Source organism: Talpa occidentalis, unplaced genomic scaffold, assembly GCF_014898055.3.
Source record: "Talpa occidentalis isolate TD23 unplaced genomic scaffold, MPIMG_talOcc4v2.1 talOcc4.7, whole genome shotgun sequence".
In the NCBI taxonomy this organism is placed as follows: Eukaryota; Metazoa; Chordata; class Mammalia; order Eulipotyphla; family Talpidae; genus Talpa; species Talpa occidentalis.
The window spans coordinates 60,293,981-60,366,069 of record NW_023605083.1 but is presented as its reverse complement, the minus strand read 5'-3'; the positions used below and the strand labels follow the sequence as shown (position 1 = coordinate 60,366,069).

The following is a 72,089-nucleotide window of genomic DNA, read 5'->3' as shown; positions in this document are numbered from 1 at the left end:
CACCCCGCCACACACCCCTCACAGGGCTTTTAGCTTTTCAGACAATTTCTGAGAGAAGGAATCGGCTCTGGCCACTGTGCCCATGTAGATGCTGAGGACCCAACTCAGAGCCTGGAAGCAACACTCTTATTAAACAGAAAAGGTATCAGGTAGTTGGAAGTTTAGTTCTTATGAATAAGATCTGGGTTCACATGGGATTTCTTCTTTCAAAGACTTAGTGAAAAATCAGGAAATTTAAACAGTCAAGGTTACTGGTGTCACTTGACTCCAATGTCAATTTTTTAAACACATTTACTATTTCTTCTCCTGTGTTTGTTATTCCATCACCATGCATGGGGATCAGATAGCCAGCAGCGCTGTGTACCTGGCAGGAATGACAGTCAAGGCGAGTCTGCAGAGCCAGGTGAAGCAAATGGCTGTGGGGTTAAGAGTGTTACATAAGTGAGTGAAGACATTGAAGAATGTCACTTAATTTAGTGTGAATAGGAGATCTGCCTGGGATGTGTCAAGCCTTCAGTGATATCCAAGCCTGTGCAATAAAAGTCAGGCGAACCATGCAGCTGATAAAACTCCAGCTACTGATGAAAGGGGGAGTCCTTTTCCTGCCTACCTGATCAGTTGTAGAATTCTGAACCTTTGGTTAGTCCAGCTTCATTCTCTGTCACTTGTTAGTCTTCCTCAAGAAGAGTGATGAGAATTTGTCAAATGATAATGAATGTTCCCCTCTGGGGGAGAAAGCAGATGCCACAACGTCCCTGCTGAGCTCACATTTCCTGAGTGTTGGAATCACTGAGCCCCAGGACTTGAAAGGGACACCAGGCTGATTCCCTCTCCTCCCCAGTAGACACTGAAATCCCAACTATGATGTGCCTTCTAGAAGCTCCTCTCAAATCTGTTTGGATATTTCCATTGATGGTGAGTCCCTGACTCCCAGAGGCAAACAAGTCTGTAAGTTTGCATAATATTCTTTGGGCTGTGTGAATTACTAGAAATGTCTGATAAGGCTTGAATGCCTACTGAATTGATAGCTATCTCAAAAAATACCAAGACTGCATGGACCTACATACTTTCCTAGAAATTGCCACAGAAATGTTACATGCTTCATACATTAGTGAAGGTGTCCACTTGTAACTTCTTCCAACTGCCAAAGCTTGAAATAGTAGCTAAGGGTCTCAGGACATTCTGTATTACTCATACCCTCAAGGCTTTGCACTGTCCCTCACTCTCTCCTCTTCCTCCTTTGAGAAAATACAAGCATATATTTCTTTCTTCCTTCCCTCTACATCATCTAAAAGTAGGAGACAGAAAACCTTGAACAGCAAAGCTATTAAGTCAACTAGTCCATGAAAGTTAGACTCTCAGGTTTTTAATAGGATTTACTGTTTCCCCTGACACTCACTCTAATTCCTGGCACACAGTAGTAGACATCGAAGTGATCTCCCTCCTTCCCCTTCTGTAATTCCTTCCCTACCAAATTCATTCCCCCATGTTCTCTACCAGTCCCCCTGTCTTGACTTAGGAGTATGTTTCACTATTTATCTGGTTTCTACTACTCCCCATGACAGAGAAATGAATAAAATCAAATTTCTGAGCACTTACTATGCACCAGGTACCTTCTATCATCTTCTTATTTTAATCCTCACAAAGTCTCATTGTCAAGTAAAATTATCTCTTCCCCTCTTTGGATACAAGAAAACTCATGTACACAGAAGGTCAGTGACACTTCTGAGATTATGCAGCCAGGAATTGAGCAGAATTTAAAATTGAACTCATGTTTGGCTGAATCTGTCCTATACTAGTGTCTGTTCCCTTAGAATATACTTGGGTCCTCAACCCCAATGGGAACACTGCATAATGTTTCAGTGCTTCAGAGACCTCCACATTGGTGATCCAATTATGGAAAAACTCTGATTTTTAAGCACATTAAATCTATCAAAAGAATCAACAGCATCTATTGGGAGTACGAGACGTGACATCTTACTTCATTCAGAAATGTCTGTAACAAGCCAGCGTCATTGTCAGTCCTGAACTAGACCGAAAGAACTCTTGTTTGTGATTTCCACAGAATGATTTTGTAATACAAGTTGTAGGGTAAAGAAAATATCAGGCTTTTCTGCCCTTCCGCCATCAGGATAGATGATGGATCCTTGTCCTGAATGCATGCCTGATGGTGGGCACCTGGAATAGGGTGTGGGCACAGGTAGATGGGATTCAGCTGAGCTAAGACTGTGCTTTTAAGGGCGGCGTCACGGGGGGACGCCAGCAGCAGCCCCAGCCAGCAGCAGCAGAACCGAAAGAGAAGCCGAGAAGCAGCAGAACGAACGCTAGAGAGCCCAGATAGAGTGAAGACTTGCTGGGGGCTGGGAGGCCTGCCAGCCTCCCAGCCCCCAAGCCAGCACCCCTGCCTGCCATATGCCTGGTGAACCCCAAATAAAAAACCTGCAAAACTACTGAGGACTCTGACTGCTCCATTACCCGATCTGCATGGGATCAGAAAACCTGCACTGCGCCCCTTCCGGCCCTTACAATTGGCGTATGTCGGCAAGATCCATGCAGACGGGTATTGGAGCCCTCCGAAGACCTGGAGGGACTAAGGAGAGCAGACTTTGCCTGTGACGACGCTGGAGGCACCATGGCGGTATAGAAGATGGATACGTCCACGAGCTACAGGATGAGACCTGGCGTGAAGGAGACGCCCGAAAGGACCAGCCAACGACACCGGAAAGGACCAGCCAACGACACCGGATAGGACCAGCCAACGACACCGGATAGGACCAGCCAACGACACCAGAAAGGACCAGCCAATGACCCCTGAGGCAGCAGGCCATTGCTGAAGCAGGGAGAGGCCAATGGACTGATAGACTGATGAACTGATGATTTTGGACTGACAATCCCGCCAGAAGGCGGAGGACCTTAGCAGGTTATGTTTATTTTTTGAGAATCTGGGGGTGGCCAGTGGGCCTAGATGGCCAAAAGCAGCCTGTGTATGCCCAGTGGGCAGGTGGAGGAGAAAAGCCAACTAAGGTGGCAAAAGCTGGTACTGATGCTAAGTTGAGAAGCCCTAAAGCGGCTGTTAAGCAGCCTGGGTATGCTGAAGCCCTGTGAGTCTCGTAAAATCACCTATGGGTGATGCCCTGCTCATTCTTGAGTGAGGGTGAGGAGCTGAGGAGGCCGTCCTTGGGGGACGGGTGGGGAATGTGGCTTGGGGTAGAGCCCAAGCCAAATGCAAAGTTTGGATCCCCAACCCATGTGCTTGTGCAGTGGGTTGGCTTGAGAGCAGGGGTCTGTGAGTCGCATGGGTGGCCATGAAGGCCGAGTGTTGGAGCGACTGCAGACAGAAACCCTGAGGGTTGGCGATTACCCCCAACAGAATAAAATTGCCAATCCCAGAGCTAGTGCATCCTGGGGGTGGATGCTGTGTGTGCCTTGTAGCCGAGACTACAGCCAGAGAAGGCCAGGAAGCCTGACGGCTCCTGGTGTGTTATAGCAGATGCCGTGAGTGATTCCCCTCCCTCATATGAGCAGTGCCTTCAGCAGCAGATTTGGTAGCTCATCTGCTGGTACCAATAATTGTCTTTTGCACTAGGTTGGTGCCCTGCCTGGACTTATTTGTGTTTTGTTGTATTTTGTTATATTTGATGTATTTGCTTTTGTGGGCCATGGCTGCATTGTTTGTTTGCTTAGAAAATTGTATATATGTATAGACTATATGGCAGAAAACCCTGAGGGGGTGGACTGTAGGGTAAAGAAAATATCAGGCTTTTCTGCCCTTCCGCCATCAGGATAGATGATGGATCCTTGTCCTGAATGCATGCCTGATGGTGGGCACCTGGAATAGGGTGTGGGCACAGGTAGATGGGATTCAGCTGAGCTAAGACTGTGCTTTTAAGGGCGGCGTCACGGGGGGACGCCAGCAGCAGCCCCAGCCAGCAGCAGCAGAACCGAAAGAGAAGCCGAGAAGCAGCAGAACGAACGCTAGAGAGCCCAGATAGAGTGAAGACTTGCTGGGGGCTGGGAGGCCTGCCAGCCTCCCAGCCCCCAAGCCAGCACCCCTGCCTGCCATATGCCTGGTGAACCCCAAATAAAAAACCTGCAAAACTACTGAGGACTCTGACTCCTCCTTTACCCGATCTGCATGGGATCAGAAAACCTGCACTGTGCCCGTTCCTGCCCTTACACAAGTTTTTTTGGAAACATTTTTAATATATTATTCAATTGAATGACAATCCCTATGGCTTGCAACTCAAAATGTCATGGTGGTGAAATACTCATTAGTCACCTGCTATAAGTTCTGTGGAATGTGCTGGGACACAGTCTCGTTAAGCTGTCAGGTCACATAATGTACAGGCTCACACTAGGACACTGTCATCGGGAGAAAGGCTTACATTGTGTGCCTCGCAAACTGAGAAACTGGTTTTTAGAAGCCTGACTTTTCATTGAACGCTCTTTAAAGCCGAACTAATGTGTTTCCTACTGTTATAACAACGACATGTGAGTCACATATGTGGTTTCGAGATTCCTAAACTGAATCTGTGTGGCTGCTGATGTAATCAGAAATAACCTCTGGGTCTTTGAGACGAAAAGAGGAAAACTGCCCAGCTGATGCAATTGACAATTTTCATGAGTATTATCACTGGCATTGCAGCATTTCCAACATTCAAAATCTTTGGGGGGAATTCATTAATACTTTATTTTCATTTGGAAAATTTCTTTACTATTAAGGCAAAATATTTTCAGGATTCAGCCCACAAACTTGTCTTGACTCACCATCTGGAGGTAATTTGTTATGGGGGAAAAGAACCTGAGGTTGACTGTCAGGCAAATTTGCATTTGCATTCCAGCTCTGTCACCAGCTGTGTGATTTCAAATAAATTACTTAGCCTCTCTGCACCTAGAATCTCTGGACAACTGGGAAATTACACATTGTTGCTGGAATAAAATCAGACCTAGAACAATGACTCAAACAATAGGGTATAGCACAGCCAGGTATAGGGACCCAGTGTTGCTCCAGGGAGCTTGACTTTGCTAATCCTCTGGGTTTTGAGACCTCTGTGAACAATCAAGCATGCTCTATTTTGGGCCCTTCTCTCCCTGCTCCTCTTTCCAAACATACACCCCAGGATTCAATCAAACATTCCCCAGGGCTTCAAGGGAAACAATGGGAAAATCAGAAAAAAAGATAGGAAACAGAGTTGGTGGTGTTGAGTCAGCTTCACTCAAGAACAATCTCATTTGTCAACCATTAAGGTTGCAAAGCAGCAGGTGTATGTGATTGGGAATTCTGATTCTCATGATTTCTGTGAGTAGTCTCTGCATGAGAATAAGAAGGGGGAGTTCAGCTGTATAAGGGAAAAGATAACGGAAACTATAGTTTCATATGGATAGAGATCAGGGTAGAAGTCATAAGTTTTCTGAAAGCTATGGATGATTCATTAAGCAGAGAAAAAGAGGATCCTTCCAGGGTGTTTCAGACATCAGAGACTCAGACGGGAGCAGAAAGGATTTGTTTTGAGCACCACAGTCTTCTTCCAGTTAAAAAACATTTCCCCATACACTTTGTATCTTTCAACCTCACCCCAACATGATGAGTCTGGAATCCCTTTTTGAGAGGTGAGAAAGTTGAAGCCCAGAAGGCCTGTCTCACCTGAGATTCTCTGAGATCACCCTGGAGAAATAGCCCCATGTTGCAGTGTGATAGGTGTCGCTTGGTTTACACTTCTTTCTTAATTGCATCATGAGCTTGGATTATATCCTGAAGAGCTGGGAAAGTGTAGAGGATGTTATTCAACTTATAAAGTCCTTTCATGTTTAAGTGGTTCTGTTCCAAAAAAAGCAAAAGGGAAAAAATGCAAAAAAAAAAAAATGATATGCTGTGTTAAAATTCTGTAGTGAAATGCAAAGGCATGGGCGGGCTGTTTTTAAAAGTTTATTGAAAAGAAAAAGCTTTAGGAAACAGTATGCATCTTTATCTTAAATGTTGATATCCAAGTGAGTATTTGCTTCTCTTTTATATGAAGTGCTTATCATATTTTAAGAGGCATGTTTGGGAGTTTGCATTTATTATCCCCCAACCCAATGAAGCAGATATTACCATTCTTTTTTAGAGATGAAGAATAGAAGACTTAGAGAAGTTAAGTAAATATCCCAAGGGAACTCAGCTGCTAAGTGGCAGAACCAAGATCTGAACACATCCCGATGCCAGAGCACGCACTCTTGCTCTTAACTACATCCTCCCAACAAGGGCACTGACAGATCACATACATTTTTTCATTGAATTACTTTGTAAAAAGTGTCATGTGGTAGATAGACATTGTCACTCAGTGTTCCCAGATAGGGAATTGGAGTTCAGAATCCCTATGTAACTTATCCATGACCATACAACTAGTGAGGGGGAAGGGTCAAAATTTACGCTCAGAACTTTTGATCTGTGTGGCTGTATGTCCCTTACTATCTGGCATATTAATTCTTGATGAAAAAAACAAGTTAGGGTCTCCCTGGTGGTGCAAGGGGTTGAGTCTTAGCACTATCAAGCTATCGCCAGCCACTGCAGAATGGGTTTGATACCCAGCCAGGGAGCTACCCACATGGCACAGCAGACTTATCCTGTCTCACCCACTGCTCCCTCAGAAGTGTATTTCAGTAGATCCACCTGTTCTGTTCCCTACTCTGTCTCTGGTGAATCCTGTCATTCTCCCCACCCCCGACACACACCTCTGGCCTACACCCCAGCTCTTGTATGCATAAATAAATAAAATAATTTTTTTTTTTTAATTTTTAAAAACCTGTGGATTAGTGCATAGTGCATTCCTCCCAAGAAGAAATTGTTACAGTCCACAAAGACTTATAAGAAGTAAGACTACCCTTCTTGCCACCAAAACATTCTTCCACTCAGTAACCAACCAATATTTATGAATAACAAGTCTACACCAGGCATTGTCAAGTACCTCAGAGTACAGAATGAAGCATGAAATAAAAGATGAGTCTTTATTCTCATGGTACTTACCCCTTCTTTCCCAGACACACTTTCCAAATATTAAGGGGAAAATTATCTGTCTCTAAATCTTTATATTTTCCTACTGACTTTTCCCCTGAAACTCTCATTGACTTAACGCAGTTTAACTGCTTTGGCAGGGAAGTGTTCTACAAAGTAACCCCGATGAAGTTGACTATAGTGACTCTTTGACAATGCCTCATAGCCCCCTACTACTAGCCTGGGTTAGCAGTATGTCCTGAGCAACCCTACCAGCAGCCAATGCCAAGCAGCAACCTCAGAGCACAGACATGTGCCTTGATGTCATCCTGAGTGCAGACACCTGCATAGCAAGTCTCTTTGGACCTTTCTGGGAATGGCTTGAATTCCACTGGAGGAACACTTTCAGGCCCTATGAATGGAATGTGTATATGTATCTCCAGTATTTCTGCTGCCTGGAAAGAACTGCCAAAGGGAGATTCCTTAGAGTGGTGATGAGAGTGCATCTTGTTTGGTCCCTGAATGCAGGGAAGGACTGGAAAGAAGCAATCAGATGGGATGACTGACCGTTAGCACTTTCCAGCTGACTTTGCCAGGCCCAGAAGAACTATGATCTAACCTCCGCTTCAAGAGACTAGAAACAAATGTAAACAATCCGTTTCCAAGGCCCCTGTCCAGCTCCTGGTGTCTCGGTCCCCCTGCATTGTAATGTATGTCTCAGTGTCCTGGAAACTGCTGAGAGAGGCTCTCAGTCAAGATGACCCATGCAGATTGCAATCTCAACACAAGGGAAGGTCCACATGTGCACATCTTTTTATAGTTAACAAATCCTGCTATTTCCAATACCTCACCCAATACCCACAATAATATGAAAAGGCAAGTTTTGTTATTGTCATGTCACAGATGAAGGAATTAAAGTCCAGAACTAATCTTTGGTCTATCATTCAAGTTATGATTCTCCATCTTCTGCTTCATCATAAGATGAAATCATTATTTTTTTTAAAGATTTATTTATTTATTTATACAAGCACTGGGTACAGTCAGAAGTACAGGAGGGTGAGAGAATTCACCAGAGCCAGAGCAGGGAACAGAACAGGCAGACTGACGAAATATACTGCTGAGGGGAGCAGCGGGCGTGGCAGGAGAGGTCTGTCGCTCCATGTGGGACCCTCGCCAGTGGCCAGGGATCGAACCAGTGCTGCAGAGGCTGCAGGCAGCATCGCAGCTCAGCACTCAACCACTGTGCCACCAGGGGAGGCCCAAGATGAAATCATTATTATATACAAAGACCTTCCTTGAAAGTTTCTTATAAGATTGGAAATTAGATAAATAAATGCATGTAATCACCCATAATATATATGTGTTATATATACGCGCATTTATACATAAGGAAATATGTATTTATCACACATATGTAGCTTTTTGCCTCATATAAAATGGTCCCTCAGTAAGAAGTAGGCGGTTTCTTAAGTAAGGCGGCATAGTGTAATTGTTGAGCCTTGGTTTGTAAACTCAGGTCAACTTAAGATGATGTCGCAACCTTGAACAAATTACTTAAATTCTGGGTGTTAGTTTGTTTATCTGAAAGTGGAACAATGACTTTTCAAAAACTTCCTAAGGTTTGAATGAGAGTTGTATAGAGAGAAAATACGAGTTGGCTCTCTTAACACTGAGGTACAAGAAGTAAATCACTATTTTGGTGGCATTAGGAGTAACTCGTCTCCTTTGCAGGCATTTGCAGTGATCTCGGTGGTCATTTATGGTGCTAAGTTAGAAGAATGAACTCTATTCTTTAGTCCATAGCTAGTCATTGAGATGTTAAAATGAAAATGTTTCTATTCACAAACAGGAACTAACTTACTTTATTCTAAGTGTGAGCATTGAGTTACTTTGTAAAAATCTCAGGACCTTAACAGTGGTCAATTCTGTGGCATCCATGTACTACCACAGCATAGATTCTGGCACTTTTTAGCTACATGAGCAGCTGTCACTTGTGGGGCCTGCCACAACGTGTTCCCCCACCTCAGGCTTGAGGATGATAACCTTTGCTTACCTTGTAGGGCCAGTTCTGCCTCCTTCTCCACCCGAAATACCAACTTCCTTCAACAAGCTTTTCAAACAAAGGCTGAAGGGTGGGAGTAGGAGAAGGAGTCTCTTAGATGCCATCTCTTTATAGGCTGCAGCACAAAAGTCTTTAATAACTCTGTCAAAAGAAGGGAATGTAAACTCCAGACATAATTTTTCCAACCTTATAGCATATGGAAAATGCAAATTAATGTCTCAATATGTTTTCTTGAAAATAACAATAATATAATAGTAACAAAAAGGAGAAGAGATATATGTAAAGTCAAGTACAGTATGAAATATTAATAAATTACAGTATAATTACTGTGTTCTTTCAGTTTTATGTTACTATAATACACCTTCCCTGTGAAGTTTCAGTACTTTCCTTAGGTGCTTTACTAAAATAGGGACAAGGAGTTGGAGTGAGAAGCTGTGATATGGAATAAATGACCGGTTTCTCTAAAACGAGTACACTTGAGATCTTGAAACCTCATTTTGGCCTCTACTTGCTAATCTCCCCTTACTTTCTTGATATAGTTTGGCTTGGTTCAAGAAATGAAATTTGGCATATACTGATGTTTGACAATAAGAATTGTGTAAGTTTATTAAATAAAACGTGAGAAAACCAATCCAACAGTATTTTAAAAGATTAATGCATTAAGCAGAAGTCATTCAGAAATGCAAGGCTAGTTGAATACTGAAAATGATAACAAATGCATTACATTGTTACATCAGATGGTAAAGAAAAAAATGTAATCATCTTGATGAAATTCACAGTACTTTTCTAATTAAACTAGAAATAACACAGAAGGAAGAGAGCAATAGTTTGCATATGATAAAGAATACAAGAGTCAATTTCAAACTTAGTAATTAAACAATAGATTAAATTGTTTAACGATTTAACTTGTTAATTAAATTAAATTCAAGAATAAAACACAAATGTTCACTATCTGTTATTATTTAACCTTGTTCTAGAAGTTTAGGCTAGTCAGATCATAAGGAGATAAATATATAAAAAATGAGATTTTAAAATCAGTTATTATTTTCTGTTTCTTGCCCCCTCCAATAAAAACTTTTTAGAGTTTAGGAAGGGTCTTAGTTTCAAATAACTAACTAGAATTCAATAATTTCTCTACAACTATACCTAGGTGATAGAAAAATTAATAGGAAAAAGGGTAAGTTTATTTTATAATCAAATGATATAAACCATCTAAAATAACTTACCTGGCACTACAAAAAAAAAAAAAAACCCTCAAAATTTATATAGACCTATGTGTAAGAGCTTTAACTATATATCCCTTAGAAGAAAATTTAGGAATAAAGTTAAATCACTGTGAATTAGGCAAAGTATACTTATCTGTTTTAACAAAAGCACAAACAACATAAAAAATATAGATAAATTGAATGTGTTCAAAACTGTGGGCTTTATGGGGGCAGGGAAAGGGGGGATTGGGGTCAAAATAAGGGGGTGCAATTGTATGGGGAATATAAAAATAAAAAAATAAATTTATTGAAAAAAAATAAATAAAAAATAAATTTTAAAAAGCTGTGGGCTTTAAAGAACACTATCATGAAAGCAAAAAGATAACCCACAGATAAGGAGTCAGTAATTACAACTCATATGTCTGACAAAAAACTTTTTTCCAGAATAGAGAACTCTCACAAATCAATAATAAAATGATGGCCCAGTTAAATTATGTATAAAGGATATGACAGACATTTCTCTAGGAGAGCTAGCCAAATGGTTGATAAGCTCATGAAAAGATGCTCAACATGATTAAATCAAAACCACAATGGAATATCACTTCATAACACTAAGATGGTGTATGAGAACTAATTATTCATTTGCTGTATCAGGATAATGGCAACAACTCAATAGGTATCTATAATAGATATCTATAGCAAGAAACAGCATACAAAAAAAAAAGAAAAAAAAAGAAACAGCATACTTTTTTTTTTTAGAAATATAGATTAAATAGCAGTTAAATAGTTGAAATGTCTAAATATGGAGTCAGAACTGGCAAATAGGAATAGAGAAAGAAAGGATTACTATTTTGCTGTAAGACCTTCATTAGTATTTGATTTAAAAAAAATCATATCTTGCTTAATAGTTAATAGTTGTAAAGCAAGTATTGGTTTTTAAAAAGATAAGGAAAATCATGTACCTCAAGCTTTGTAGAAATTGGCAGATTCAAAAATAGAAGCAGTTTTAAGACATTTAAGAGATTGAAAATCCCGTTCCTTATTTCTCATGTATATGAGGTGAAACAAATCATTCAAATCTCTCTGAACTTTGGCTTAGATGTAACACTCTCTGACCCATGTATATCTTCACTAAATTGTGCTGAGGATCTTTGAGAGCATGGGTATGAAAATGCTTTCTAAACTGCGAAGTTCACTACAAATGTTAGCTAATTGCAAAACAAAAGACTCTAAACATTCATGTGTACCCAGATAATAAAGCCTGGTTTCTGAAGTTCAGCTCAGCAGTTCTCCATTGCCTAGCTCAGTGGTCAATCCATAATGGGGGCTCTATTAATATATACATAAATGCATAAGAATTTCTCGATCATATGTATTTTTTGGGTAATGTATTTAGTGCAAAGGAAAAAGGTCTGTGTGCTTATGAGCCATTTGTGAAATTAGGGAAAGAGGCAGTATTTGTCCTCAGCTTGAATGATCGGTATGATTCTGATACCCATTACCAGAAGAAATCTCCAGGGAGGGCATGAACAAAGGTGCAGAGGTGAGAAAGAGCAGACAATATTGAGGGATAAGTAACTAGTGAGTTCAGAATAGCTGAAGGTGAAAGGTTGGAGAATGAGAATTGCAGGACTCCTTGAATGTCTGACCACAGAACTGACTAAATATGACCCACAAGAGATAACCCTTCTAGAGCTGAGTGAAAATTCAGGGCACAAGTCAGAACCAACTTTGGGAAGATCACTTGGCTTTCATGGACAGTAAGTCGGGAGCAGGTAGAAAGCTAGGGAGTAATCATATTAGTCCATGTGGAGTCAACCAAATGGAGAGGTGAGGCTGATAGAGTTCTCATGTTTCACAGACATCAAGACCATGAGAGCCATTCAGTAGAGCTGTGGATTGGACAACTAGGCCACAATGGTGATATGACAAATACTATGAGCTACAATGGAAAGTTGATTCAAATATTTCCAATACCCTCCTCAAATGAAAGGTTCACCCCCAAAGTCCTGTTCTCCCAACTTTTGCTGCAAAAAAGTTGATCACATTTACATTAAAATGTAGCTTATAAACCACAAGTTTCACAGACAGTGTGATGCAGTAGAAGACTTCCCTTAGGGCAGGTAAGTCCCAGCTCTGACCCTTTAGTGGGGACTTGGGTCAGGGGGAATCACTTCACAAACCTGAACATCAGTTTCCATTTTACTGACATTAGGGTTATAACCTCTTCTATGTAGGACTACAGTATGGAAGAGAGACAACTTAGGGTAAGAGCCTGTTTTAGGCTGCACAGTCAGTGAATGTGGTGATGCACCCCACTCCTCAGTGAGCACCCCAGCCTGCAGCCCGACAGCAGTGCTCATGGGAGCCTGCATGCTCTGCAGTTGAAATTTTTTTCCCCTGGGAGATATAAGGAAGTTATCATGGTCTTTTCTAAATATATAGTTTTATGAATCCATAGCCTTTATGTCTGTTTCTCTCCTGATATTCTTATTTATTCATGTATTTAGCAAACCTAAAATTGTGGCTTTCTCCCAAATGGTACTTGCATTACTCAGAGGTTAAAATAGGATTCCTCTGCTGCCCTGGAGTGCCAGTCAGCTGGTATGGCTGAATCTCTCCCTCTGAACATGCCCATGTTCTCCCAAGAAGTTTTTCCAATGACAAAGTCACAAGCTTCATGCCCAAGTCCCCTTTTAGAGTCTCCTGCCTATGGCCTGTCTCCCAAGAACAGGGAGTGGACGACTTAGGGTGGCTTTCCTCCAGAGCCAACCAGCCTTGTGAATGTCCCTCCTACTTAGAGAAAGAACCAGGTTGAACACAAAACAGTTCTTGGCAGACAGACAGTGCAGGGGTGGGAGGGGAAGGCAAGGGGGGATGAGTCAAGGCAAAAAGCAGTACTGAGCCATGGTGAACTTTAGTCAACAGAATGGCATTTGCCATTCAACAAACAGTTATTGAGCTGTACTGTGGGCTGCTATTTTCTCACGTGTCATCTCCCTAAATCCTCAGTTATACCAAGAATAGGCATTATCCCCTCATTTTACAGGTGAGAAAACAGACACAGACATTTAGCTAACCTGTGTTTGGGCCCCCATCAGTAATTGCTAAAGGTGGGATTTAAACCAGTAACTTTGGGAAGTTGTTTTCTCCATGTCGCGGCTTCAAGTGTGAACTATATTCATGGATATGGCCCATTACTATATTTATTACCTAGCAGGTCTCAGAGTGTAACACTGGGAATCTTAGCCTTGTGCTTTTTCTTAAGGTAGTATTTCCCAATTCTAAATATTTATTGCTCACTGATTCTTAGGTGATTTAGTAAACACTTCCCATGTGCCTAGCACCATGTTGGATATTGGAAATACAGAGGAGAGTGGGACAATCTTCACCAATAAGTGTCATGGCCTAGAGGAGAGCAGAGAGTCTATCTTGCCAATGTCTGTACAGAGTGGAAAAGCATGGGGATAGCCATCAGCTCCAGCCTCCCCAGGCTGATTTCCCAACAATCTGTGGAAACCCCATCAGCTTACAAGTCTGGCCCCACCCTGCCTGAGTCAACTCAGCAATGTTCATAATTGAGGCACATGGTACAACAGCAAGTCAGTGCTCAGAGTGGTCCTGCCAGCCCTCTTAGAGCAGCTCCCTGGCACTCGTCACTGCTAACAGTCTCTGGAATTTATCAAGCCTGGCTGCAGCCATGGGCAGCTCTGTGCCCTAGACTTCTTAGAATATACCCTCATGTAAAACATAACCCCACTGATTCCCCAGGCATCCCCCTGAGTCCTGTCATGAGTCCAATTTGCTGTTTGCTCTATTGACTGGCCTCATATTTTGGATGTCTCAGCTGGGTTCCTGAGGATGTGTTCTTTTTAAATTGCCTTCTTTCTGAGCCCTGGTTACTCTTCACCATCCCAGACCTCTGTCCATGGATAGGGTATTTTCTAAACTAGGGAGGCCAGGAGGTAGTCATGCAGACCGGAAAAGTGAAGACACCTGACCCAGGGCTCTTCTCTGAAGTGCTGCTCTATAGATACTCGTTTAGGTGAATTAGAAGCTTGGAACAGGGCACACAGACAGGCGTCCCTTTTCAGTTGTTAACACAAGACACAGGGGTTTTGTGGAAAGATACCCAGGAAATTAGGAAGGAAGTTACTGCTCCACCAGGCCGCAGGGAGGAAGCACCCACATTTCTCCTGGCACCAGAAACAACAGCAGCCTGGGTTTTTTGTCCTCCTTGGTAAAGGTCACGGGGGTTCTCTGTTCTTGCTCTCTCTATCCAGGGATTCCCTTCTGATTCCTCTTTCTTCGGTTGTTTCTCCTCCACTTACCTGTTGCTATTGATTTTTCTGTGTAACTTCCCTCAAGATAACCCTATCCTGGTCCCTCATTTGCTTATGATATGGTGTATTCCTGAAGGGCAGATGCTCATGACCTAGATTACAGCCAAGGAGTGACTCTTTGGTCTAAACAGTTCTCACTGAAGTAGGGTCTTCACATAGCACAGGGGGTAGGTCATACCCAAGACCTTATAGCCCAGCAGGCACTTAGAACCCCCTGCATTCATCTCCACCATCCAAGCCTCATCAAGGATTGGCCTTCTCTCACCTTTTTGTCCTACCAAAGCAAAGGATCCTAAAGGATAACTGAGACCCCAGCATGCCTTGCAGTCCAGTCCTATTACATGACTACAGTATTGTGCAGGTAAAGTAGTTCCCTATTGTGGTGAGATAGACCTAATGCAAAGGAAAAGAAACCATCTGGCTTTTCTCAGTTACTGCCCTTCTCTCTGGTTCAGCCCAGTTTCCTGTTTTTTTTTTCACCATGTTTTTTTACCCATCCATCTTTTATAAAGAAACAAACCTGATTTCTCATGAACTCATTTGGAGTCTTGGCTTCATTTGCGCTCCTGAGTAACTCACTCCACATGTTTATCCTTCTTGCCTGATTGACTTTTCCTGGAGAATCTGATGTATTTGTTCTTCAACAAATGTGCTTAATTCCACCTACAAGGCAGGTGCTGCACTGGAACCGGGGACCCACCTATGGCCAGCCTCATCAGTAACTGCCAGTTACTTAGCATTTACTAGGTGCTGACACTAGGGCATCTTCTGGCCATAGTCATCACACAAATCATCACACTAATCTCTGGGAGATCATAATTTATTATGTCTCCACTAACATTGAAAAAATCAAGTCTCAGAGAAGTTGAGTGAAATTAAGAAGTTAAGATCAACTTGAATCCTTTGGAATTTCTAGGCAGCCCATGTGGAAGTAGAAAATTACCCTATCTCTTGAATCTGCCCTATTGATACTGATTTTGATCTGACTGCCTTTTCTACACCAACTATTCAAACACCACAACACAGTTCTTTCCATAAAGATAACTGAGATTACTTTCAAGGCCTGTTTGACGCTTGCCACCCAAGCAGCAGCCCATACAACAATCAACATAGGTCATATGAGCACACATGGATCCTATTGAGGATCCATTTTTCTAAACCCAAGGGAACAGTGATCCATATTTGTTCATGCTGTGCTCGTCCATCTCGTATCTTTACTGCAGTAGGTCTGCAAGTTTATTAAGGGCAGATATCATTGTGTCTATTCACAGCTGCCCTGATTTACATATTTATCTATTACTGCATTAATTCACAAAATATTTTTTCAGAACCTACCCTGTGCCAGACTGTGTTAATCAACTTTATGTGATTAAGCTTGTCTAACCCTGAAGATGGATGGTCCAGTGCTGGGTTAAGTTCCCCAACAGGTAGTGACTTTCAGGGTGCTGAGTGCTCTCCATCTGGCTGTTACTGAGAGGGCAAGGAACCATGTGCCAGGGGGGTTGAGATTTTTTCAAAGAGAAGGTGGAGTCAGGGGCTGGATTTGCTTGGGCAAATCTGAAATTGCAAGGGAGTCCATCAATGGATGAATGGATTTAAAAAAATGACATATATAATATATATATACTTCATTATATCTATAATGGAATATCATACAGCCATTAAAAAGAAAGATAGCTTGCCATTTGTGACATGATTGTACCTTGAAGACATTATATTAAGTGAAATAAGTCAGTTGGAGAAGACAAATATTGTATGATCTCACTTATATGAGGAATCTAAAGAGGACTCCATTTCTCATCCTCAGACAATTCTAAAATAATTTCTTTATGCTCCTCAGAGGGTCCCAGCAAAATCTATGCCTCGTTGCTCATAGTGATGATCAGCTTGCTCTGACACCCTCGTATTGGCTTTCTTCTTTCCTCATGGCTCTGCTGCCCAGCCCCTTGCTCTTGTTCTCTAAGATTTTATCCAAAAAGCAACTTCCCCAACCCCCCTTCTTAAACTGTACTTTCAGTGGAGAGAGAAGGTGAGGGATGGAGAGGCTGGAGAGTGTTTCAGGCTATGATATTATAACATACTAGCTGTTCTCCAATAGAGCAATCTACCTCATTATGTTCTTGATATTAGACTTCTTGAAAACATTGTGTTAAACAAGATGTTACAACTACTAATAAGGAGGAGAGAGTTGAAAGCCACTAGTATACAAGACAAAATCTATTCTTCCTTGTATTTGAATTCAAGGGAATGCCACTGAAGTCCATGAAGTAACTCCTTACCTTTTCAACCATATCTTGATGCTCTAGAAGAAACCTGGCCTTCACATTAGAGTGCCATTGTTTTCCAGGACTTCCATGCCATCTCACATAACCTTGTCGATTCTCTTTACCCACCGATCCCCTGCTGAGCTCTTACTCATGTTTCATGTTCCAACCCAAATGGCACCTTCCCTATGGTGTTTTCCAAGTGCTGCCCATCCCCAGCCAGATCTGTCCACTTTGGTACCAACCATCACCATAGTCTTCATATTAAGCCATACTCACTGAGCTCTTGCAAAGGGCCAGGAGCTCTGCTAACTGCTTTACACAGTCCCTTTCATTCCACCCTCATTCATTTATCCTTGTATGATAAAGATAGTTGTGATACTGAGGATACAGGTCTAGATGAGAAAATGGAGACTCTGGAAGTTTCAGGAATGTGTGATGCTTAAGAGTGTTCATGTAGTTACTCATGTGTCCTCTTTCTCACCACACCTAAGAGCTTCCAGAGGGGCTGGATGGGATTGGGCAGGGATTAAGTCTTACATATCTCTCTGAGCTTCTCCAAGCAGCCTAGTGTGGAGTCCAGCACACAGTAGGCAGAGCGATATTTGTTTAGACAATAAGGATGCACACCAGCCTGGAGGAGCAAGTGTCCTGGTCTCATTCAGACTTTTCCCCCTCCTCTGGCACACGCCCCTCATCTCCCCACCATGCTATTTCCCCTCCACGACTGGACTCCTAGCCTTCTAGCCTCCTTGCTGCTTCAAAAACTCCTGCATTTCCCTTTTTTCATGTGAACAATAATTAGCTTTTCTCAAGGACTTGCTACAACTAATTCAGTCCTCACACAGGTCTATCAGCTTTTGCTGTCATCAAAGCTTGATCATACTGCGTGATATAATGGCCTCTCAGCCTTTTTTGAGAGCCCCTCGGGGTCTCCAGGGCAAAGTTCTTTCCAGCTTTGTTTCTTTTGCCACGGCCTCCCGCCCAGGGCTGAGCTCGGAGGCGCAGCTCTGTGACAGTGCAAGGGCTGGGCTGTTGGGACAGGCCTGTTAGGTGTGGTGGCCTGGTGTTTTCCCCAGCTGGGCCTGGGCCCTGTGGTCCTGTGGTCAGCCTCAGGGCTGACCTTCATGTCTCAGACCTGCCTTTGGATCTGGCTTCTCCCAGGAGCCCAGGTTATAAACAAAAAACAAACAGAGCAAATAAAAACATTATCTCATTGGTGCTTGAGTCAGCTGTTCCAGATGTCTTGGGGGGTTGGGGAGGGGGCCTGCAGAGCCAGCACAACTCAGCCCGGCCTGAAGTGGGGCTGCAGCAGGCTGCATGAGAGTGGAGATGACTCCTTGTGTTTGGGTGTCTGCATTCAGTGGGACCATCATCACTGGCATCCCCAGCCCAACCTGCCCCTCCCAGCTGACCATGAGGGATGCCTGCCCCCTCCCAGCCATTCAGCTGTCCCCTAGGAATCCCCAAGGTAGGCACAGGGCCACTGCTAAATTTGATAAATTCAATTTGTTGAATTAGTTACATTATCTCCCATTAAATTGCCTGTAATGTCAAATTTACAAGCCTCACTTGTAAAAGGATCAGAGAGCCTGAAAAATGAAATAATATGCTCATGGTAGGGGCAAACAAGTAGAAGAAACTGAACTTGACCCGAGCTGTCTTGCCCCCAGCTTTTGAATTTGTGCCACCCCATCCCATCAAGATGTGAGAACCTCAGAGCTGAGATGGAGCTTGTCAATCTTCCTTTTCTCTGAGGGGGTTATTTGTAGGAATCGATGAGGAGACAGTAGAAAGTCAGCTTCCCCCTTCCCCACCCTGAACACACATCTCTCTGTTGTTGAACTTCAATCACAAGAGCACCTGGACTCCCTGGCTACTCATGTGCTCTATGCACTCAGCCACGCCGCCTGCCTTCTCTGGCTGTAGGGCCCATAAATTGAGTGTGTTGAAGATGAGCCTTGACTCCAGGCACCCATAGGCTGTAACTTCCTGTTCTCTACCAGGTATTTCACATTTTAGAGGAATCGCTGATCCTTTTATCGCTCCTGAACCAACCACAGACATGAAATTTCTATCAACACCATGAGATTCATGCAGCTCCCAAGAGCCGTACCCAGAGCCAGGGCGGGCTTAGCCCAGCCACCTTCTCTGGCTCTGCCCACCCAATGAATTTTTCTCCCCTCCTCACAATGTTGCATAGACTCAGAAACTCCAAGGAGAACTGTGCTTCATTCTCCTATTTTTCTCATGTGTTTCAGGATTTGGCTCTCTCCAGTATTTCATTCTCCAGACGTGATTCAGAGCAGAAGTTTCATTACATCTTGACATTTTCCACCCCATCTGAGAGTCCTGCATGCGAGCCTATCCTGACACTCTCTTACTGTTTATTCAGTGCCTAATTAGTGCTGGGAGAGGAACAAGTGTAGTCCCAAGGCTGTCGCCAAGATCATCGGCATCCAAGTCTACTGGAGGTAAGAGGGTGAGGCTGAGTCTAGTAGAGGCCAACATGTGACGAGACCCTGCTGTGGTGGGGAGCGGCCTGGAGGTGCGTGGAGGGGCTGGGGTTGTGGGGGGAAGGGATGCCAGCGGGGCAGAAGTCAAACTGGACTTAGAAGAGAATTCAGGCTTAGAGTTATGAGATTGAGAGCATCTCCTCCCCTCCCTTCTGTGCTGACATCATATGTCCTGGCTTAACCCCAAAGTATAACATGTCAGAGTTTTTGTAACGTGTTGAAGGGTGAGGTCTGTGATTGCACATCAAGGCAGATGGATGGACGACCTCGCTGCCACCACTGAATTTCAATTCAATGATTTGATTCCCATTTGCTGAAAGAACCTCTTCTTTAGCTAGGACAGCACTGAGGATGTAGAGGTGAATGACTCATGGTCCCTGGTCCTTGAGAACTGACCAGCCAGAGACAGGGAACAGCCAGAGCTCCCAGTGTGAGAAGGGGGATGACAGAGTGGATAAGCTCTAAGTGACAGAGGAGGAAAGGGACCCAAATCTGGCTAGGGGTGTTGAGAAAGACTTTCCTGTGGAGAAGGCATTTGAAATGGGGCTTGAAGGTTGAGAGGGGACTTATGGAGAAGAGAAAACACTGCAGGGCTTTCCAGACTCGATACTTTAAGACATTGAGCGTGAACACCTCCTTATATTGCATGCCCTGGCACCTCTCCTGTCCTGTCCCAGGCCCAGTCTTGTGCAAAAGCATGGAAGTACAGAGTAGTTGAGCTAGACCAGACCCTGCAGGCAGCTGCAGGTGAGGAGGAGTGATCAGAACACTTTTCCTGGGCTTGCGATGGGGCTTCCCCTTTACACGGGGCTTCTAGATGACTTCTCTGACCTTCCCCTGGGCCTTTACAAAAAGACAGTCATAAGTAGGCATCAGGTGCATATTAGAACCCCCAACAGGTGGCCTACGTGGCAGGGGAACTGCTGAGTGATGGATGTGACACCCATGTTTTTCAAAGCCCCTTAATTCCCGTAACTAATCCCCCCACATTCTTCCCTGCATGGTCATAATATAAATCATATATGATCATGCATTGAATGTTCTGCTTCTCTGAATCACCCTGACATGGATTCCAAGATGCCCCCAGCTGCTCTGCACCAAGGGAGCCTGAGGGCAGGAACCCTGAGATTAATTTGAGGTTAGGCCTCAAAGTGTTTATGATAGAGATCTCCAACTTTCTTTAGCGCTTCCTATCTTTTCATGTAGAGTAAATCCTCAGTTATCATCAATAGATTCTTGGAAATTGTGACATTAAGCAAAACAATGTATATGGAAAGCAGGTTCTTGAATAATGTCATTTCATTCTGCTTTGGCGGGGGTTGTTTCTTTGTCATCAACATTATTACAAAGCGACACAATCTGAGAACCTACTGTGCTCTTCTGGGGTTCTGTCACCTATTACTGCTGCCAAACTTATTCACAGAGGATGAATGAGGCTCAAAGGGATCTCTTATGTGTCCTAAAAAGAACCCCAAAAGTTATCAGGATGGCATGAGGACAGTGTTCCCCAGTGATGGGAAGACCCCCTTTTCAGACCTTGACTTCATCAAAGGGGCCTACTGAGTACGAACACTGATCAGTTGTGAGTTTGCTTCTTCTTGGAGCCCAATCATCATAAATATAGAGTCCTGAGCCAAGCTGAAGGTGTTGTTTCTAGTTCCAGGTGTGCCAGTATCTCCCTGTGCATCCTCTGTTAAATCACTACTACTCAATCAGTCATCAAATCCCTTAAAACTCTGATGTTCTGGGATGTTACACTGTATGTCATTTCTATCCCTTTGAAAATAATCCTAAAGCACTTTCTGCCTGTACTTCCTTGAGCGTGGATGTATCTTATACCAGAGTTAGATCACCACACCAAAGCTGGAATCTGACTCCCTGAAGTGTGGCAGACTGAGCCAACACGAGTTGATCACTCATGCTCAGGGTGTTGAGGGGGCATAAGAGGATTATGTTGGAACGTGGATTAGATCTGCCTGGGACGCTGCTTCCAAAGACAGTGTAGATTTGAAGTTATTCTCCTCCAACCTATGTTTCCATTCAATCTCAATAGAGCAAGTCCCAGCACACTTGGAAAGCCATGTCAAGAATTTAGCTGAGGAGTGTTGTAGGGAAGCCATTCTACAAAGGGCATGCTGAGGAGGTCAGATGTCAACATCAGATCCAACTGAATTTATTCCTATCCTTCCCCATTGTACAACCTTGGGAATATAGTGTCACCTCTCTGACCCTGTTTCTCATCCAGAGTGTTGTGACAACAAATCAATGGTGGTGTTATTTAGAGCACACTTATTAAAACAAAACATAATTATAGCTTAACAATGAATTGTAGCTGCTGATAGTGATTTCCTTCCAGAGTGTGGTATGGGAAGGGGGATAAAAGAATAAGCTTATGGTGAGGAAATTTGACAAACACTCCCTCTGTGAGGTGATCAAGGTCAATATCAACAGTAATAAATCATGTGAATAGTATGTACCCTTGATAGCATGTGATGATGTGACATGACACTTCACATCTGTGCGATCTTCCTCTAAAAAATTAATAACCCCAATCTAATCATGAGAAAAACATTAAATTCCAATAGGGGGACATTATGAGAAATAACTGATTGGGGTTCCTCAAAACTATCAAGATCATCCAAAAAAAGAAAAAGAAAGTAATTCTGAAGTTGTCATTGCCCAGAGGAAATGAAGTGGACCCGATAACTAGCCATGATGTGCTATCCTGTTTGGGGTCTTAGAGTGACATTAAGGGCAACTAGGTAAAAGCTAAGGAAATATGAACAAAGTATGGACTTCAGTTAATAATAATGTATGAACATTGGTGCATTCTTTGTAACAAATGTGCCATACCATGTAAGAGGCTAACAAGAAAGAAAACGGGGTATATATGGAAACCATCCACCGCCATCATTTTTCTATAAATCTAAGTCTGTTCTAAGACATAAACTGTATGTTTTAAGTGGATTCTAGTGAGCATTTGTTGTGGACTCACTTATTTATCACACTTGTGTGCAGTGCACATCCAGTTCTAAAGCTTGTGCTGGGTGTTGAGTTACAGGAATAAAGTGTGATCCTGGCCTCCCTGAGAGCTTGATGCCTTCTGGGAAGTCAGGCAAGGGCTTCGACATTGTGTCCCTTCACTCATACGTGTAGCAGAGGCAGGGACAATGGGTTTGTTGAAGGAAATTAGGCCACGCTTCTCAAGGAAGGCTCCATACTCATCTTGAAAGTATGTCTGGAGTTCCTCCAGGTAGAGAAGGGCAGCATTCTGGGTGGAGGAAAGTGTGTGTATGTGAAAGAACTGAGATGTGAAAAGGCAAAGGGCAGAGGAGTGTGGGGAGTGATATGAAGCCAGGGGAGCCAGGATTTATTTATTCCATGATTTTTGAATGCCTCTTCTATGCCTAGCAATGAGCTAGGAATTACAGAAACTAAAAAAGACCAACAAGGTCCCTGTCCTCAAGAAGGACCCCTGAAATTCCGGGCTCAGCAGGCCTGTGCTCCCTCTGAAGACTCTAGGAAAGAATCCTTGCTTCCCTTGTCCAGCTGCTGGTAGCTGTCAGCATCCCCTGGCAGGGGCTGCTCACTGCAATCCCTGCTGAACCTTCACATTGCCTGGCCCCTGGTGTCCTCCAGTTCCCTCCTCTTCTTATAAGAACACCTGTCATTGGATTTAGGGCTCACGCTACATCCAGGATGATCTCATCTCAAGATCCCAAACTTTGGTTACATCTGTAAAGATCCTTTTCCAAATAGGTACACTTTCACAACTTCCAGGTGTTGGCACATGAACTTGTTTTGGAGGGGGTAGAGGGACCTCCAAAGAAGGATTTCCTATGAAGGAGACATGTAGATGGAAAAGATCGGACTAGCAAAGGACAGAAGAAGAGCTGTGTTTTCCACAACAGTAGGCAAGAGCTGTGTGTGTCTGAGGGCCAAAAGGACACTGGTGAATCCGGAACCTGGCTGGCAAGCAGGAAAGAAGCCCAGAAGACCCGGGAGGAACTTGGGAGAAAGAGTCTTAATCACAAACGGTGAGGCCAGAGGTGGTCTCAAGGTGACTTGCCCCCTGCCTCCAGGCTCATTCCCCATCCAGAACTTTCCTTCACTGCTCTGGAAGGCTTATGTTTGGTGCATTACAATAACATGGGCCTTGAAGGATGACATTCTATATGGTGGAAAGATCTGCTTTGTTTGCGTTCATTTCTGTGTCATCCAGCTGGAGTGACAGTAGCTTTATGGTGTCATCAGAGCCTGGGTCTCCATGCCAGCTTCCAGTTTCGATGCAACATGCCCCATCAGGCCCCACTGTGAGCTGCTAGCTTATGTCTGTGAACAAGTCCTGCCCAGTTTTGTTTCCAGCCACTTAGGCAACTGTAATTTTGGGGCATGAGTTGTGACCTGAACTCCAAGGAGTTGAGATTGAGTCCCCCCAAGGGCTCTTACTACCCACCCCACTTTGGGAAAGTCAGCTCCTAATGCTGCAGTTTCCCTACCTATAAATAAAAATGAAAACCCAATCTTAACAGCAAAGTTGCATGTGAGACTCAAGATGTTGTGTTAAAACCTTTTTATTTTATTTTATTTAAAGATTTATTTTTATTTATTTATGCATACAAAACTGGGGTGTAGGCCAGAGGTGTGGGGAGAGGTGGTGAGAGGATTCACCAGAGACAGAGTGGGGAGCAGAACAGGCAGACTATCTGAAATACACTGCTGAGGGGAGCAGTGGGCGAGACAGGAGAAGCCTGCTACACCATGTTGGTCGGCTCCCTGGCTGGGGATCAAACTCATGCTGCAGTGGCTTCCAATACCTTAATAGTGCTGAGATTTAACCCCTTGCACCACCAGGGAGGCCCTGAAAGCTTTTTATAAATTATAATGTGTTTTACATGCTGAGGGAGGTGTTACCAAGAGCACTGAAGGCCTGGGTGTCTCACCATCTTTCTGGAGGCAGGAGGTGCTCAGAATCCACCTTCTGTCATCATGTACCGTGTACTCTACTGAAGGCTGCATGTCATTATCTGTCACTCCTGAAGTGGTTAGCATGCATCATGTCCTACGGCAGAGCAAGCTCCCTAAAGAAAAGAAATAAAACTCAAATTCATCTCCCTATAAAATGCAGCCTACTTTGAAACTTGACTCCATTGAAAACCTACTGAACTGAACATGGAGGAAAAGATAAGAAAAAAAATATGAGTAATTAATCAGCATTTTGTCCAACCCAATTTGGTTTTAACGGATGTTCATCACGACCAACATACCCGTCCAGACCTATCCCACGAGCCCCGAGAGTGGCGGCGGGACTTGACCTCCCGTTGTCTGCAATCCACTTATTTGCACACTGGTTTCAATGAAGGTAACAGTTTGTGGTAATGGGAACCATATGGGCGGGTGGCTGCTGTCAGTAAAAATAGCCAACATGGCCTGTGTGGCCAGACGCAGCATCAGGCTAAGAGCAGGAAGATGAAAGCTGTGTGGAGGGAGGAATGAAGTTGTTCAGAAGACCAGGGACAGAAGCCTGCCTGACGGGGAGGAAGTGTCAGGGACCGGGACGTGCAGCAAGAGACGTTTGCATGAAACATCAGCTCTCCTCAGTGGCTCGTCCACCCTCTCATGTCCCTGCTGAGAGGCACAGAGAAGGTTCTGTCTGGAAACAGAGGCAAGGCTCAGCACACGTGCAGATCTCTGTAGGACATGGACTGGGGCACACAATCCTCTCTCACCTAATCATCCCAGTAGGCTCTGAGCCTACAGGAACTGTGCGAGGAAGTAAGGCCAGAAATTAAAAAAAAAAAATTCTATTTTGGTAAGCAGAAATTTTAGGATCCTTTTCAAATGTATCCTGTTTTGTAGCATAATAGAGAGGATAGATCTGAAAATTGTGAGACCTGATTTAATCTGACCATAAACACACCCATTGTGTAAACATTAGCAAATTATTTAATCTTTCAGCACTTCAAGTTACTAGCCTATAAATGGTATATAATGGAACCAAGTGTTGTTTTGAAGAGTCATGAGCTGATGCTTCTTACTTTTAGTCAAATAGCTTGTTCATTCATTCATTCAATCATTCAGTGAATATTTACTAAATACCTACTTGGGACCAGGCATGGTTACAGACAATCAACCTGTGAATAAAACGTTAAAAATGACTGTCCTCACAGAATATATCTTTTAATTGTTAGTGTAATCGAATTGGGAGGTGGAAAGTCTATGGATACAAATAAAGTATGAATGGGGATCAGGAGGGTGGGATTGGGGTACAGTTTTAAAGGAGGTGGTCAGGGGAGGCTTTTCTGAGGAGGTGGCAAACAAAGATTGGAGGGCAAAGGATGAGACAAGTTGATATTTGGAGACCCTTATTGGAAGCAGGTGAAATCAGAGAATAAAAGTGTTAAGCAGGAGAGAGCCTGGGATGCTCAGGAGAGCCACCAGGACTGGTGAGCTGGAGTGAAGGTCGCCAGAGTGAGATTCCCAGGGCCCAGCTATGCAGGTCCAGAGAGGCCGTCACTGTGCTTGTGTCTGTAGAAACAGGACCTCTTGGGAAAGTTTTCAACACACACATTTCTAATTGAACTAGTATTTTTTGATAGGAAGGCACTGGCTACTGTATTGAGAAGAGTTTCTATGCAAGTCAGTGCAAAAGCAGAGAGACTGATTGGGAAACTGTTGCAAGAATCCAGGTGAGCACCCACGATGCCTTGGCTTGTGACAACATGGGACGTGGTGGGACTCTGGAATAGATTAGAAAATAGGCAGGGTCTCCAGGATCTGCTGATAGGTAGAATGTGGGTTTGAGAGAGGTCAAGGAAGAATCTAAGATTTCGAACCTAAACAACTGAAAGAAGATGCCTTGCACAGTGGTGGGAGTAATCGTAGGTGAAAGCACATCGGGGAGGGGAGATTGGTTTCATGGCTGCACATGTTACCTTTGAGAGGCTCATTAGACATTCAGGTGGAGTCACAGGATATCCAGGTAGGTGGGTATCATCAACATGTAGAGGTATTTAAGATCATGAAACACCAGCTCGCCCTGGGAGTGAGTGAAGATAGAGAAGGAAGCATCTCTCCATGGGCAGTAAAAATGTACAGCACATCATGGCTTTCAGCACAACACCATCATCCACACACACAAGCTGCAAGAGCAAATATACTGAGTACCTATGTGGACATGAAACCCGGTACAATAGAGGATGCTATTATGATTTTAGATACAAGAAGTAAAAACTACAGACATGAGTTAATTCACCCCTATGCCAAATAGCAAGTGGAAGACAGAATGGGAGTTCAGCTCGGGTGCCTTACCTCCGTCTTTAATGCTCTTCCCAGGGCAGCCATCTGCCCAGAGCTGTTCTGACTTTAAGGTAGAAATGCACCTTTGGTCCTCAACATGTTTGTCGTGCTTCTCCACGTTTGAAATCAAAATCAGATCATTCTAGTATTTATGTACTTTTGCTTCCCAAGCTGGAGGTCTTGTCAGTCTGATAAAATAAAAACATATTAAGAAAAACTGTCTTTGGCAAAGACCAAATAATAATAATAATAATAATAATAATAATAATAATAATAATAATACAGAGAGAGAGAGAGAGAATGACCAAAAGAGTAAAAAAAAAAAAAAAAAAGGCCTTGCCTTCCATTTTCTCCATAGGTACTCACTGTCTCCAAGATTCTAAATCATCTTCTCTATCTTTGGAGGAGATGGATATAAGGCAGATAAAATCTGTCCTGCCTTCTAAATCAGACATGGGGGAGGGATAGAAAAATAAAGTGATCTATGTGGGGTCACCAAGCGATTCATGAATGTGACTTGGATGAAGTCCTAGTTATTTTGCACCACGCCTTTTCCCCAAAGCCTACCTAACGCTGCTTTATACTGTGCACACTGAAACTGGTGAAAAGAAATAATACTTGATGATCTGGAAGCACTTCTTCTCCCCTATTGATGCAAAACACTTTTTGAGATATAGCCACTCTATGTTAATATCCATTTTAAAGACGAATAAACTGTGGCTTGGCAGGAACAAACATGACTAAGGTTACTATAAAGCAAAAAGATGCTCTTAAAAATGTGACCATAATAACTAGAGAATAGATATAAATTTATTTTAAAAATGCACTTTGCTTGGCATCCTTGGGACCTATTACATCAAGCTAGCCTGAGATCTGCTTCGCCATCACCATTTTTTGCTGTGTGATTCACTTCTCACTGCACCTGCCTTCTCTTCCTGCCCAGTTCATACAAGAACCACTTCATGTTGTTACTCTCACAGGAAGATCCCAAGGATTCTCCATCCTGGTATCTCCCATGTCTTGCTGGTGTCTGGCATAGTGTAGGGCATAGCAAATATTGGCCTGTGCTGCTCTGACCTAAAGTTGGTGAGCTGAAGGGGAAGAAGAATAAGATTGAATAGCAGTTTGGAATAAGACCACAAAGAACTGCAAATGCCAAATGCAGTTGGTGGAAATCTAGCTGTACAAGCAGGAAGCCAGGGCCGCGGCTGTGTGCCCTGCAGGTTGTGACTGCATGTTAGGTTATCTTCCAGAAAGAAGACGCTTACTTAAAAAAAAAATAAAACATGAATGTACATGTCTTCCTCACCAACCTCACACAACCCTTGCCAATATTTCTTATGTTTTTCAGATTTGAAAATTTAATTCTTTTTTTCCCTTTCCAGTCATATCTCAGGTCTTGTCATGGTTTTAACCAAAGAAAACCAATGCAGGCATGGTGATTTTGGGCTTGTTCTGTGTCCAAGGGAGGGTGGAGGTAACATTTGATGCTTTAGGTTTTCTGCTCAAATTTAAGAGCCAGTAATTTTGTGTGTTTTGTTTGAATCAGAGGAACTAGGGAGAAGTGTTCAGTTTCATTCAACTCACCCTGTCTGTGTTAGCTGTGTTGGTCTACAGAGAAGAGAGAAAGGCATTCATTTCTGCTCTCATGCAGCTGTCTGTCTAATGGAAAGGGAAGAAAGAAATATACAGATAAGTGCACAGTGCAGAAGATCATGGTATTAAGAAGTGATGCTCTCTTGCTGTGTGGATTTACAGATCATATGCAGTTGGGGGAGGGAGAGCAGAAAAGGCTTCTTTGGGCAGTGACATTTGAAATTGACCTTCAAACATTTGTGTTTGACATGTAGAGATGGAATGGGAAGGAGCCAATCTACTTGGAGGGAACAGAGTGTGTTAAGTGAAGGAGGCAGAAGGTCCCCAGGAAATAGATTCAGGCAACAGTGGCTCTTTGTATTTGAGAGAAGCTATTTAGGGACCTTGGTGACATTTTCTAAGCCCTCTATTAAGGGAAATGAAGCCTGATTGATTCTAAACATACTGAATTTGGAAGTCAGAGCCAACACTTGTAAATGAAAAAGAAGATGCCTGTTACAGGGCTCTGCAGTGTGTGGAAGACCAGGACCCAGGGGTGCTGATCCCCTCCTGTGACCTGTACTTGTAGGTTACATTCTCTTTGAAGGGTCCTATGCTCAGAAGTATGTTGAGAGAAGTAAAACTCAAGCAAGGACTTAGTCTTCCATCAGCTTAGACTCCACCAGGGAAGATAAAGCAAAAACAGTGTGTGTATTAACACATACTTCACCACTATCCCATAGAAACCTGGCAAGAACTATCAAAAACGAGAGATTCATGACTGCCATCTTCGGATGGCAGAGAGATGATCATACCCTGAAAATTCAAGGGAAACTTCTTGGCAGTGATGACATCTGAGCTCTCCCTTAATGGGATGGTTAGAATGTAGCTCTTTAGCAACAAGGCTTGGAGGTCATTCCAGATGAAGAAAAGAAAATAAACAGGCAGAAGGCACTGGGGATGTTTAGAAATACTAGCATAAGTTTGACTAGCAAAGTTCTTAAACTGGGATGGATGGATCCCTGAAGAGTTCCATGGACAGAATTTGGGGAAAGGAGAATTAAAAAGAAGACAAAATTCTCCACTGACTTCTAATTAAACCTAGCTTTCCTTTCCATAGGACTACAGGCTACAAAGCACAGTAGTAGCAGTAAGGCCTTGACTCTGCCCTGGTAGAAAACACAGGTATTTTATATCACATCACTTCTGTTGTACAAATCTTAGAGTAACATTTATGCCCATCACAACCACAAAACTGCACAGCATAAGATCTGGTGCTAGATCTTGTTCTTTCATGTGTCACTGAAAAAGCACCTTAATTTAATTACTCTATCATAGTACCGCTTTCCTTTGTAATACTATTTTACTTGTCAGGGTTTTCTAGAAAAACAGGGAGAAAAAATACATGAAAAGATTTGTTGTAAGAAATCAGCTCATGTGATCAGGGAGGCTCACAAATCCCAAATCTGCAGGGTTATTCAAGAAAACTGAGACCCAGGAGAGCTGAAGATTTAGTTACAATCCGAGTCCACAGGCCTGAGAACCAATAGAGTGACAGTGCAGGCTAGTCTGAGGACCAGATAGTTTGAGATACAGTGTGAGCTGATGGTGAAGTTTAAATCCAAAGCCAGGAAAATAACCAATATCTGAGTTTGAAGGCAGCCAGGCAGGAAGAATTCTCTCTCACTCAGAGGAGGGTCAACCTTTTTGTTCTTTTCAGGTAAGCCCTTAACCAATTATTTGAGGTCCACCCCTTCAGGGAGGGCACTCTTCTCAATAATTTCAATGTTAATCTCCTCCAGAAGCACTCACACAAAAATACCAGAATGTTAGACACCAATAACTGGGCCTCAAGACCTGAGCAAGTTGACCATAAAAATAGCCATCGCAACTATGTATTTTATTGAATCATTTTGAATTCTGCTCCCATGTTTTCATTTGAGGACATACTGCATAAATTCCTTCTAAATTTATTTTCAGGCTTTTACTGTATTTCCTGAGCCAAGAAAATTTTCTTAAAAAGAGGAATGATTATAGGTTGTTAGCTTATTATTTTTCCAAGTAATACAGTAAAAAATAATAAAAAATAAAAACATTTTCTATCAAATAGCATAATCATTTCAGAAAGGGATGAGAATTTTGATACCTTCCCCCATCAAAAGTATAAGTTAAGTGATTAAGTGTAATCTTAACCAGTTAAGTGGTTAAGTGTAATCTTGAAAGCAAAACCCTCATTTTTGAGAAAAGGTATTGGCAATCTAACACTGTTATTTTAAAGAATCTATATGTGTGTATCTATATTTAATTTTAAAACAAAAATACAATATGAAGTTGTATTTTATTAAATTGCTATAGAGAGAATACTTTTCTTGACAGAAGTTATTGAGACAGTTTATACATGCATACACATATATTGCAATACAAAGTGTCTCTAAGTTGTTTTGTCACTTCATTCTTAATATTGTCATCAAAAATAAAATATCAAGGAGATTGGTTGATGGAAATGGAAAGCACATCCTCTCTCTGCTCCATGCCGTTTATAATATTCTAGCTACATTCAGAGAAGTGAGTGAGCAACTCAGAGTCACCATATCCAGCAGCTTCTAGCCCTTTGTTCTCCCTGAAATGAATGGAAAGTTCCTAAGGTAGCCCAGGAGCCTGGCTGGTGAGAGCAACCAGACAGGGCCTAGCAGTGTTTACTCTGCAGGACCACCCCCAGCAAGGAGCATTTCATCCCAGGGGCTCCAATATGGAGTGGTCGGGAATTCACCAGAGGAAGAGGTCGTGGACTGGACTTCCCCACGGGAAAGCATATTTCCAAGTGGGTTTATTTGAGAGCCACTAATCTGGGCTACTTAACTTTATAGATGAGGAAGATGAGACCCAGAGGCCCAGAGACCAACCTTACCTTGCATTAAGGGCTCTCTAACCTAGAATTATGGAAATAAGTCCCCTGTGTCACGAACATAGCTTTGACTTTTGACCCTAGTTCGGACACTTTCTTGCACTCAAGGCCTCGCCTCAGTGGGGAGCCGTGCTGGCAAGTGGATAGGAGGTTCTAGGGGCCTCAGAGGTTCTAGGGGATTCCTCACTCTTGAAACTTATCAGACACACACTCATGAAGCATGTGGTTTTGGAAAGAAAAATGATCTTTTCCTGAAGCCCAAGTCCAAGGGACCTGGTATACTATTGCCTATTTATAGACAGTCCTGGATTTGTCTCCGTAATAACAACAACCATCGTTTGCTTCATAATAACTTCAGACCAAGCTCTGAGTCCAACATTCTACATTCATGTTTTCATCTATTATCCATAAGACCTTACAGGATTGATGGATCTGCCCATTTTATAAGGATGGAACCTAGCAAGCCTCATCGCTTTCCCAGAGTACCACAGTGAATACACGGCGGATTGTGGTTGCAAGTCCTTCTGCAGGATCCCTGTGCTCCCTAGGCCGATGTTCCATTTGTCAGGACGTGCACAAGGAGCATTGCTCAGGAAATAAATGCCTAGATAATATCCTTTCTCTGAGGATGCTGTGTCCCCACCAGTAAGCCACTTCAAAAATGATTCATAAAATGGTTCACTAAATCATCTTCAAAGTAATTCATAAAACGTCCCATTAAATGCATGCCACAACTATGACTACAGCCTTCACAGAGACTATGAGTGTGCTAGATTGTTACACTCTGAATTTAAATACCTGGTGTAAGTTACACTTGAGGCCTGGTGAGGGCCCTAGATCTCTCCCTTATGGCAGGGAGCCAAGCCGGGCTCCCCTCTCCTCTTCTCACACAATTGATTGTTTGAAGGGAAATGCCGGCCCTCTCAAGGACCCCTGCTGCACTTCATCTCACTGGATTTGGCTCATCGTTCCAGCCAACTGAGATCATTTAGAAGGTTGATTTTGTCATCAATCATGCCTTCTATCCCTCCCAGCTGTGTGTCAGCCGCAGATGTGATAAGCGGACTTTATATGTCTTTGTCCAAATCACTGGTACCAAATATTAACCAGGGCTCGAGGCAGGTCCCTGGGGCACACCTCTGCCGTGATCGGGCATGGCATGGGTGCTGATTCCAGCATTTGTCCTGTGATGTTATCGAAGGTTTGTTCCTACAGGCAAGTGTTTCAGGAGTGCAGTCGGGATACTCCTTTAAGTCCTTATTAGATGGGCACTGGAGAAAAGCTCAGTGTCCGCTGACCAGTGTTTGCACCAAATCTTCAATTCGATGTCGGAAGACTCAGGTTTGAGGCACAGGAAGTCGCCTCCCTATGAGTACATACAAAGCCATTTATCACCCAGGGCCTCAGTCTCTCGGGCATAAGGATTTTTGCAGACAGCCCCATTCAGTTGTTGTGGAGCTTGATGAAGGAACAGATGCAAACGTGCTTGTTTGCTCACCCCTCACCACACTGTCACAGGCACAATTCTTCATTTTGAAATGCCTTTCCCTTCTCTCCTGTCAATGTCACCCTCAACCTGCTCTCCCACCTCTGCTTCTCTGGTGCCAACCTACTTTTTCTAAGTAGGTTGGCACCACCTCCTTTGAGCTCCCAAGCACTCTGCTAGTTTCCCTGGCGCATCTATCCCCTCCAGATGATGACCTTAAAGGTCAAAGCTACAGTGTAGGTTACCTATATCCCTACCACCAGCACAGGGATCGAGGTAACTCAGCAACAGGCTTATGAAACAAATATGAATAATTTCAAGCTGCAAAGTCAGTCCCATTCTTGCCTTCCTGATGGCTGCAGGGAATGGTGTGACTGCAGGGTCTCATTCGGCCACTGGCACATGCCACCACAAGCACAGCTGGATGGGCAGGATGTTCTTGGTTTATTCTTGCAGAGAAGCAAAGGATTGATAGACAAAGCCAGCCCTGCAGCTCTGGGGGGACTGGTATCCTGTCTGCTTCACTTACACTGTCCAGGGGAGGTTCTACAGATTCTAAGCCAGAGATTTGCATATGAGAAGTTCACTGTGGAGGGTCTTTTGGATCAAGCCCTGTGGGAGAGCTAAGGAAGCAGTGCTGGGCTGATAGAGAAGCCAAACTGGCAGTGGCCACAAAGAACTCAACTTATCTTACAGAGAACTCTGAGATGGGCTAATCTTTCAGAGCTCTCAAAAATTGTGACAAGGAGGTTGTACCTCTACAGACACCCTCTGATTGCCCTGTCTTGGATGAAGGCTACCTTGAGAAGGTGGTGACAGCTCGGTCTAGGCAGTTCTTTTGGGGACATTCTTAAAGAGGGACTCAGTGGGAATGCAGCATGGGCAATGTCTCTCAGCATCTAGCACATCACAACCATTTGATGAACACTCCTGGAGTAAATGAGGGAAGCTGTGGCAAATCTCAAGCAGAATCCTAGATTCTCTGGACCCAGGCACCTTTAAGATGTGCAACCTCCCTGCTGAGGCTGTGCAGGTGCTTGGCTCAGGGATCAGTGAGACATGGCCCCCTCCCATCAAAAGGGAGGCAGATATGTAAACAATCTATGCCAGGGGAGAACTTGAGTGGAGTAAGCTCAAGGGCTGTGGCAGTGCAAAAAAAAAGGAGCCAGTTCCTTGAAGAAGGTGACATTGAGACTGAGGCCTGAGGACAGGAAATGGGTCATTGTTAGGAAAGCAGACAGTGTAAGCAGACATGCTGCTATGAGGGACCATGGCTTGGAACCCATGGTGGGGCTTGGCCAGGCCAGGTTCTCAGGGCATCTGCCAGAGAACTGAGTCTGGACCAAGTCCAGGGAGCAAGGAGGGTTCTCTTCAGAGGGCTGACAGCTTGGACTTTTCTTCTCAAAAGAACAGAGGGTTCAGTTCCTTGTGTCATTTTCTCTCCAGGCGTTCCCTGGGATCCAGCCACCCTAGCACATACCATACCCATGACCTCTGGAGAGCACAGCATGAACTGTTCCTGTCGTGGGGTCCTCTGACAGTCTGAGGCAGCCTTACCCCTCTGGAGGAAGGGTATGCTCTTGCTTTCACATGCAAAGCAGGAGTTTCTTCCCAATGAAATAAAACCCTGTCAACACAGAGAAGTCATGGTAACGCTTTGCACATCAATGCAACAGTGTCCCACAGTGGGAAGAGCACTGCCTAAGGAGTCCAGCTGAGCTAGCTTATCGTCCACTCTGAACCAGTTACTGCTTCCATGGTACGGGCAACTCACTACCCCTCAACTCCCTCACCTACACAATGAGAAAAAGGACTCAACCACCCTAGTGATGAGGACTTGAATGTTAATCAAATATTGAGGTAGTTTTATGCTGATCAGATTGATACAAGTTTTTTTGATGAGGACTTGAATATTAATCAAATAATGAGGTAGTTTTATGCTGATCAGATTGATACAAGTTTTTTGAAAATTAAAAGACCAGTGGTAATTCTGGTGAGTAATGTAGGCTGGCTCATTCTCTGTGGGTAGGTTTGGCCAATAGGAATAAACAACTTCAAGGAGGGTTTGGCAGCAATTAATGCCTTTGACCCAGACATTCCACTTCTAGGAAAATTTTTTAAGAAAGTAATTCAATGTAAAAGGGGGGAAAGTATGTAAAGCACATTTAGCAAAGTATATTTACAAGAGCAAAAATTCTTATGCATAGAGATAACCTAAAAGTCTCTCAACAACTGTCAGCAAATAATTCTGTCAATAAAATACAGGATAGGGCCTCCCTGGTGGTGCAGGTGGTTGAGCGCCACACTGTGAAGCTGTCCGCAGCCTCTGCAGCGCGAGTTCGATCCCGGTCGGCTAGTGAGGGTCCCACATGGCACGGCAGACCTCTCCTGTTTCACCCGATGCTCCCCTCAGCAGTGTATTTCGTCAGTCTGCCTGTTCTGTTCCCCACTCTGTTTCTGGTGAATCCTCTCACCCTCCCGCACGTCTGGCCTATACCCTGGTTCTTGTATAAAAAATAAATAAATCTTTAAAAAAAATAAAATAAAATACAGCATAGAATAGTATGCAGCCATAAAAATGAAGAATTAGGCTTGCAGACTTGATTTATTAACATAGAAAAATGCAGTCTATTGCTAGAAAATAAATATAAAACCTTTACATTCCAATTCCAATTTTGTAGTTACAACAAAAAGTAGAAAAATATTTTTCACTGTTGTTACTCTTATACAATTAAAATTGAAATATAATTTTGTACTTTTTCCACTTAGCATTGTGTTATGAGTAACTGGTTTATCATATATTAACTGTCAATCTGGATACTAGAAAAATTCTAAATTCCTTCCTCTTTTTAAAAATATTTCAAGCATTCTATAATCGCTGTCTCTATATATTTTTTATAATCAGAAAAAAACCAAAGCATAACTTTAAATAATATTAATATGTGCTTCTTAGGACTTCTATCCTGACAAATAATATAACACACATGGAGGAGTTTTGTAAGCAGTGAACCCCCTGGCGGGGACCCATTCCTAGAATGCTGTGTTTCTTTAGTCAAAGCATCTCACTGCAAGCAGAGTGTTGGAACCTGAGGTCCTGTGTCCTGAAAGGTCTTTATAGGCAGTAAATGATTCCCCTGGAGGGTAATGTCACAGCATTCTCTGAAAGATGCCCCTTCGCATCTCACTACTCCGTCTTTTCCGTGCCTTGCCTGGATCAGGTCTGTATTATCTCCTACCTCCTTTACCACATCAGTCACATTTCCAGCCTTTTTGTCTCCTGGGGCCTGATCTTCACCTGCCACACTGCAGCCAAGGTGACTGCTCTCTGGACACCTGATCATGTCTATCCCATGTTGTTGCCACAGGGGACAGTCCTGGCTTCTTGCTTGGTGCATGATCGAACATTCAGTTAGTTCTCAAGGATACCTCCACCATGTCCAAAAACTAAACTATGGTTCTAGTCAATTAATTTGTGTTCATTCCCCAGGCCTCCATTCTTGTTTAATGGTTCCACCTTCCTGGAATGCTCCCACCCCCTTTGTTCACCCCACAAGCTCCTGTTCAGCCTTTCTAGGCATTTTCTGTGGAGCAGCCTGCTTACCGCTCCTCATCCGGGGCCTAAAGATGTCTGTTGTGACACATGCAATACTTTTAATGTGAGTGATTCTTTACATGTCTGTCTCCACTGGACCACAAGTTCCTCAAGGAGGTATCTTATTTGCCTTTGAAACGTTACCACCTCACCCGTGCTCAATATAGTCCAACCATGCTTAGTATAGTACAAAGATTTGTTAACATTTTCTCAAATAAATTTTGTCCTAATTGCACCCCTGGCATAAGGCAAACCATACCTACATTTGCCGTGGCTGCTCTGTAATTCTGACTTCACTAAGTCCCCAGCCACCCAAGTGATCTCTCATAGTTGTCATCTGGAGGACGGGTGAGCCTTGGGGGAAAAAAGCAGAGCCCCTCAATTACCAGTTCTGACAATCCTCATTTTAGCTCAAGTCTCCCCATACAAACCGACAGTGACATGTGATTGGAGAAGAAATAGAAGTATGTTTCTATTAAAACCATGTTCCTTAGGTTGTCACTCTGAATTTATATCCCTCTGGCCCTTGCCAAGTTGGCTCTTGGCTATACTCGATCCTAAAATGAGAGCATTCTTCTTATAGCCCCAGGAGATGCCTACAATGCCTAAAGATTGAAAACAGACCTTGAAACACAGATTTGACAATTTGTAGAGCCTGAAGCACCACTGTCCTATATAACCTGCCCTGGATGACCTAGCTTCCTTCACACCTTTGAGTGGAGCTTTGTTAGGTAGGAGAAGTCACTGCTAAATGGAGCTCCTGCAACCCAAAACCTGAGCAAGAAATGGAGTTGGAGTGGAGAAAGTCAAACAGCTCTATACATAAGAAAGTACCACCCATGGCCAGTGGGTTTTGACCTTTGGACAGAAACAACCACGATGTATATGTGCATCTAAGTGTTTAAATCAATAAAACAAGCAATTTTTTGTTTTGCAAAGTGCTTTGCTGGATCTGATAAGGGATGAAGGCTTGGCAAGAGTGTCTTATCCCTTAAGTACTCATTTCTACTAGAAAGGAAAGGTTTGGATCTAAATAGCCAGACTTACAGTAGAATAGGATAAATATTTTGAGCCATATAAGGTGCTACGTGTTTGCTGTCATGTGGTATGGAATGGTAGAAAGAGCACTGGTTTAGAAGCCAACCAGATTAAGACTCAAATGCCAGCTTAACCAGTTACCTTTGGCAAAGTACTGTACTCCCAGAATCTCTGCTCCCTCAACTGAAATACAGGCGCCACCAGCTTCTTTCACAAAAGAAGTTAGATGGAGATTAAGTGACATACAGCATGTGAGCTCCTTGTCTAGGATAGTCTTAGTTTTCTCCCTTTCACTGTCAGTCAGAGTTGAGACCCAGTGAACCAAGAGAGAACCTTGGGCAAACACTCATGGGTCCCAAAAAGGAGTGTCAGGAGACCAGAGTGTTCTGAGGTCAAGGCTTTAGTCCCTTTCTTTTGGTTTTCAGGAGCGTGTCTTCCGGTTCAGTGACCTAGAGTCTGCATGGCTTGGATTTAGCAAGTGCTCCGTCAGGCAGCTTAAATGCTTTCAGTTCATTTGCATTACAATTTCTGTCAGTCTGAGAAATTAATCTGGGTTCACTCAGATCAGGAACTGAGGAGAAGTGAGGCTGTGATGCCTTTACTGTTGAGGTGCCCAACCCATAGCAGACAACAGATGCACAAGAAGAGGAAAATAAGCAAGCACGAGAAGACACGGCCTTCTCCACACAGGAGCTGGCCTGTGGTCTTGAGTGATGCAACCGAACTTGGGGAATGTCTCCTAGTTTAAGATGTCTGATTGTTGGAATACTCAGACTTCTTGCATAAGCAATGGGACAGTGGGTCCATGTCTCTGCTCCTTATTTTGCTTTATAAGAGAAAGAAAATTTCCCAATCTGTCTATGGTAGGAGATATTACACTTCATTTGTGGTTTTCCTACACAAAATTCAATTAAGTAGAAATAACCATTATCAGCACCGTATTCACACTTGAAAGTTTAAATACACCTGAGAGGAGAAATCAAACTTATACAAAAATGAATAATGATGTAAAAAAATATAAATAAGTTAATCAAAACTAAAAAAAAAAAATGAAGTGTAATAGATAAAAGCACTAGACTAAACCTACTAGATATTGACTGCTGACTCCATACTTCAGCATGATCATGTGCAAAATATGCCTTTGGGCATGGGGCCCAAGGGAGTGGCATACAGCAGGTGCTCTTAAGAGCTGCTACAGGAGGGACCTGAAACATTTATTGAGCACCCGTATGTGTTGGGTGCTGTGCTGTGTTGGTATAGTTTCACTTCAGCTGAGTTTGATTGTGTTACCAGATTGTACAGAGAATTCGAGAGGTTAGTAACTAGTCCATTTAAATGAGTTTCCACAAATTTTTAAAAAGTGAATTCTTTCTAAGGCCAGACAGCTTATATATGGCCAATCTGGGATCCCAAACCCAGGTTTCTCTGACTCCAAAGCTCATGGTTCCCCTTCCGCACGCTCCATCACCAGGACACATTTAAGACTTGGTCCAGAATCTTCCTGGAGGGCACTGTACCCAAACTAACTAAGACTTCCTCTTTTTCCTTGTGACTGAGTCTTTCGTGGTCTCTGGATCCTCTTTTTCCATGTTTCTGGGTCTCTTCATGTGTCGCTCCCACCCTCAGCTGCCTGGAACCCTGTGTCCAGAGCTGCGTCCTTCTGATAATGATGTGGCCATAAATTGGGGCCTCCAGAAGGCTCCCCTGATCTGATACAGTTTCCAAGGGCAGGCAAGACCAGAGGGGAGAGTCTCTCTAAAGGATAACAGAACTTAGTGGCATTGGGAAGGTGGTAGGGACAATGGTAGCTGTTGGGCTCAGGTTTTAGAACCCCCTAAATGGGGAATTTTCCCAAAGGGAAGCCATTCTAGGGGACAAGCATCTTCTGTGTTCCCCTTCTGCCTGCTGGATGCTCAGTGACAGCAGGGACTTCAAACAAAGCTGCAGGCACCAGAGGAGTTTTCCCTAGGAAGCCAGAATGACCAAGGCTTGCAGAATTAAAAAAAGAACCAGATGCGGAAGGCCTAACTCAGCCCTCCAAGTGAGTGATTCATGGCATGAAGATGGGGTTGGCTCTACCCTTTCATTTTCAACCTCCTTTAAGCGGTTTATAAAGATATATATGTATGTATGTATGTAGACACTTACACACACATCTTTTCTGAATTGAAAGCAGGCAAAATGTATCAAAATCATTGTATCTTGTCCCATGGTGTTTCCTCTAACCCCCACCAAAAGACAAAGGTCTGTTTCATAAATGGCAGCTCCCTTTGCTCTGCCAGAGGGCTACTCTCATTTCTAATCAGGACACACACACAAGTGTGGACAGAGTGCCAACTTTGGAATTAATATTTCTGAATTCAACCCTGACTATGCACCATACTGTGCAATACTGGGTAAATTCCTTGACCTCTCTGAGCCTTAGCTTCTTCAGCTGTCAGACAGAGTTGATAGCAATAGCAGTGAAAATGTATTGAGCCCTTTGATGTCTCAAGTCACCCTGGACATTTTAGAAGGGATTTAAGCAAGGCCTTGTGGCCTCATAACCAAGCTACCCTCCACACAGCACTAGTACACATTATCTCCCGGCAACTTTAAAGGCTTACATGGCATTCTTATATCAGGAATCTTATCTGATTCTCGTTAACTGTCCCATAAGGTGGACCCAGTAGGTGATGTTCTTTTTTGAAAAAAGCAGAAAAACAATGATGCTCAGAGAGTTTGAGTGGCTTTTCTGAGGTCACCCAGCCCACAAATAGAAGAGTTGGGTCTTAACCCAGCAGATGGTAACCTCAATAGCATGTGCCAAGTTTGTGCCTTACATGTGTCTTGTTTAACAGAGAGCCGTGGCTCCCAACCAGGAGCGATTTTGCCCCCTGGGGACATCTGGCAATGAGTGGGAAAGGTTTTCATTCTCACATCTTGGATGTGGAGTTTACACTTCTGCGTGTAGACCTAGGCTGCTGGTAAACATCTTGCAATGCATTGGACAGCACCCACAGCAAGGAAGCATCTGGCTTCAAGATCACTAGTCCAAATTGGAGAGATCCTGATACAGTGTGAAGCAGTATGGCAAATATTTCCATTGACAAATGATAAAGCTGAGTCTAGAGCAAAGTGACTTTTGAGTCAAAGAGAGTGGACATAGTGAGTGTGAATTTAAAGACAGGCAGTGTGAGTCTACACCCTACTGGGTAGCCACTATGCTATGCTTGCTCTTCAAAGGCATGTATAGGGAGTCCATGCAAGTCTTCAAATGTACCATAAGGACAGACCTGCTTCAAGTAAAGAAAGCACTTTGCCTAACAAGGCTTCCTGCACATGGGAGATTAGACCACTTGTGTAAGCTGAAAATTTAAGCCTGGTCTAAACTTGACATTTCAGAAGAAAGTTCCTCACCTCCAGAATGTCTCTGCCCTTTCTTTTATACCAAGTAGTATATTTATTTTACTTGAAAAGAAGGGTAGTCTGCCCTCCAAAATGCCTTTATTCTTAGTCCTAAACTCTAAAAGAAACACTGACCAGAAATGATCATTGGTGAGAACAGAACAGAAGAAGTGGATTGTTATATAGATGTTTTATCCTTTGAATCACCTCTGTGTAAAAAGTTGCTGGTTTCTGGTGAAGACTTAGAGGAGACCATCATTAACATGGTTGGGGTGGTACAGTCACTTCAAGCATAAGGCTGAAAATTTTAAAAGTTATGTGGATTTATGCAAGCTCAGTTACGCATTGGAAAATTTAAAATTATTTATTTAGAAGTTTTATATAAATCCAATATTTAATATATTCTTTAAATATTGTCTTTTATCATAATGTGTAAGAATAATTAATGGTGATTTTTTTAAAAATCAAGTCCCGGGCCTCCCTGGTGGCTCAGGGGTTAAGACACAACCTATGAAGCTGTCCACAGCCTCTGCAGCATGAGTTCGATCCCTGGCCAGGGAGCTACCCACATGGTACAGCAGTCCTCTCCTGTCTCACCTGCTGCTCCCCTCAACTGTGTATTTCAGTAGATCTGCCTGTATTTCAGTAGATTTTTCTGTTCCCCACTCTGTCTCTGGTGAAACTTCTCACCCCCCGCACCTCTAGCCTGTACCCCAGTTCTTGTATGCACTTAAGACATTTCTGCTCATACATGGACCCAGAATTTGAACTGACAATTGCTGTTAAGTCCCACTTGTTGAACAGCAGATAAATCCAGTTCCACATCTAGTTTCTTGAGAACATTATTTCTTTTAAATAAAAAAGGTGGTTACACAATAAAGCATAAACCCTGATCTATAAGTCTAAAAGTTAATAATATATGAACCATTAAAAAATGATTTGTCATTCTCACCACTATCCCATTAGAAGACGCACATTATTATCCCTTCTTTATAAGTGAGGAAAGTGAGGTGTGGAGGGAGTAAGTCACCACCTGAGATCACATAACAAATGATGCCGTTTTAGCCCATTAATACTTGATTGGATGATTTAATTAGCATGTCTCAAAAATCTATAGATATCAGACCAGTTTAGGAATCAAAGACCTGAAGAAGCCTGTCCCCTGAAAGTAGAAATATATGTAGGACTCATAAAAACCCTAAAAGAACTCAATAAAGCAAATTAAAATCTTACCCATGATGGCCTCAAGTCATGATTCAACAAAAGGAGGTAAAAATAAGTAAGCCAAAGATATGTGATCACATGGGAATTGTATTTTAAGTTTAAAACATTGTATGGATGAGTAAAGCAATGCAAGAACATGTTTTTTTAATGAAAAAAAGCACAGGCCACAATGACCCCCCCCCCTTACTTTGTCTGACAGTGCCCTGACCCATGCGGTCATCAAAGACACATAACTCGCGATCACACAGGATGGGACATTCACCAGAGGGAAAAAGAAGATAAAACTTACTCCCTAAATTCCATAGTTGCCTTTCCACAGTTTCTATTGGAGCAATAAGACAGGACTGGTTATACCCTTCGACAGGGAGTACTTCAGAAAAGGTAAGGAAGAGTCTAGAGGAAATAATTCTAGATTAAACTTTGTCTTAGAGAAGAACCAAAGAGATGTCAGGAAATTTCACCTTTGACTCAATTAGTTCCTTATGGTGAAAAGGATGAGGCATTCTAAATGCCAGACAAAGCTCAGTGTACTCAATTTCAATATTAATTGGTGTCCTGTGTTGACATAGAATCTTCTAGGGAAATTTCAGCATAACCCTGGTGTCATGGAGGGTGAGAGATGCCTAGCAGTGAGTCAATAGGTCTAGAAACATGACCATAAACATAGCTTGCCAAAATCCACAGAACAGTAAGGAGTAATGTCTCTAAAGGTCTCTAACAATCTAGCTCACAGTTCAACACATAGTGTGTCTACAGAAATGTTATTTCCCTGCCCTCCCTCATGGATGGCAGTCAACAGAATAATAGAAAAATTATTACTTGATATAACAAGAAAAACAAAGGAAAATATGATTTAAATATATCAGTGATTTTAAAAATAAACAATAAACTAGATATCCAGAATAAATGAGTAAACAAAAATTTGAAATTATTAACTCAATAAGATAAATAAAAAGCTGGTGAATTAATCAGGAGGATTCTCTCTTGCGCGTACTCTCTCTCACTCGCTTGCTCTCTCTCTCTCTATATATATATACATATATATGTGGAAAACTTGGTAAATGTAGTATCTATAGGATAGACTGAAAGTACAGTCTGTTACTGTAATTTATTCTTGCTCAGAGGAGACTCTGTTCTATAAAGGCCTTCACCTGATTGGATGAGGCGCACCTGCATTATAGAGTAATATGCTTTACTCAGAGTTCATCTACTTAGATGTTCATCTTAGCCAGAAAAATCCTTCACAGCATATCCATAAGAAGGTTTGACCAAATATCTGGACACTGTAGTCTAGCCAAATTGACATTTATAAAAAGAATTATCACAACTAGTTTATGGAACTCATGTTTGTCTCATGCTTTATGGTTGTCAGTGTCCATTTTCAGCCATTATTTCCCTTAATCCATGCAGTACATTTTTGTGGGTTAGAAAACTGAAGCCAAAATGCTGAGTAACTGTCAAGCACACACAGCTAGCAAGTGTCTTGACCAGGCCCTCTGCCTATGGCCCCTGTGTGGTGCCAACACAGACAGACTCAGGCCCAGACCCTGACTAGCCCTGTGCCCCACCCTGGAGTTAGGCTGCTCTTCAGAAAGAATCATCTTAACCATCTTAAAAATAAAGACTGATGTAAACCTATCAGCAAAAGGAATTCAGTTCCCTCAGTGTGGGTGCTGAGGAGGGAGTAAGGCTGAAGTTACCTTTCGTATTCTTCTACTTTTTGTTTTCTATTACCAATAACAGTGTTTTTTCTAATGCCCCTTCCTCATGAGAGAAAATCTGGTCTGGCCTCAACATCTTTCCATGAGAGCAGATGTTCTTTAAAATAAAACAAATTATACATGAAACTTTTATGCATTCATTTCAGTGAATCCTTGGTGTCCTTCGTATGTCAAAAAAGGTGAATTCCCAGTAGAAAAACATTGGAAACCAGACCCTAAAGTCTACCTGCTGCGCACATGCTTACTCCATTTGTATGACGTTTAAGAACAGGTAAGACTGATGTCAGAACAGTGATTGTCTTTGATAGAAAGTATTGCCAGGCCAGAGGCACAAAGGAGGCTGGATGTGGTCTAGACCTTGGTTTCTTGTTCAGAATGACTGTGACACAGGTGTACATGTAAGCAAAAATCACTGAGCTCTTCACCTGAGATTTGTGAGCTTTCTTGCATGCATGGTACACCACAATTTTAAAATGAAATGTACTGAAAGAAAAAAGAAAGAGAAAGGGTGGGAAGAGCACTAGAAAGTGTTGCAGGAGAGGCTTGCTAAGTGACACCACAAGCAAGATAAGAGCAAATACCTGGTGGACTTTCGTTGCAAAGGAAGGAATAGTCAAGATGTGTGGGTGGCAAGACCAAAGGGTGAGGACATACTGTTCAGTAAAATTTTGCAGAGCAAAGCTCAGCTTCAGGATGGGACGGAGCGGGGAAAAGGAAGTTAGGAAATTTTGCTTAACATAGGAAAACCACAAATATAGTATTTCCTTAGCATCCTCGGGAGGGGGAGAAAGCAAAGCCCCCATATTTTCTTGAGAGACTTACAAGTCAAAGAATGAAGTGAAATATGACCTACAGTATTAACAAGTTTTGGAAAAGTTAAACTGATTTTTACCCTAAGGTATGGGTTCCCCAAATCTGGAATCATCGTGTAGATGAGTAGATGGGGGTCTCCCATGAGAGCCTTAAGGAAAATGGTATCTGGCCCAGTGAGTGGGCCAAAGCAGTTACCTAATTTTGGTATAGAAAGTTCTGATATGATGAAACCCCCTATGTGAACATGCCATGCCCTTGACCTCGAAGCCCATCCCAGGGTAGACATGTGTTCTATTTACAATCAGGAATAAAAGAACTAAAGGAAGGCAGTGTTTTCTGTGAGCCCCTGGCCCCCAGACACTCTTCTGAGACAAAGGAAACGCTGTAGGCATGGATTTCTGGATGGTTTCTAAGAATCACTTGGGTTTTAGTGAAAAGAGAATTCTCCCAAATAGAATTGTCTTGGATTTTACAATTACATGCTCTAATTGCAGCAGAGACCCGGGGCTCTAAGTCACTCTGAAGGCTCTATGCTGGGCTTGACTCCCTGCAAGCCAAGGGAGCTGGCCAAGACCGGCATGGCCCTCAGCCCAGCAACTGCCTTTGATTGGACTCTGCAGCCAGACCGAATGCAGAGGGGCCTGGCCTTGGTCCCCAAGGATTCTGAATGGGAACAATTCTGACTAAGAATGACACACTTGATTTCTGGACCACTTGGCTGCCAGTTTGTGGGTCTTGCAGAGACCTCACTGGACTTCTTATGAACAGCATTTGTGGGGCTAAGTCCATCCTAGTCACAGATTCCTGGGGACCAAAACTTCATGCTGTGGTGAGGACTATGTCAGCGCCAACCATCACCACTAGCACCACTAGCTGAGGGGCAGTATCCATAGCTCTAAAATCACAGATATGAGAGTGGAAGGGCCATAGAAACCTGTACAAGATTGACCTAGCAACTTTCTTCCAGAATATTCTCTAGTCCCTTTTAGTTCACTCCCTAACTCTAGTATCGCCTCTCCTCCACTCCTCTCCTCATTTCTCCCCACACCCATGATCATTCATAACCCTTATTTCTTGTCTTCTCTAAACTAACTAAGTCTTGACACCTTAGCTCAGTTCTTCCTTTAAAATATGGAAATTAATTTCAGTTAAAAACTAAAGAAAGGGCCTCCCTGGTGGTGCAAGGGTTAAGATGAAACCTATGAAGCTGTCTGCAGCCACTGCAGCAAGAGCTCAATCCCTGGCCAGAGAGCAACCCACATGACACAGCAGACCTCTCCTGTCTCACCCACTGCTCCTCTTAGCAGTGTACTTTGGTCAATCTGCCTGTTCTGTTCCCCACTCTGTCTCTAGTTAATTCTCTCACCCCCTGTGCCGCTGGCCTGTACCCCAGCTCTTATATGCATAAATAAATAAATCTTTAAAAAAAAAAAAAACCTAAAGAAAAATCCTTGAGCTGATAAAACACTGGAACAGATCAAATGAAAACCCAAACCGTCATGTGACAAGCTGAGTAATAGAACATCATTTCGGTTCAGTGGTGCCTGTGCCTCCCTGTCAAGGCACTATGTAGGATGCTTCAGAAGATCAAGGTGGGAGGCAGGGAAATGAAAATGGATGGACCAGATAACAGCCAACACCTTCTGAGCATGCTCTTTGTGTCAAGTTCTATAGAAAGATTTTACATAACAGCTCATTTAATTCTCTCAAAGCCTTATGAGGAGACCTGCCGGCCCTATATTGTGATTAAACTGAGGCTTAGAAGGTTAAGTAACTTGGCAGGGTGACCAGCTAGTTAGTAGGGGAGGCTATCTAATCCCAGAGCTCTAACCTGTACCTCCAAGCCCTTCCTTCCTCCATGCTATCTTACTCTCATCACAACTAACTTGCAAAGTAGGTTGTGTTATCCCTGTTTCATAGATGATGAAACTAACTCAAAAAGGATGAGTAACTTATCTAATGTCACACGGGTAATCCACAACAAAAAACATTTGAGCCCAAGCTTGTCTATCCAGAACATACGTTCTCTCCACCAAATCATGTGATCACCATCTCCAAAATCAGGATTTCTTCAATTGCTAAGACTGTTAAGACCTACAAACAGCTGTAAGTATCTTTAGAAAAGCAAGGTGTGGAGGGAAAAGGCCACCACGAGGGGCAAGGGAAGGCCTTCTGAAAAAGGGAAACTAGATGGGTTAAGATGGATTGGAAGCCATGGCCCACCTAAGTGCTCCATGTTGCAGGACGAAGATTTCCTTATTCCCCTTTGCCTGTGTTGCTAGTTCTAATTTTCTTGGTGTAGCCCTTTTTCCTGGTAGAAATCACTGGCAGAAGGCTATCCAAATAGAAAAAGTAGAAGGAATGAACATGGAATGGGAATAGTTTTCCACCATTATTAAACCATGATTTTCATACCATAAAAATGCAAAACATTTTTGATTAGCAATAATGATAAAATAATAATGACTGCTTAGAGTGGTGATGGCATCTTTCACTCTAATGCCTACGTAAATAGAGTCAACCTCATCATCAGTGATGAGACTCCCTCCTCTGTCCCGATTATTATCTGGTAATGGAGAAATGGCCTTCAGAGCAGCCAAGATAGGTCTCTGCAAATGGGTCACTGAGTCTTGGAGCAAAGATGGGGAAGGACTCTTGGGAGTCCCTCTCCCCTGAGTTTGTCTTCTTACTTCCCAGAAACAGCATGCCTATGTCGAGTGCCTGCTTTGGACCAGGGACTGGGCTGGGTCCGAGAGGTGTGAGGGCCTCAATGGAAATGAGGCAGAGGTGCTGTTATACCAGAAATAGCTTCCAAATCTGCTCACAATGGTCTCTGGGCCATTGCACAATGCAAAGGTTACATAACACGAGTTTGAGCAACCTAGAATCTTGCTTCCAATCAAAGGTTTCACAATGACATAGTTTATTTCCAGCCTCCTGCTTTGCACTGGTCTAATTGTCAGAGGCTGGAGAAGAAACCAGGTCAACTCCAAGAATTTAAGAAAACAATAATCAGTTCTTGAGAACTCACTAAATGGGCCAAGTGCTGGATTTTGAAGCCAGGTTTGTCAGTAGAGAGTGGGGAGGGGGTGGGAATCAGGAACACCTTCACAGAGGGAGTCTTGAGCTAGGCTGTGAAGAATAGAGAATGTCCAGGCACACAGAGGAGGAATAGTTCTCCCAGGCAGAGTAAAAACATGTATGAAGATTCAGTGGTGTGAAACTATATGATGAATTTATGAAACTGGTTGTTGAGCTTAACTAAGCCCTGGTTTGCTGCATGGTTCTTTCACAGGGGAATTCCTGTAAGCCTGCCTGAACAAGGCTGGAACATGTGAGATGTTCTTCAAGAGCATTTCATGGCCTCTTGGATACAAAGAGACGCTGACCTCTCAGACTTACGTAGGCCTCCAGTACTATCAGTGTGACAGTGCTGATTTCAGGAGGTCCCTCAGGGCCCATACAATTTCCTCAGTTGAGCACGGAACTCACTGTAGATCATAAGAGCTGAAAGATGTTGAACCTCAGATTAGAATCCTGCTTGGTGGCTGGTGAAGGGTGCTTCTGAGGTTGTCGTGCACTTGTACTTCTTTAATGCTCTCCCCCCTCACTCCACAAAATGCAGACGAACCGGCCAAATTAGAAAAAGACCAAGAAGAGCCACTGGGCCTGGAAGCCCTGCTAACATCACTTGTGGGAAAGCCCATCCCCAGGCCTTCTCTCTGCGCCATGTCTGCTGCTGCTATTATTCAGGGAGTCACGATCCTTGGATCTGCTCCTAATTAGGCCAGGGGCTTATTTATAAATCCTTCCAGTGATTGGATGTCATTCTAGAGTCTGTGAAATGTATTCACCTCACTGCTACAATAATACCTCAGCCCAGAACACAAACCCCCCAGGCACCACATGGGGGCTGCTGTCATTACTGGCATTTACTCATTAATACTAATGAAACTAAAAACCATAACTAACCTGTGGCTAACCCATCAGCAGGTCCTCTTCACGCACAGTCTTTTCTTGTTGCCTATAACATCAACCTCAGGTCGATATTGTTAACTACAGCTGCAGTTGATAAATGAGGAAATGTAGCCTCAAAGAGATTATACAAGTTGCACAACATCCTATACATAGTGACCAAGAACAGACAAAGATTTGGGGGCCAGCTCTTTATGATTCTGAAGCCTGTTGGTGTTTCAGTTCATGAACAAACTCCAGTCCTAGGCCTAGCACTGCTCCCTGGCCTGTATTGGGACTGTCCTTTTACGTCAGCTACCTGTCTTGGGGTGGGAGAAAAGTACAGTGATGTTGTGTCTTGAGCAGCAGGCACCAAGCCCCGTGCTGACTAGGCACCCCCATATTCTCATGGTGGCCGCCCTGAAATGCTGTTCCTAGGAAGGTGTTTCTCTTGTTCACCCCTAAATTCCCCACGTAGTGCCTCACACATGGGAGACATTCATGTGTTACTCACTGAGTTGAGACGAGCTTCTTGAGCCTCGTTTTTTAAAGAAGGAACCCAAGATGCAGAGGACCTGGACAGCTTGTGAGGCCAGGCCTGGGGAGACCCAGCTGGACGCCCAGGCTGCCTGGGCCACAGGTACCTCTCACCCCAGATTGCCAGCAACCTCTTCAGCTACCAAATTTTTCTTTCTCCAAGCTAAAGAAAATTGGTAAAATTGCTCTTGAATTGACCAGTTTGGAAGTCTAAGGGATGTGTGTGTGTGTGTGTGCGCACGCACATGCATACATGCACGTGTGCTGGTGCATAACTGGGGTGGGTGGGGAGGAAATATGAAAAGTATGGCAGTTCTCTTTGTAAAGTTCATTTGCTTATAGTCAGGAGACTACTTTTTCTATGAATTCATTGTTAGGAACATTTCTTGGAACCTGATCATTTTGCCCACTTCTAAATGGTTCTACACATTCTTTCATGATCACTGGGATATTTACCTCAGAACTAAGACCGTCCCTTATCTATTTCCAAGATACAGTCTTTTCCTACAAAATGTGCTACAGTCTTTGTGCAGGTTAAGACCTTAATGTATATAAAACCCAGTTCCATGGTAGTGTCATGTAAAAAATAAGGATTTTACGATAGTAATGGGTTTTTCATCCTTGGGGGTAAAAGTTGGGGGGTGCCTTCTTCATCTCAGAGGCGCAGACATCTATGATTAACTAAAAGTGCCAGGTTGATGATAAAAGCTGTACTTAGCATCGACTCCTCTGCTATAGCAGGAGACTGGGGGGGTGCGACTTTTGAGGATTTTTTTTTTTAATGGAAGCTTTTGTTAACAGCAGATATCTAATTAACTTAGGTTTTAAAACTTCTGAGGTGCTGTGTCCTCAAGAAAGATGGTTATCAAAATAGTTTCATCTAACATAATTACCCTAAACCTACTATGGGAGAAAGAATTAAAATGTTTCTTTTTTTAAAGAAAAGCCAATGTATTAAATAACATGGAAGCATTTTGTTGTGGGTTCCCTGTCTATGCAGTTGAGGCTAGATCAACTTACCAACCAGCATAATTATCATATCCAGAGTTTGTCTCGGGAAATGCCTTCCAGAATAAGGAAAACACAGCGTCTGTGCCCACAAGGGTGATTTGGCTCCCCCCGAGGATGAAAGGCTTCAGCTGTTCTGCAGTTATAATCAAACTGGCTCCCCCCCAGCCCCCTCTGGCTCATCCATCACACTGTAATAACAGACTTACTGGCTGCTGATCTCCAAAATGGTGTTTATGACATCAAATGCTTCAACTACCACCTATGTGTGTGATGACTCCTCAGTGTGTCTTCAACCCAGGTCTTCCTCTTCTACTCCCCTAGACTCCAAATCAAGCTCTTCAGCTGCCTATTGAACATCTGGACTTCCCACCAGACTCTTCCAGGCCATATGGCCAAAAACAAACTCATAATTGCCCTATTTACCTCCTACGGTAAATGAACTCCTTGGCTCAGATCCCCTGTCTTATCAGCCCCACTATTCTGACAATCACAACTCTTATTTTAGGGGGTTAACATTTCCCTTATTATTTTTATTAAGTGGACTTTAGTAGAACAGTTTTAGATTTACAGAAAAGAAAACAGAAGTTCGTATAAAGAGGTCTTATATACTTCATAGTTTGCTTCCCTCTTGATAACATCTTATATTAGTTTGGTATACGTATTACAATTAATAAACTTGTATTGGTATAATATTATTAAGTCAAGTCCATACTCACTTCAGGTATCCTTGGGTTTTACCTAATACCAATTTTTTTGTTCCAAGATCTCATCAGGATAACACAAATTACTCATATCTCCATAGGCTCTTCTTGGTTGTGACAATCCTCAGACTTTCCTTGTTTTTGACGACCTTGATAACTTAGGGGAATGCTGGCCAGGTATATTCTAAAATATTCTTTTATGGGGATGTGCTGATGTTTTCTCATAACTGAACTAGGGTTATAGTTATTAGGAGGGAGATTGCAGAAGTTAGTGCTGACATTTTTAAGGCATTGTTTCAGCAATGGAGAGGCTTGCTTACTTCCTTCATTTGACAAAAGGAAGGCTAACTAATCCTGATATTGTACTTATTAAACTGAATCATATTATTCATTTTCTTCCTCCTTCTTTGACTGTAAAATTTTTTGAGGGGAGAAATTGCCAGATTCACCTCTGTATCTCCATCATCTAACACTGGGCATAAAACCAAGTCAGTTGGATGCATGCTTAAAACTTTATTTCTTCAGCTGTAAATATCATAGAGCTTATTTCATAGGACTTTTTGACAATTGAATAAAAATGTTAAAATATTGGTACAGTACCTTGCCTAGGAAACAGTAAGAACTCAAATTGTTAGCTGCCACCTTCTTTGTCACCGTTATTGGAATATACATGTTATGCAACATATATAGGAGACCCAAAGAATTTCCTTCAATCTGCTCCATATCTAAAGCAATAAATGTAGTGGTTAGATGGAAACAAGAAGGGCCAGACTCAGCTTTACACTTTAGGGAATTATCTTCTGTAAATCCATGTTGCATTTAGTTCCTTAAACAAGACCACTTTGACAAAATTTGGGTTTTTGGTCCAGATCCAAAAGAAACATAAGGTAAAGCTCCTATTTTCAAGACCTTATAAATTGACAGTTCATAATATAGGCAGTATTTGGTGAGAAGCCAAGCAGAGGTATTGTGGGTGTGGGAAGTTCTGAAAAGGCACTGTGTCTATGTGGGCTGTATTATTGCTAAGGCTTGGGATATGGGCATTGAATGATGGGTCAGATTTAATGGACAGAGAGAGGTTGGAAAGTCACAAGCAAGGCTTAGAAAGAATGATTGTACAGAAAATCAGTGTCTGATATAAGTCCACCCTGCCAGACATTAGGATTTATGCAGACAAGAGTAGGAGGTGGCATTGAGCAGGCCATTAGACAGAGCAAGATAATAAGATGGGGGTGGCTGGAAAGCTGTCCTGAAGAGTGATAGATTTTTTTTTTTTTTAAGCAAGAGGCTAACCGGATAAAGATGGAATTTTTAGGAGGTAACTGCTAACTGAGCATGACCAGAGGGAGGGGGGGAAATTAGTGGTGGAAATAGTAGAATGTTAGTTCATTCATTCATTTATTCATTCATTGGCCATATAAACACAAATATTGATGAGATCCTTTTAGACTCTGAGCATGTCAAAACAAATGAGACTTGGTCATTGCTCTTAAGGATTCATGAACTACAAGGGAAGAGAGTAAAGATATTTCTGATATAACCTCGTCTAGATCATAGTGTGACCAGAGAGGAAAGGATGGAATAATATGTGGGCTATAGATACATTGGCCATATGTTCCCTGACATCAGCAATAAAGATGTAAAGAAGTTTTGGAGATTGGACCCCTATGGCAAGCAAAACAAAAACAAAGATACACACCTGGGATTACCTCAAGTTAAAAAGCTTTTACATATGAAAGAAAATACAAGAATATTAAAAGACATCCTAGTAAATGGAAGAAAATATCCACACAATATATAACTAATATAACTAGTGGTTAATATTCAAGATACGTTTTTCTAAAATCCTACAATTCAGCCATAAAAAAGCCAGACAACCAATGAACAGCTGATAAAAACAGATAATTCACTGAAGAGGGTATCAAGAAAGCCAAAAGACATAAAACAGTGTTCATCATCACTTCCAATAAGAGAGAAACCATCTCATACCCCTGAGTACAGCACATATTTAAAAAAACCTCCAACAGCCAGTGCTGGAGAAGCTGCAGAGAAAGAAGAACCCTATTATACAGCTGGTGGGAAGGAAAACTGATGCAGCCATTATGGAAAGTCATCTGGATTTACCTTAAAAAGTTAAAAATGGAAATACTGTATGACCCAGCAGTCCACCTGTGGGTCCAGCCATCAATGCGAAAATCTCTGTGTCCTACAATGTTCACAGCAGCATTATTTACGGTGGCTAAGACATGGGAGCAGCCTAAATGTTTGTCAGTAGGTGACTGGATCAAGATGTGGTACATCCATGCTATCAAATACTGTTCAACCATAAAGAAAGATGAAACACAGCCATTTTTAGCAACATGGTGGGCGTTTGAGAGAATAATGTTTACTAAAGCAAACTAGAATGATGAAACAAATACTGAGCATTTCCATAGAGACAATTTGATAAAGTCCAACACAAATGCTAATGAACATTAATAAACACTGTGAGTGCTCTGAGGCTGCAAGGGAGGGGAGAGAGAAAACAAAGGGAGATAAGGGATGGTGGTGGGGAGAAAATAAAAACAAAGAAAAAAAAATAAAGTCCTACCAACACATAAAAATATGGGAGATAGATAATATGTATCTATTATAAAAACACAGTATGTGTATATACTCAGAGACGGTAGTTCAACACATACTTAAATTATGTATGTTATATACATTGTATGTGCACGTTGAAATACACATATACACATGCATTTGTTTTTACAGTAGATATTTGAAGGACTGATTGTTAGAATTAACACAGAAGACAAAGCAAAGTGCCAGGAAAGGGTAACCCCAAGCTATAAGCCTGAATGAACTGAATTCACTAGAGATTGCCACTGACAAGAAAGGGGCTCTTGTAGGTGGGACCTGATTAGTCCAGAAGAAGAATGTGTTTGGATCAAGTTGACCGTGACAAAGAAATATGAATACAGTGAAACTATTAGCAGCTGGAAACACAGTAGGCAGGAGGGCTGGCCACTAGGAACATGCTGGGGACTTATCAGTCACGCTACAGTAAGCAGAGGAGAGCAACCCTAGGAAAAGGGGAAGACGAAAGCTGGCCATGAACCCCTAGAAATACCCCCCATCACATATGCAGAGAAAAGGGAAAGCAAAGAGGTAGCAACACAGCAGGAGACAGCAGTCGTAGTTCAAGAAGCAAGGGAGAACCTACTAGCAAAGAGATCCAAGAAGTCAACACTGTCAGGCACTACAGCTGCAGACACAGATACCCATACCTGCCCCGAAGAGTGACACCGGCCATAACAGTAACAGCCACAATTATCACCATCCTCAGCATCCTCACCCCGACACTGTTCTAAGGCACTGATATGTTAGCCGTCCATGATAACTGACTCATATTCTAGGCCAAACCTGAGTTCTCAGGAATCTGGATGTTTGGATAAGAGAGTTTTGCTGGAATGTTAGAAATGGGTTTATAGGTTCAAAGGTTAGTGGTTTCTTTCCTCACCTCAAACGGTCTGAGTTAAAACACTGGTTTACTCCTAGTCAGTAAAATCTTGTCTGATAAGATGTCTTCCCTTCTGTCCTGTATGAGAATGCATTTCTAACTCATGTGGGGTTGGGTGGAGCCCAGAAGATTCCCCAGCCCAAACTCTGTGGCAAGTAGAACTTGTGAATAATAATCAGGACCTTTTGGGTTGGGCCATTCTTTCCTAAAGCACTGATATTCTAAGCACATTTCAAAGAAGAGGGTGTGCTCATAGCATGGGCTGGATGGTGACACAGGAGTCTGGGAGTAGACTGTACTTCCAAGAAAAGTTGCCAGTGAACTTGTTCCTACTACTCTTCATAGCATCTCAGACCTGCTTTATATTCATCCAGAGACTGACACTATGAGAAAACCAGGAGACATCTGCTGAATGTCAGTTTGGGGAACCAAGGCCCCCCACTCAGAATGCAGAGGGATTGTCCTGGTAGGGAAGATTGTTACCTTGGCATACCTTCAAGTCAGGCCAGGACTTACTGACTTGCCCTGTAAACTACATGCAGTGACTTTTGCAAGCAAGTGTCCTTAGACATTTACTCATCCAACAAATGTCTTTAGCAAGAGCTTTCAGACTTACAATGGGATATATTATAAGCTTGCAGAATATAAAGGAGAAAACAAATGCATTTTAATTTAAAATCCATATTTTCAAAAGGGGAGTGGGAATTCTGATGCTAAAATAAACCTTAGCAAACAACTCTCTGAAGCCAGCAAGCCAGCGTCCTGCTCATAGGCCTGGCTCTGATTTGAAAAACAAAAACAAAACAAAACAGAACAGACTTGACTCTAGGTCCAAGTCAGACTTCATTTGAAATCTTTCTCTGTGTCTTCATCTTCATGCCACATCTGGAAGGCTCAGAACATGACATGGGGATTTATCCATGTAGAGATTTTACCAGGTCATTCATGTAGGGGATCCAGGATTGAGACCCGGTTTTGTCTGCTTCTACGTTCTTTGTATCCAGCTGGTGGCCTTTTATAAACTGACACTGACCCTATGATCACAGCCAAAATTGGGTTCCTTCAGAAAGCTTCCAGTCTGGAAGAAAGAAGTGGGACAGGCACTGGAAATAAAGGGGTAAGCGGTGAGAGTCAGCGATAGTGGGTGGCTTGGTTAGGATCAAGGAAAAGACTCAGAGTCGTTTCCCTTGTTATTTCAAAGGCCTTGTTGCTCATCCTCCTGAGTTTCCTATCAGTATATCCTCTTTCACATGTTACTTTAAAAATCATGTGTCTACCACTTGTATGATTTGTTTCAAAATTTTGCTTCTCAAATATGTATCGGGATATGAGTTACCTAAGAAAGTTTGTTGAGGGCCGTGATTAGGGGACAGGTAGAGCAAGCTTGTTGACGTTCTACTCCAGCTCTTGGAATATTTCACTTGCAAGGATGGAAATGCACAGAAGAGTTGCTGTAGGTGAGACAGCCCAGTGAGCAGAATGGAAATCTATGTGGCCAAGAAGAAGCCCTCTGGGAGCTGCCTTGAGGGTGCAAGGAGACCTCTGGAGTTTGGCCTTCTGGCCCTCAGGAGAATGTGTCAGGGTTGAGATTCATGCCTTGTCCAGCTGGGCCCACATTTATTTACTTTTAGTTGCATAATTCACTGAAGACCTTGGGTGGATGGTTGAATTGAAATAAAGTCCCATCAGAAGCAGCAGTTCCTTGCAGATGGGAAACTCAAATCCTTTCAGCCTGCTTGGTAGTGCTTAGGGTTTTCCATAACTGCTAATATCACACATGCACACATTTTCCCGAACCTTGCCTCTCTTTAAAATCCATCATTCCTACAACTGTAATGGATTCGTCAACAATTGACTTGGGATGTATGGGAAGGAAAATAGGACCACAGCACAATAATTCAATTTGAAGAAACTCAGTGCTTATTAAATATAACTCATGTTTATTCAGCATGCTACTAGGCCCTGCTTTAGTGAACCAGATGGGGTTTCTGCCCTCATAGAACCACAGCCTAATGGGCTCTCCACGCTAGGCCTCGTCAGTGTAGTGCTTATACCAGCAGCCTTTGATTCACTGTGAGAGCTCATGAAAACACAGCTTCCTCAGCCACATCCTACTTTCTGAGTGTGAATTGCTAGGGTGGTGGGGCCCAGCAAGATGTAGTTTAAAAAGCAATCTCAGGTGATTCTTTTCCACTGTAAGCTTTAAGATCATCTGCCTGAGGCTCTTAACTATAATTTTAAATTTCCAGATCTCAAGCACAGATAACATTGTAATGGCCAACCTGGTGATGGTGAGGAAGCGATTGGTGGGGGGAAAATTTAGTCAACACACATTTCCTGAACCTTAACATGCAGGAAAGTGCAGGTGACTTCACCTGGGACACCAAACTAAATGACATCCAACCATGAGCTCCCCTTGGCCCCACATCATAGTAAAAACCTATGATGACAAAGATACAGCAGTGGCTTGAGGAGCAGAATGGAATAGGCAACCCATTCTGTTCTTTCTAGAAAGACTACTCCTTCTATCATCCCAGGTCCCACACTGTTGTTTGAAAATGTGTATTTTGACAAGGATATCAGCTTAGCAATATTGAGTGGCCTGCCCACACCAGGGGAATTTTAGTCTGGCTTTCCTAACTCTTAAGTCCAAGGTTGTTAGATGCTTCCAGCTTTAAGAGAACTTTCCCAGGAGGTTCATATCCAAGACTAAAATATTTCAAAGGGAAATGGACCAAAAGTAGACCAATATTGGTCACTGCTCCCCTGCTCTTACATGTTACAGATCATTGGCCTTAGCCTGTGTCGTAGGTCTAGCTCTGCTAAGTACTGACTTAGTGGCCTCAGACATGTCACCATCATCTGTGAAGTTCCCTCAGCAGGGGGACTTGTCCTTGACATCTCCCTCTCACTCACCTCCACACTCGTCTATTCTTACTAGTTTTGTCTTCTAAATATCATACAGTTTATAGACCTCTTTCCATCACCACCATTACCACTTTAGACCTGAACTACTGCAAAAACTCTTAATGAATCACTGCCTTTTTCTCCCACATTGTTCTTCACCCAATCCATTTTTGATGCAGCAACCTATGTCACTCTTGTACTTAGAAATCTTCACTAGATTCCCATTTATCTTAGGATAAAACTAAATTTCCTGCCAAGGCAGACAGTGCTCAATCTGCCTCTTACAATCTACCCCTGAGTGTCCCCCAACTTGCTTTCTAGGCTCCAGACACAGTGGTGTTTCTGTCTTTCAAAGGCTCCATGCTCCCTTCTGCCCAGAAGCCCTCATCTAGTTTGTTTTTTTCCACAGGAGCAATTTTCACATCCTAATTCACCCTCTTAACTCAACTCATTCTTCAGATCTCAGTTCATTATCATTGCCCTTGGGAACCTTCCTCATTCCTCCTGCCCCCTCCACCCTGCCACTAAATCAGTTCCTCCTGTGCAACACTCTCTTACCTCCCTGCATTGACCACAGTTTGCAATTATGCATCCTATGGTGATTTCCTGTTTCTCCCACTAGAGTGTGAGCTACATTAGGGTGGAGACTCATGTGTTTTCTTCAGCACCACTTAATTTCCAGCACCTCACCACAGAACCTGGGATGTAGTAAAAATAATAATAAAAGGTGCTGCTACTGCTGGTGATGCTATTGGCTAATATTCTTGAATGCCTAACATGTGTCAGCCTTGCTTCTAAATGCTTTACATGTATTAGTTACCTTACACTTGAAAACCCAAGGCATTCGTAGGCCTTCAGTTGAGATCTTATTGAATGAAAGTGCATTAAATCTTTGCTTAACTTCATCCATAGGTTCTTGGAAACTGTGACTTTAAACAAAACTACATATAACAAAAGCAGGCCCTTGAATTTCATTCCATGCCTTCATTCAACCCATTTTTGCTTTGTAATAATACAACATTGAACAAAATGACATTTACTCAAGGACCTGCTATAACTCATTTTGGAGTCAATTTTCCTTATTGACAAAATGGAGAAAATAATAGGTGAGCAAATAATCAAATTTGAAGTACTTTATATTTTTTCTGGTTATTTACAAGGAAAAGAATGGAATGTTTTACAATTTTTCTGTGGACTTTAAAAATATAAAAGTCTGTACATGCATATGCCCTTTACCTTAGCAAAAAAAAAAAAAAAAAAAACTTTATTGCCACCCCTTTCCACAAAGAGAAACAGTGCATTAATAGACTAGCCTCTAATGAGAGAAATTAATAAGATTTCTTTGGGAAGGGTTGCACTTTTTTTTTTTTAAGATTTATTTATTTATTTATACAAGCACTGGGTACAGTCAGAAGCGTGGGAGTGTGAGAGAATTCACCAGAGCCAGAACGGGGAGCAGAGCAGGCAGACTGACGAAATGCACTGCTGAGGGGAGCAGTGGGCATGGCAGGAGAGGTCTGCATGCCATGTGGGACCTTCGCCAGCAGCCAGGGATTGTACTGGCGCTGCAGCTTCGCAACCCAGCGCTCAACCGCTGTGCCATCGGGGAGGCTGAAGGGTTGCCCTTTTGAAGCCACAAACCTTTGTAATATCTAAGTTTTTCACATCTAAGAACCCACTTTTATCCTCTTGGTGGTAATAGCCTGCTCTTGCTTTGAGAATGAATGTTCTAAAAGAAAGAAAAAAGGAAACAATAGGAGGAGGGAGGGACAGAAAATTGAGGAAGGTGTAGTGACCCTATGATGGAAAAGGGGGTATGAGAAGCAAATGGAGCCAAACCACCCATTCTCAGTGCTGAGATCACACCTTCCTTGTCTGCATGCCTCCCCTCCCCCTCTTCTATGAATGCCACTCTCTGCCACATTCCTCCCACTTCTCCCTTATGACTGTGATCCTGAAAAAAGCCAGTGATGATTAGGGCAGTGCAAACCTGAGTGTAAGCAGCCAGGCCCGCTTGCTGTCCTCAAGGGAATACGCTTGCTGGTGGTGTTCCACACAGAGAAGACTTGAGAAAAGGATTGACATCTGAGAGACATGGGAAAGGATAGAAAATAAAGTGACTCTTGAGGTTGGATGGCAAGGAGGAGGCAGGCTCTTGATAGACAAACAGGAGAGGTGAGAGTGAAGGAGAATAAACAAAGACATCAAGGGTAGAGGACAGAGCCTGAAGGTGTAAGAAATGTGATAAGATGGTATGGTGTGAAGGGAAGGAGTGGGTGCTAAGACTGGTACTCTTCCGGAGAATCTCGAGTGACAGGTCTAGAGATTTACTAGGAGCCATGGAGAAGTTTCAGCAGGGGGTGACATCTGAAGATAAATGCATTAGACTCCTTAATCTGCCAGGTTGGTGGAGGATGAAGCAGAGAGGAGGAACCCAGTGATTAAGATTTTCTCACAGACAGTGGGAGGCTCTCAACACTTTTGACTTTGGAAGTTCCATGTTGTGAGGGGCTGTCCTGTGTTTGTTTAGTGAGCATTCTTGACCTCTACCCATTGGGTGCCAGGCATGACGATCAAAAATGTCTGCAGAGGTTGCAAATGGTTCCCTAGGTGGGGGCAAAATTACCCATTTGAGAACCATTGACCTTAGCAAGGACTAATGAGGGACTAACCCCATATGGCCACAAAGGGCAGTGAGGGGGATATCTGGACAAAAGGTGGTTGCAACTCTACAAATGCTATCAAAGGTGGAGTCCAAGGGCCTCCCCGGTGGCGCAGTGGTTGAGCGCTGGGTTGCGAAGCTGCTGGCAGCCTCTGCAGCACCGGTTCCATCCCCGGCTGCTCCCCGGCCACTGGAGGAGGGTCCCACATGGCGCGCAGACCTCTCCTGCAGCAGTGTACTTTGGTCCTAATTCTCTCAACTATACCAGTGCTTGTATAAACAAAGGTGGAGTCCAAGGAAGTTTTCATATTTCAGGCAAGAATGATTGAGGAAACAGGGCCTCCCTAGTGGCACAAGGGGGTAAGCACAGCATTATGAAGCTATCTGCAGCCTCTGCAACATGAGTTTGATCCCCAGCCGGCCAGGGAGCAACCCACATGGTGCAGCAGACCTCTCCTGTGTCTCCCACTGCTCCCCTCAGCAGTGTATTTCAGTCATTCTGCCTGTTCTGCTCTCCACTCTGTCTCTGGTGAATCCTCTCACCCCCTGCACCTGTGGCAGACACCCCAGTTCTAGTATGCATAAATAAATAAATCTTTAAAAAAAAAAAGAATGAGGAAACAGCAGAAAATTCGCGGAGAAGAAACATGTTATGAGGGATACAGAAGGAGTGCATCATTTCTTACGTGTTTTATTTGATGTTTCTGGACATAGGGAGAGATAGAGATGGACAAAAGTAGAGATGTGCTCTAGGCTGGGAGGCTGTTAGTACATAAATCATCAAGTTCTCATGAGAAAGGCTAAGTGAATCAAAGGCATCCTCTAGAAGCGATATTGGAAGGTAGATAGGTCAGTGGAGTAAATGACATCACTACAATAAAATGTCAGACAAACTAGACAAGCGTTGAGTTTAGAACCTTACACAGTGTTTTCAATAATGGAAAGTAGCAAGATGTAAGCAAAGTCCATTTTCCATGATGTAGCCCTGATGGTAAATAAGGACAAACTGATATTCTTGGGAGTTTAGGAGCTTGGCTCAATGCTACCTCCCAAAACACAATATTTCATTGCAGTTTCCAGTTTCATCTTAAAAATTATTTTTGAAATATGTATACCAGGCCAAATTATGCACTAAAAGTTTGTTTTACCATGAAAATATTTTAAAGTATTTACTGTCTCCTTATCATGTTTAAGTAGAGGAGAGAGTCTAGTAGATTCTTTATGACTGGCCAGCAGTTTGCCAGCTCCTTCATGCAAGGGTACCAGACCCCAGTCTGAGATATCGGAGGAGAGAAAAATGATACAGAGACTGAGAACTCCAAATGCAATTTCTTATCGTGACACTTACAAGCTATGTGACCCTAAGCAGATATCTTGACCTCTCCGAACTTTGGTTTCTCAACAGTAAAATGGAGCTACTACTCCCAATCTCTATTGTGAAAGTGAAATGAGATAAAACACATAAAGATAGTTTGCATATCTTTGCATAATATATGTTGAATAGGTAGTAGCTATTATTTGAATGTGGGAGAAAGAAAGTGGGCTGTATAGGAGCAGAGAAGGGGGAGCAGGACACTGGGAGGACAATCTGAGGGTTTCATATTTTAAAATCTTGAGAAAAATATGTTTCCCCTATGAAATAATTTTGAAACACCAACTGGATCAGAAAGGTTAAAAGCACCTGAGAAAAGTCTTTGGACTCAAGCTTGAGTTTCTTCACTGTGGACGGAGAGAGCCGTGTGGGCCCCTGCTGATGATTCAGTCCAAATGGGATGCGAACGAGAGGTGGGAGAAAACCAGCAGCATTCTTCCCACAAATTAGATGCTGAAGGGAAATGCCGTGGCAGGGGGAGATGTGAAACTGGAAGAAGTCCTGAAAATGAGCTTACAACTACCAAAAAGCTTAGGAAGATGTGGAAGAAAAGAGCTAAAGGCAATAGAACTTGTGTGCAAAATCCACACAGGAACTGGATCAGATGTGGGCACGTGACTTGCATTTGTTAGCTCAACATTAGAAAATCATTCATTTCTGGCATTCACATTCACACACATACACACACACACACGGTTCTTTGTCATGTTGCATTGAAACAAAATTGGACAGAATAATTTCTTACTGTATTATGAATCGCCAAGACAAAAAATAGGTACCATATCCCACAGTTAGTACATAATGGAAGTTTTTTCCCTTAAAACATCTCCTATAACTTGCATTTCAATCACTGTTTTTTAAAACTCCTGTGCCAAGTAGTGCTAGCCACAATCTTCTTAACACACATTTAATCTGTTGCCATAATTCTTCAGCCTATGAAGTCAGTCATCACAGTTAGCTCACATCCTTCACCAATGTGGTAAGTTCAGTGGAATCCCCCAGCATTTGCACCTCTCTCCAAGCATGCATTATGTAGATAGAATCACAGTATACTGAATCACAAAAACAAGAAAGTCGATGACAGTGAGATTTTGTTGTAACCACTCTGTCATAGCAATTAAAGTTCTTAATACTGGGATCAGGAGTTGAAATATAGCACATAGCCAGTGTTCCAGATGCTTAGTAGAAAACAATCTAATTTACTTAAAACTGGGGAGATCCTGGGAGCAAACCACCTTCGAAGTCCTTTAAACTCCCAGATTCTGTCCTGAGATGTTTGCCTTGAACAGCAACTTGAGATGCATGGAGCTTCTGGGACATGTTGAGGTGAGAAAAGGTAGGGGAGTAAATGACAGGACAATTTCTATGTGATGGCTGGACAAGAGAAGAGGAAATAGCTTCTCAAGCTGGATCCCATCAGATCTTCACTTTAGAAAACAACTTAGAGAGATTAGTTAATGCTTTGTATTTAGGATTTCTTTCTTTTTTTTTAAAATAATAAATTTTATTTTCATATTCCCCATACAATTGCAACCCCCCCATTCTGATCCCAATCCCTCCCCTCCCGCCCCCCACCCCCCCAAAAGTTGCAAAATTTATTATAGCCAATTTAATAACGTAAACTTGAGAGGTGGAAATAGTGCCACTGAAAAAAAATTCAAAACCCAAACTCCTCTTTCTACTGAGTTTGAGTTCTGTGGGAGAAAACAACAGTGATCACTTTTTCCTGAGGGCGAGGGGTGATCTGTAAACAACAGTTGAAATTGATATTTTCTTCTCTGATCATTTCCATTCAACAGCTAGAGAGAAATAATGGAACTTCCCATGCTTTCTTGCCTCAGTACCAAAAGAACTCATCCCCTGTAACCAGTCGCAGCATAACAAAATGATAATAACCATCAAACAAGTTAACGTGGTCTCATGTGACCTCAGCATGTTTTTAAAACCTGTTGTGACAGAGCGGTGATAGACAGGCAGGACAAAAACGCACTAACATCATTTCTGTGCCAAATTGAGGCACAGCCATTATCAAGGTGACACCATCCTTTTCTTAGCAGAGCCTGAAGCCACAGCAATGCTGAGGAGTCTCTGTCCCCTCCAGAATTGGCTCTGCAGCCCTTGTAACAGCTGCCTGGAGTCAGAGGGTGAGCAGCTGAGCCAAGGCGAGAGCCAGGGAGATTTTGCTGACTTCTCTGGAGGATGGGGAAATGGCCTGAAAATGCCTTGGGCGAGCACATTTAGCCCAAGCAGCTGTTCTCTCCTTCCACACACCGCACCAGACATACCTTGATCACCTGTGGGAGAGAGGAGCACTGATACCCTGCAGGTCCTCTGTATCTCCTTCCTGAACTACTGCAAGAACTTCCTGAGTAGTCTCCCCACTGCTTTCCCCTTCTCCTGTGTGCCTTTTGCACATACCCCATGACATTTCTAAAGCAACTTTAGAATGTGTAACTCTGACTTGCTGACTGGACAGTCTCCACTTGGTCCCCACTGCCAAAGGTATAATACACACTCTCCTTGACCTGCAACAGGGGAAACCTTGCTTCCTGGTACCTGCATTTCTCTCTAGCTTACCTCCCTTCCCCTTCCCAGTCTTCACCATGTGCCAACCTCATCAACTCCTGTGTGAGGCTTCCAGGACCATTAGGCCTTTTTACAACTTATTGGCTTTGCACAGCTGTTCTCTTTATTTGCATATTCCATAACTTCTCCCTGGAGGGGAGCACCCTCTCAGCCTTTAAGATCCAAGCTGAAATGTCATTTCTACAGCAAAGACATCGCTGACACTCCCTTGCCATCAAGGACAGAGGGAGCAATTCCCTGTGTCACTCTCCACACACCTGCGTGAGAAAGGAAGTACAGCTCAGTGGCCAAGAGAAGGCATTCCCTAGGTTACCAGAGTTCAAACCCAGCTCTGCTCCTGCTTGTTCTCTGACCTTGGGCACACTGCCTAATCTATGCTTCAGTTTCCTCAGCTGTAAAACAGGGGGAATAATAGTAAATTCTTCATGGGTTTATGTAAGACATAAACGCATTGAGCTCTCAAAGCCTTCAGAAGAGAATCCCATTCATAGTAAGTGCTCAGTGAGTGCTTGCTACTATAATTATGTCACTAAAATTTTAATTCTGTCATCCTCTGGTAAGGTGTCTAGAAAAAAGGGTGGGAACTGTGTCTTATTCATAGTTATGTTCCTGGTGCCTAACAGTTCTAGGTAATAGGTCCTCAATAAATGTTTATTGAGTAAGTAGATTATTTTCTAGGCAGTAAAATATCTGCATGACTCGAGATTAAACCCCTAGGAACTTTACTTGTTTCTTATACTCCATGGAAGAGAACAAACATTGGGTAAATTAACAGTGGGAGTCTAGCATCCTAAGCAGTGGTCTGCTTGTACCAGGATTGTTTATCCTTGCACACATCACTCCCATTCATTTGCTCAGTATGTTCTTATTGAACATCAATCACATCCCAAACACTATTCGAGGAGTCTGGGGGAAAGCATTGCACAAGACAGGCAAGCTTCTTATTTTCATGGACCTTGAGTGGAGTGAGACGGTGCATCAAAGAATGAATAAGAGAGAAAGAAGTAAGAAAAGTTGGGTAGTTATGAGTACTATGGTTGAAATGCAACAAGAGAACATGTTAAAATGTGCCTGAGAAGACTATATTTGAAAAATAGGTCAAGGAAGTTTTCTCTGAAACCAACATTAACAGCTAGACTGTAGTTTGAGACCTAGGGAAGAACATTCCAGGCAGAGGGGGCAGCTACTATAAGAGCAAGATGTAAAACTGAGCTTAGATCAGAAAAAAAGCCCATGTGCCTAGAACTTGGGAAGTAAGGGTACAAGTAGTACTTACTTAAGGTCATAGAGGAAGGCAGGGACTCTCCAGCAAAGGAAGGAATGAGGATTTTGTACTAAGTACAACAGGTGGGTATTGGAAAATTTTGAACAGGAGATTAATGTAGCTTGATTTATACTTTTGGAAGATTCCATTGAAGTATAAGAGAATGGAGGCAGAAGAACAAGGAATGAGGCCAATTAACAGGCTATTCCTTTAATGCAGATGAGAACTTAATAATGTAAGTTCAAATGGTGTCTATAGGGAAGGTCTTGATAAAGCAGAGTCCTGATGCTCATCAGCTGAATGTAGGGATGAATGAAAGAGAAGAATCAAATATGGTTCCTATATTTTTGCCCATTGTGTTTGAAACAACCCTGTTGACAACACATTGCCACCAATAAATACTACTCTAGCCCATACCCCTTGAGTAGCTGTCAGTTAATAGATTTGCAAGATAGAGACTGGAGGTGAAATTTCAAGATTTCTGCCTGCACAATGTTGAGATAACTAGTATATATCCAAGTTGAGAAGACAAAAATGTTGATACACAAGTCTCAAATTCAGTAGAAGAGATCAGAATTGTAGATATGCAAGTAGAAATCATTAGCATTCAGATAGTATGTAATGTTAGGGGAGCAGGTGTGATAACCTATGGAGAGCATTAATTGAAGAGATAGAGTCCCAAAGCTGAGCCATGGAAAGAACAGCATTTAGTGGTAGAGCATAGGGATCCAGCAAAAGTGATGAAGAGGAAGAAGCCAGTATCAAAGGACAAATTCTGGAAGAATATGTTGTTGTGGAAGCCAAGAAAAGAAAGCATCTCAACAGGAGTGGCAAACTGGCCAACTAGGAAGAGGGATGAATTTTGGGACATGGGAGTCTTTGGCGGCTTTGAAGTGATTAGATTCACTTTACATATCCATCTTTTTTTTTTTTTTAAAAAAAAAAAAGGAAATTATCTTCAAGCTTTTTAAAGCAGAAATACTTCTTTGTTAAAATAAATCATTAAAGGGTCCCAAGATATGATAGAAATCAAAATCAGAGCTGCTGAAAGTTGAAGGAGGGAATTCAAGAACTTATCTAATCCTATTTCCTTACTCCTTCAATTGACCCAAGGCAGCTTTGCGAAACTCTAGGATTCTGATGAGAAGTCCCAAAACTGCTGAGCTAGAAGCTCTGTAAAGGGCTCTTTTGGCCAAGAGAATCTAGTTGAGAAGGTATGAGTATCTCAGTCTGGTGATCAACAGGCAGTCCACTGGCTGGGAAATTCCTTGTGCGTGTCATAAAGAACACAGTCTTCCAGAATTATATGTAGGAATGCTTAGGATCTTCTGTAATCATAATTCATTCTAGTTCTGTACCCAGTTCTTTCCTGAGTAGGCCATTGACTGTTTAGGGGTGCACCCATTCAACTGGTTTACCCAGATCCTGCCACTCTGCCACACCTCCAAAAAGCATCCAAAGCCCTACCTTTGTTGCAAAATAATTCAGTGTCATTTCCATAAAACGTGGGGACCTGCGCATAAACTCACACATGCAACTTGTATCTCTTAGGAGATTTAAAGGGAGACATCCTCCAAGGAACAAGCCTGCCAGGATTAATTCCTGGTTGTCTTAAAGGAGACACCAAGCGTAACAGTTTGCATGACTGTGTTCCCTCAGAAGTGAGTTGTAGCATTACTCTGTTGGGAAAAAAAATCACATAAACAAAATGTTTAAGTATAATAAGTGGGAGATGAGAAATAAAAGATAATGGGAGAAGAGGAATGAAAGATCCTATGAAGCATCATTGGGCAGTACCTAGTAAAGGGACAGAATGAAATAAAATTCCTAATTTCATGGGATTTCTACTCTGTCAGGTACTCCACTGGGCCTGGGAAAAGGGTGGGATAATTGCAAAAAGAGAAATTCCTCAGGGCATCCCTTTTACTTATCTGAATTGAGTCATCTCCCTTCAATTAATTCTGAGACTGCTTACAATCAGGCTGTTCATTAGAATTTCAGGGATTTTTTGAGGAGCACATTCATTCTAACACTAAAATATGAGCCCAAGAGTATTTACATCACAATGGTCTAATCAACCATCCCTGACCTTGATCTGCAAGGATGCTTGACAGTTTACAGAGCTCTTTCTTATACATTAAGAGGTAGAATATACCTTTCTCTTACTCTTGGCTTGGGTTGCTTTTTTAAAAAAAAATATTTTTATTTATTCATAAAAGAACTGGGGTGTAGGCCAGAGGTGGGGAGGGTGAGAGGATTCACCATAGACTAAATGGGGAGCAGAACAGATAGATTTTCTGAAATATGCTGCTGAGGGGAGCAACAGGTGAGACAGGAGAGGTCTGCTATGCCATGTGGGTCAGCAAACTGGTGGGGATCAGGATTGAACTCAGACCTTTGCTGTGATAGTGCTGAGACTTAACCTAGGCCACCAGGGAGGCCCCTGCCTTTATGTTTTCTTACATTTTCTCATTAAACTGGACTTGCTGCTCCTCTACTAGCCTGTGAGGATTATTCATTGTCTTTGCTTGTTCCTCCTCTGGGTATGGTGTGCCTGACATAGGGAAGTGTCACTGTGGGACAGGATGAAGTGTGATTTTTCCAAGACTCTGCAACATCACTCATGCCCAACAGCCAGTAGCTGGTGTCTGGACCAAGGGAAAGTCAGAGCTGTCAGGGAACTTTGAATGGGGGTGCAGCAGAGGTATGCTGCACTAGACCAGATAGAAAAGTTCAAGGAATCTACATTGGGAAAGAGCTTTACAGGCATGAATGATCTGACCTCACAACACCAGTGATCCAGAGGAGACCAAACCCCAGGGTAGTAGACCATTATCTCCCAGGCTAGCTCATCAGCATGGTCACATCCTAGAGCAAATGAAGCTGGTGATAAAATATGAGAAGGGAGCACCTCCTATGCCCTCCTAGTAACCAGAAGAGTGGGCAGAAGTGACAGGGCTTATACAGGTGCTGTGTCTGCTCCTTTTACCTTTGTCTCAGCTCATGGACAGCTTCCCTCCAATTTATAATCACCGGTTACAGAAAGATTGCTATATCACAGTGACCCTATAAGGAGTGTATATGCTAATATTCTCATTTTACAGAGGTTGCACAGAGGAATTACTATGTGAGACAGGTCATAGAGCATTAACACAACCTGGAATATTTACCTTTTCTAAATCCTGTGATCCTGACTCCACTACCATCCAGGGCATACATAAAGCAAGACTGAAATTTGAGGCCATATCTCCTTACCTAAAGGGCTAAAGCAGTCCCCTGACACCCTTTTGCCATGTGTTTGGGTCTTGGGTTGGTGCCTAGGGTTTTGATGTTTGAGTCCCTCCCCCTTTTACTTTCATCTTTTACAGATTTTGTTGTGAAGACATTTCTCTTGGAAAGTATCTTGTTTGGCAAGTTCTCATGGCCACTGGGGATTCAACTTGAAGAACCAGGAAAATATTTTAGATGACTCTAGAAGAGGAGGCAAGTACACCATCCTGGTTGGATTCTATCCAGAAAAGCCTTCCCAGGTTTTGTGGGGGCCAGGGCTAAGGGCCAGGGTGGCATACAGAACCGCTCCCCGGGGTGGAAGATGAAATCCCACATGTCCATTTAAGGTTACCTTTGGTCGTTTGTAGCCTGAGAGTAATGGAACACAGATCCTAACACAGCAACGATAGCAATCACACCCAGATTTGCATCTTAATCCTTGGAGTTGAGCAAACATCAAAAAGCTCAGCAGGTTGGTTCAGATCATTATGATAATGATTAATAACAGGCTTGTTTATGGAGCTTCTGCCTCCATATCTTGTATCGCCTTTAGCAGGAGGCTCTATTGCGTGAAGATTGAAAACAACAACAACACTGAGATCTGAATGAGTTTCTCCAAATAAATCTCTCTCCATATGCTCTGACCCCACTTCTCATCTGAACACCACTGCCATGTAACTCGCCATTCTTCACTGCTTCGAAAGCTGTTTGGCCCATGTAAATGGGATGTAGGAACCTTGTCTAGAATAATCAATTGTATAAATTTCCAGTACAGCACATACATTGTGTCAGCACTATCCCTGCCTTTCCCTCTAGTTCCAGAAGACCACTACATTTACTTTTTCTAGCCCAGAGTCCCAAACAAAGTAGATTCTCAGTAAATGTTTGCTATATTATTGAACTTACGCTGTCAAAACTATGAGAAACTTTCTGGCACAATCCCTTTATTTGATAGAGAAGAAAGCTGAGAGTGAATATGAATTCTCCAAGATCACTGAGTTAGTGACTGGAGCAGATCTGACTCTAGAAGCACGAACACTTACTTACCTGCCACAGCTCTCTCTGCAACTATATATTCAAGCCTGCAAATGACAGGCCAAGCAAAGATCCCAGCCTCTCTATCTGCTATCAGAAAGGTCTAAATGATATGACCCATTGTGACCTTGATGCTAAATCTCCCAATCTCGGTGATAACCTCCCAAGGAAGATCTCAATAGCACTGGTTCATTCCTACGATGAAAGTCTATCAGTCAGACCTTTAAACTGTTGAGTCAGAAGGAACAAGAACACATTTCCCTCATATTCCAATTCATTTATCAATAGGATTGAAATGGCGAGAAATCAGATGAAAGTGCATAGTTTTTATCATTGCCTAGGAATAGAAGCAGTTCTAAATAAGGACAGAGATTAGTGTTGCTCATGACATTAGGAAATAACAAATAAATCACCAATAATGACTGCCATTGTTCATTCAGTAACCAATGTCTCAAATGAGAAAAGGATTTCTGGGTGATGATTTATTCATCCAAAGAAGTAGAAGAAGTGGAATCCTATCCTTTCTACCTGATCAAACCAAAATGATCGCCAAGCCCCAAAGGGGCCAAAGACTACCACACTCTCCTTGTAAATCTCAAGCCTGGAGGACTGGACAGATGGTCCATCTCTCTCCCTCAGGTCGTTAGACTGGCATTGCTATCCTGTCATGGTCCAGGTCAGAATGATTTTTCTTATAGAAGGATGGATGTGTGCACAGCAGTGCATTTTCTTGCCAGCCTCTCTGTTGTAACCTGGCAAGGGAAGAATAAGATGATGCCAATTGGATCAAGAGCATGAACTTGGTCTTTGTAGCCCAATAATCTCCTCCTTAACTGAAGATCCACAGCAGGTCTCCTTTCCAAACGTTGTCTTGTACCAGTCAGTAAATGCAGCGAGCAGTGTGGTTCGGGACCAGTGACACACATGATGGCTATTCCCACATGCTTGCTTGGGTTATTATGGGAGGAAGGCAGTGACACAGAACGACTGTTCTGCAGTTCTTTTCGGTCTCAGCCAGGCCCATGACTGGCTTATTTGGTGAAAATAAATAATTAGTTGGATGAACTATGGAATGACTTACATAACGGATTGATTTGACTTTAAAAAATGAAGGACACAGAAACATCAATTCCAAAGAGCACCTGCACTCCTATGTTTATAGCAGCACTGTTTACAATAACTAAGCTTTGGAAACAACCCAAATGCCCAAAAATAGATGACTGGATCAAGAAGATGTGGTACATATATACCATGGAATATTACTCAGCATTCAAAAAAGATAAACACATGCAATTTGCAGCAACATGGATGGCACTGGAAGGGATCATGCTCAGCGAAATAAGCCAAAAAGAAAAAGAAAAATACCGGATGGTCTCACTCATAGCAGGAATCTAGAAAACTTAAATAAGGGACCAGGAAAATGAATATAAGAAAGTGAAAATCAAAATCAACAAAAACTATGAACCAGAGACACTTTTTGGGGGTGGGGAGGGGAAGGATTGGGGTCAGAATGGGGCGTTTGCAATTGTATGGGGGAATATAAAAATAAAAATTTAATATTTGAAAAAAAAAAAAAAATAAATAAAAAATGTAATTCTCTGCCTTCATTATTATCAGAAGAGAAAGCAAAGTGTTATTGCAAAAGCCCACGGATAGGGGTCAGATGATCCTGGGTCATGCATTTATTATCAGGGGGATCTTAGCTGATTGTTGATCTCTGAGTCTCCATGTCTTCACTGTTCAAATGAGAATAGAAATTTCTCCATTGCAAATGTAGCTCTGAAAATTAGCTTTTAAAAAATTGAGAAGTGTGGAACATCAAAAATATGTAACACATGTTTCTTTTCTTCTCCTCGTGGAAATCTTTGCTTTCATGTTCTTCAAAAAATATCAAAGTTATGAACTAAATGAATTCAAATGTGCACTGTCTTTCTTTTATAGTGCCTTGGCCAAATTGAAGGTCGACTCAATTGTTCCTGAAAAGAGGTGATTATAAGCAGCATGGGGCAATCATCTGCTAGGTAGGCTATCAGCCTGGGTAATTGATCACATCTCTTATTTTATGGGGAAGCTTCCTTTGCTACTAATGAACCCCAGATCAGGCTGGGTTGTAAGAGGAGGGTGTGTCCCTGAGGGAGGTTTGGCCATTTTCTGTGTGTATAAAAGGGTCCTATCTATTTAGTTTCGCTCCACCAGGAGGAGCACCTGTGTGCTTTGTGGGACAAGATGGTTGTGGCTATGTGTGTGATGTGTGTGAGGATCTGAGTTTGTGGAGTCAGCTCTGATTGCCACTATATTTTTGCATAGATTCCTTGAAATATAGCAGTTGGGTCTTCTCCCTCTTTCTGGTGAGAAAATCTGGGCTTAGTCCTAATACAACTCATCCTGTGACTAGCTCCTCTTTTTCTTCCAGACATCTTCACATCTTCTGACCAAGTGCTTCTGTATATATTCTTTTTAAAGTCTCACTAAACTATTTAGAGTTTCTGAAATCTGTAGAGGCCTCTCTGCCACCCCTTGTGTGTTCTGCTCCTTCTGTCCCAGACACCCACAACCTGTCAACGTCTATTTCTCCTGACTTCCTAAGTTCCACTGGAACATTCCTCTTTCTATTCCTCCTGAACATTTTATTATTGTTATTATTATTAATTATTAGGGCACTTTCACGTTGTAGGTTAATCACCTGTTTGCCAGCCTAACTTCCCAAACCAATGGTGAGTTTCTTGAAGGCCTAGAACATGATTTCTCTATTTATTTCAGCATCCACAGTGGCTGGCATAGGACCTCACAGAATCTCAGTAAATATTGAATGAATGAATGAATGAATGAATGAATGAATGGTTTCAGGCATCAGGCCAGGTCAAAGTATAGTTATAGGAAAGAAGACT

The 72,089-nt window shown here is 42.6% G+C and overlaps 1 long non-coding RNA gene across 2 annotated transcripts; it reads right to left on the bottom strand.

Annotated features, from left to right (window-relative positions):
- Positions 1-24,223: 24,223 nt before the first annotated feature.
- LOC119232166 (uncharacterized) lies at positions 24,224-50,072 on the bottom strand. 2 transcript variants are annotated; one of them, XR_005122019.2, is made up of 3 exons: positions 49,912-50,072; positions 26,672-26,847; positions 24,224-24,441 (listed from the first exon to the last, which is right to left on the bottom strand). It is a non-coding gene; the product is annotated as an uncharacterized LOC119232166 (long non-coding RNA). The 2 variants fall into 2 exon arrangements; XR_005122020.2 differs by lacking the exon at positions 49,912-50,072 and adding an exon at positions 28,247-28,307.
- Between the last annotated feature and the right edge of the window lie 22,017 nt (positions 50,073-72,089).